At 45.3% G+C, this 71,883-nt stretch overlaps 1 protein-coding gene across 2 annotated transcripts; it reads left to right on the plus strand.

Annotated features, from left to right (window-relative positions):
• Positions 1-20,944: 20,944 nt before the first annotated feature.
• On the plus strand, positions 20,945-51,512 carry LOC117365104 (cofilin-2-like). 2 transcript variants are annotated; one of them, XM_033955067.1, is made up of 4 exons: positions 20,945-21,091; positions 47,767-48,074; positions 48,283-48,359; positions 48,467-51,512. In XM_033955067.1, the coding sequence occupies exons 1-4, from the start codon at positions 21,089-21,091 to the stop codon at positions 48,577-48,579; spliced, it is 501 nt and encodes a 166-aa protein (XP_033810958.1). In that variant the 5' UTR covers positions 20,945-21,088; the 3' UTR covers positions 48,580-51,512. The 2 variants fall into 2 exon arrangements, with proteins under 2 accessions (XP_033810958.1, XP_033810956.1); XM_033955065.1 differs by lacking the exon at positions 20,945-21,091 and adding an exon at positions 21,374-21,409.
• Positions 51,513-71,883: the final 20,371 nt, after the last annotated feature.

Genomic DNA, 71,883 nt, shown 5'->3' on the forward strand with positions numbered 1-71,883 from the left:
AGAAATAGGGTTACCAGATGTCCAGATTTACCCGGACATGTCCTCTTTTTAGAGGACTGTCTGGGTGTATGGACAGATTTTTAAAAAGTAGCAGTTCATCCAGGTTTTCAAGTTTGGGGCCGGAACTGGAGGGTCTCTGAGCAAATGCGGGTGTGACTTGATGTCATGTGCATGCATGTGATATCATCGCATCACATCTGGACATGCTTTGAGGCTCTCCAGATGTGGCTCTGAGCTCAAGGAAAGAAGAGAAGAGGTTTGGGGATGGGGCTGGGGCGGAATATGGTGGGACTTGGGTGTAACAGTGTGGGGCTGGGCCATGTGTCCAGATTTTAGCTTAACAAAATCTGGTAACCCTAATCAGAAGAAGCAGGGAATGGATGAAGGGAAACAGCCTGTCATCTCTATGACTGGAGAATGGTGCAGGGATACAGAACCTGAAATCTCTAGATCCGAAGAGCTGAGGTATGGATATAGGGATAAAAAGTCCTTCAGCCCCAGGACTGGGGAGCTAAGAGGATGGGTGCAGGAATACAGATCCCGTTACCTCTATGACTGGAACGCTCAGGGAACAAGTAAAGGGATATAGAGGCTGTCATCTCTAGGACTGAAAAGCTCAGGGGATGAGCACAAGGACATCGAAACTATGACTTCCAGGACTACAGAGCTTAGGGTTCAGGTATTACTAATCATTTCTACAGTGCTACTAGACTTATGTAGCATTGTACAGATTACATGCGGGTATTTTTCTCTGTAGTGGGCTCACAATTTAAGATGTTTTTGTATGTGGGGCAGGATCACAAGGAGCTGCAGTGGGAATCAAACCCAATTCCCAAGTATCTCAGTTCATTGCACTAACCATGAAGCCCAAACACTTACAGCTTATACATTGCACATACTGAGTCCAGCCTGCGGATAGCCCAGATCTCCTACTACACCCCACACTGGGGGGGCCAATTCTCCAAACCTACCACTGGCGTTAAGGCCAGTTAGCGCTGGAATAGTGTATATATTAATCTGCACATACTGCTCAGATGTTAGTGCAGGAAACAATGCGCGTGCCAGAAATAGCCACAAATTGGTATTTAAATTAGAGGTCTACATGGGAACAGGGATTGCGAAGATCCCCCCAGGTCTATGGGACTCCCTTGGGAATCCCCCCAAGCTCACGGGACTCCCACAGAAAGCTTGCTCCTGCCCGCTGCACCTCTGGACCACCAAGGATTGGCAGAGGACAGACAGGTCATGGCAGGGCAGGAGTCAATTTTGGGGGAGGCCCCCCCCCCATTCTGACGCCTATGGGCTATTGCATAACCTTTGAGATTGTGTATAGTGTCTGGTGTTTATAGGAGTACAGTACAGTACTTCCCAAACTATGGGTATGGACCCCCAAATGGGGGGTCCCATCATCTGTAGATTGAATTACTGAAACTGGGATGCTCCCCTTTCCATGGATCTCCATTGTGACCTATGGCCAGTAGTGGCAATCTCTTTTCTTTGGTTGAATCTGTGCATGTTAGTTAGAATGCTGACGCATTACGTATTCCCAGCAGTTTTACATTACCATAGAGGCTTTGCTGATTCACTTATTTTACAACATTACTAGTTGGTTTATCCCCTGAAGAATACAGTCTCCTTCTGAAACCAGGATACTTGATGGGACTGTATTCTCACTAATAAAAGCTTATTTATTGGCTGGAATTAGACGTCTTCCTTGCCTTCCTTCTTTGCTGTGGCTTCATTGTGGTCAAGTCAGCTCCCTTTTTTCTGTTCAGTAGTGGCAATCTGTAGGGATCTGTAATAGAGAATGACACGGGGAAAAAATCTGTCCCCGTCACCGCCCCGTCACCGGCCCACCATCCTCTGCACCGCCCCGTCACCGCCGATCCCTTCACCGCCCCGTCACCGCCATCCCTTTCACCGCCCCGTCACCGCCACTGCCATCCCATTCACCGCCCCGTCACCGTCCCCGCTGCATCCATATAAGCCTTAGTACTGTAATATTTAGCTTATTCCTTTCTTATAAATCAAAGTTCCTGCTGCTGAACTAGAGAAAGAGATGTTCAGCTGGCAGGGCTTTGTTTATAAATTTTTATCAACACAACTAATATACTATTTTATCCTAAAGCAAAAAATAAATAAATAAATATAATTTTTTTTTCTACCTTTGTTGTCTGGTTTCTGCTTTCCACATCTTCTCATTGAATTCCTTCCATCCACTGTGTGTCTTCTCTCTGCGTCTTCCATTTGCTGTTACTGTGCCTCTCCCTTAACCCCCCCCCCAATTGGTCTAGCACCCATCTTCTTCCCTCCGCTCCCGCATAGTCTGGCATCTGTCTTCTTCCCACTCTGTCTTCCACATTTCCCTTGGGGGTCTGTTCCTCTCCACCCTCCTTCAATGTCTGTTCTATTCCTTTCCACCACCACCCTTCCCTCCCTCCTTTACCATCTGTTCCTTTCTACTACCCTTCAGCTCCTCTCGCGTGGCCTATCTACCTTCCTTCCTCTTATTTTCATGGCACGTTACAATGTAATTTGTGCAAGCCACTGGAGCCTGCAAGCTCGGTCCCTGTCCCATCCCCACAAACCATCTCGCTTCTGTGCTCCTATTTTCTCCATTTCTAATATCTCCCCTATGTATCTGTCATTGCCCCCCCTGTGTCCATATACCATCCCCATGGCATGTCCCCTTTATGTCTCTGTCCCTATGCCCCATGCACATAATTTCCCCTCTTTCTGTTACCTTCCTGTGTCCAGATTTCCCCTATCTTCCTCTTCCATACCAGTGTGTCTCTTCTTTTCAACCCCATCTAGCTTTTTTCCCTCTTTCTTTCCCCCCCCCCCCCCTGCTTCTAGCATCTGGCTCACCTGCCAGTCCTTCCCTTTCTTTCCTGCTGTGGGTTTTTCTTTCCGACTTCATCCCCTTGGCCCAGAATCCTTTTTCCTTTCACTCCCTCCTTCCAATTTGAGCCGGGAACACTAGCGATCGCACGGTCCCCGCGGCCACTACCTGCCTGCCCGGTCGATCTTGGTGTTTGGCCGGCTCTCTCCCTTCTCCTCACCTTGGTTTGTGGGTTTTCTTTTTCGGCAACCTGCGCGCTTTCCCAGGGAGCCGCACACGTGCGGCTGCTCAGTGTTCGATCTTCTGCTCTGCTGCAACTTCCTGTTTCCGGTTGCGTCAGAGCAGAAGATCGAGGCTGAGCAGCGGCGGGTGTGCGCGGCTCTCTGGTAGCGTGCGGGTCGCCGAGGAGGAGGATCTGCGGACTGGGGTGAGAGCTGGCTGGACACTGGAATCGATTGGGCGGGCGGGTGTGAGCTGCGGGGACCGCGCGATCCTTCATGCCTCACTGCGGGGGACAAGACCATTCACCGCCCCGCGGGCGGTGAATGGCCTTGTCCCCGTCGCCGCAGCGACTGCTAGTTTTCTTCCCCGTTTTCGGCGGGTGACCCGCGGCTAAAATGCGGTGGCCGCGGGTAAACCGCCACCGTGTCATTCTCTAATCTGTAAGTGAACCACAGGCGCTTTCTTCCTCCTGTGAGGGCTTCCTGTTTGTCTGCAAATCCATGCAGAGTACGAGTTCTGTCTGTAAGCATACCTCACTACATAGGGTCCTGCACTGATTGCTGCTACTGTTGTAACTACAGCTGCTACCTTAATGTTATTTTGTTGTCATGACCACCTAGGTCACTTGAATGTTTTAAGTGTTAACATGTGGTCATACTGACTAAAAACTTGGTTCTCTACAGACAAGCAGGATGAGTCAGCCACATCCAATAGCACCATGGACAGATCGTTCTCCTAAAGCTCAGAAAAGCCTTTTTCCAGGCTCCTTTGAGCCTGAAGGTGCAGGTCACCCCCAACCACCTTCCATATCCATTTCCTCGCCAGTCTGTTCTATCTGTCCGGTCATGAGGACAGGTTTTCTTCCTCTCCTACTGTACATTAATTTTCTTTCCTTTCAAGTTTTCTTTTTCTCTTACTTACATAAGTCAATGAACAGGATGAACTACAGGAATCTGGAACATAATCCTCCTGGGACCCCCTCATCGACCAAGAAAGGCGGGCATATGACCCTGGTCTTGCATTAAGGCTGCACGAAACGCTGACCTTTTGCGTGGCCCACAGAGCAGTGATGTGGCCAGGTCTTAAGAAAAGGGCAGGCAACACTTTCAAGGTACAGAAAACCTCCCTGTCTGGAACAGTGAGCTTTCCTGGACCCATCTCCACCCAGCAGGCAATACTCTCAAGTAGGGCTGCCCAAGTCCGGTCCTTGAGATCTACTGACAGGCCAGGTTTTCAGGATATCCACAATGAACATGCATATGAGAGATTTGCATACCAAGAAGGCAGTGCATGCAAATCTCTCTCATGCATATTCATTGTGGATATCCTGAAAACCTGGCCTGGAAGTAGATCTCAAGGACCAGACTTGGGCAGCCCTGGTATAAAGAGTCCTTCCTGACTTGAACAGTGAGTTTTCTTGGCCACTCAGTGGAACTGGCAGTAAAATAAACAACCTCTGCCTTGACCCAGGGGATTGACACTGGCTTAGGGTTTTAAGGTTATCATATTTTGGTCTGCAAAACCCCGGACACTTGGCCCCACCCTGTTCCACCTCCAGTCCCACCCCATTCTGCTACAGCCTTGCCCCATTCTGCCTCCAGCTACACCCCCACAAAGCCTCTCCTAGTCCTCCCTGATGAGCTCTGGCCGAGTCTGGAGGGCCTGGAGCATGAGTGGATGTATGTGATATCATCTGTACATGTTCAGAGACCCTCCAGATGCGGCCAGAGCTTGTTGGGGCTTTCCAAAACCCAAACTGCTGGGTTGTGGAAAGTCTGTCTGGGCACCTGGACAGTCCTCTAAAAAGAGGATATGTCTGGTAATCCTACACTGGCTTGAGCTCCAAAGGGAAGTTACCACACACAGAACTGGGCTCTTCCCAGAGTGGTATCAACTAGGAAACCTGTGTCTTTGAGGGGATAAGTAGCTCCTGCTGACTCCCTGCAGTTTCTTTTTAATCCCTCTCGCCTCCCTCCTGAGGTGAAGATCTATTCTGCACCCAAATTAAACACTGCTTTAAATACTTTCTAGTTTATAATGGTATGGTGTGGGAGGTGTAGGTCTGTCTCCCAGTGGTGACCTTATTGCACTACAGTGTTGTGTTAGGTACACTACAGCAGTGTTTCTCAACATGTGGTACGCTTACCCTTATGGGCACGTGGGCCATTTGTTGGGGGTATGTGGCCTGGCCACCTCAGAAGATATTCCTGTCCATCCGTAGAAGCCACCAGTGCCAGGAATCTCGCCTTCCTGCCTGCCCCCCTGCCATTGATCTCACCTTCCCGCCCCCCCTCCTACCCATCCCTTCCCCATCCCCATCCCTCCTGCCACTGGACGCCTCCCTCCTAGCCCCCCTCCCCCATACCCTGAAGTTGGGAGCAGGAGGTACTGAAAAAATTTGATAGTGAATCAATCGCTGTTGGAAAATCGGCCAGAGAATCTAGCCTTATATGACTTGTCCAGGGACACAAGGAGCAGCACTGAGATTTGATATCAATCAGTGAGCCACAGATGGCCTCCAAGAAGGAGAGAGGGAGAGGAAAAGAATGCACAAAATATATCTAGAAGATTGTTAGATCCATAAGCTTTCCATCTTAAAGTTATAAAAAACCAAACAACATTTTAAGATTATTTTTTGTTTAAAAAAAAAATATTATTACTTTTTTTTTTAACTTCCAAATGCACAGATTTAATATTTATATTTATTATTCTTTTTCCCAAATCCAACCTTAAGGCAGGTTACACATATGCAAGTTATTTCCTTGCTCATCTGAGCTTAGTTAATATTGCCTAAAGGCATTCTGACAAATTGTAAATTCAGGGACACAGCCCTGACTCCAAAATTAAACCAGGACAGACACGTTGATTTTAGATTGAAATAATCATAATTTATTGATTCCTGTTACAGAGGTGATAAGTTAATCATGTGGCAGAGTTCTTAGCATTTTCTCTTTAAAAGCTTGTTTACAGTTACAGAGTTGGTGGGGGGGAGGAAATGCTGCCACAGATTAGGCATGGGGTGGGGCCTGTTTTTAGTGAGTTAATGACCCAGCTGGCAGGGCAAACTGGGTGTGGATGGAGTAGGAGCTCCTGTGTGCAAGGTATGTGTCAAGTCCAGGCATAGCTGCTGCTTACAGATGCAGGTAACAGCTTCCTAGATTCAGGTACATCAAAGCTGGATGTGGTACTAGAAAGCAGCTAGCAGGAAAGAAGTAACGAACAGGAACAATTTTTCCTGTTATGTGTTTGTGGAGGTGTATTGGTGTAAGCTATTCTTTGGTACATAATTTTGGCCATGAGTAGCCAATGGGGTTACTGCTACTTCCAGGGGTGGTTGAAGGCAGTCTGTTGTCTGAGGCAAGGGATGAGCTGCCCACAACCCCCCAGCTTCCTCAACCATTAGGCAAGTCAAGGTGGTTGCTTAGAGCAGCAGTTTCTGGGAGGTGGCAAAAACCAGCTGCAGTTGAAGCAAAATAATAGATCCTGTTAGCCACACAAACTCAAATACTTTTATTGGGTGGGCAATTTCCAAATAGTCCATTTATATAGGCAGATGCTTTTTGGAACTAACCGTGTGTGTGTGATTATACTGAAGAAGCATTATATCTTGGGGAGTGGGATAGATTAGGAGCCTGAAAGTTCATTGAGGAGGGTTATAAAGATGAAGATTCACCTAGGCATCCAATACCCTTTAGGAATGAGCTGTTCATGGAAAATAGCAACAGCATATCCCATGTCATTGACAAATGAGAATAAACAGGAAACACATTTTGTGATTTTTTTTTGGTTGTTGTTGTTCCTAAAGTGTGTGCATTATTTTCATGTGAATCTGGTATAAGAACACAACCAGACTTGGTGAGGTTCAGGTTTGGATCCTAGAGATGTATTGGAGGGTTTATTTCACAAGGGGGAGGGGTAACTTAGGGTTAGAGAGTGAGGAGGATATGTGAAAGAGGGGAGTTACAATTGTGACAGGGCTGAGGAATCTGGTTAGCGCTCCCGCATCCCAGTTCCCATCCCAGGTGCAAAGCTGAGTGCTCCTTTGAAGTCCACTTAGTACTGGCATCAGAGAAATAAAAGAAAATCAGGTAGTGGCCAAAATGTCTTTTATTAGCCAGTCTCAATTCTGTCCTCTGCTAAACACTTCTCAGAAGTCCAGCATAAACAAAAGAAGACCCCCCCCAAAAAAAAAAAAAGTCCAAATTGGCTTCCAGCCACTCAAAGTCCAGCTGCCACTTATATCTCAGTCCTTGCAGCTTCTAGGCTTTAAAGTTCACAAATCCAGGAATCCCTGGACTGCCTGTGTAGGCCCTAGTGGCCTCCCAGCACTGGCTCCACTCTCCTTCTCTCTCTGTATGGCTTTTAATACAGCCCGCACGTTTAAAGGCACTCCAGGAAGTAATAACACCTGACTCCCTGAATAAGATATTTCCCCAGGTTAACCAGCTGGGTTCTGGACAGGGGAATAAGGAACCTACACCACCCTCTATTAATAATGGTCTTCAATTCCTCCCCGGGGCAGGGTGCACTACAGAGCATGGGAGGGAGGGGGCTGGGTGCAATGTCTGACATGGGAGGAAGGGAGGGAAGGAAGGAAGGGGGCTGGGTGAAGAGCCTGACAGGGGTTGGGAGGGAAGGGGGCTGAGTGCAGAGTCTGACAGGGGAGGGAGGAAGGGAAGGAATGAAGGGGGCTGGGTGAGAGCCTGACAAGGGAGGGAGGGAAGAGGGTTGGGTGCAGTGCATGACAGGGGAGGGAGGGGGGCTGGGTGCAGAGCCTGGCAGGGGGAGGCTAGGTGCAAGGGGTAAGGAGTTGGGAAGGCAGGGAGGAAAGATGCTCAGGGGATTGGGAAAGACAGATACTACACGTCCTGGGAGAGGGTTGGGAAGGACAAATGCATGGGTTGGGAGGGTTTAGGAAAGGAGGAAAAGAAATGCTGCACAGGTAGAGTAATGGGAAGGGAGAGAAATAAATGCTGCCCATGGGGGAGGGAAAAGGAACGGAGAATTGTTGGACATAGGTGTGTGGCATGAGAGGGAAAGAGAGATGATGTATATGGGGAAAGAAAGAAAGAGGGAGAATTGTTGGACATGATAGTGGTAGAGGAGGGAGGGAGAAATGTTACACTGGGAAGGAGAAGAGATGATCCAAAGAAGGAAAAGATGTCATACCCCTGGAATGGGAAGGAGAGAGAGAGAGATGCCAGACCACAGAATGGAAGGGAAGGAGAGGAGAGAGAGATGCCAGACTGCAGAAAGGAGATGAGAGAGATGTTAGACCTTGGGAAGAGGGAGAGAAAAGGAGAGAGATTCCAGGGTATGGAAAGGAGAGAAGAAAGATGCCAGAGCATATATGGGGGGGAAGGGAAAAGACAGAGATGTCTGACCATGGGACAGGGATGAGATGGTGTATAGGGATGGAGAGGAAGGGGAGACAGAGGGAGGAGATGGTGCACAGCGATGGGTGCAACAGGGAAGAAATAAGAAGTAATACTTCTTATGGATAGATGGGATTAGGGGAGAAGAAAAAGGGAGGAGATGGTACACATGGATAGATGGGAAGGGAAGGCATGGAAAAGTAGATTTTGAGAAGAAAGCAGAAAAATGGGAAGAAAGTTGAATGTTAAAAGTTAATGCTAAAGACGGATGTATGGCAGAAAGTGACTAAGGCCAAGTGTTCTCGTAGGAATGAATGTTGAGAAACATACAGTGTGCTTTTTGTAGTTTAATTTTGTGGTTAACCATTATGTATTGTTAATAAGATTATATTGTGTGTAAAGATGAAAAATGAATGGAAAAAAATGGTATTACAATTAGTACTATTATGGGGGCAGGGTCTGGGGCGGAGCTTGTGAGCCCCACCAAACAAAAAAGAATGCAGATACTGTACATATGAGTTGGGAATTGAGAGACAGGAGATCTGGATAGGGATGCAAGGAAGATGGAAGATAGATGCTATATATGGGAGGAAGGGGAGGGAGATAGGAAAAGAGAAGGAGAAGCTGAACACATGACAAGGACAGGGAGAAAGAGGAAGAAGATGCTGGACACAGGGAGGTGAGGAAGAGGGGGGATATGGTGGACATAGGAACAGTGGCGTACCAAGGGGAGGGCGTGGGGGGCGGTCCGCCCCGGGTGCCAAGCCCTAAGGGGGTGCTCCTGGTCCAGTCCGATCCCCCCCCTGCGCCGGGTGTCGTGTCTGGAAACAGTCTGCAGCAAGATCGCGATGCCAGCGATCTTTGCCTGCTTCGGCTGTTTCCTCCGCCACAGACCGCGGCCGAGGAAACAGCCGAAGCAAGCAAAGATCGCTGGCATCGCGCGATCTTGCTGCAGGCTGTTTCCCCAGGGAAATGAAGCGGGGAGGCCGGGGGAATAAGCAGTGCTTCGTGGTGGTGGTGGGGCCGAGCGGTCCTTCGAGGTAGGGGGGGCAGCAGCCTTCAGGGTGGGGCGGGCAGGCAGACCTTGTGGAGGGGGGGACAGGCCTTCAAGGGGGACAGGCAGGCCTTCGGGGGGAGGGGGGTGACAGGCCATCGGGGGGGGTGAAGGCCTTAGGGGGGGGACAGGCCTTCCCGGGAGGGCACAGGCCTTCAAGGGGGGGACAGGCCTTCAAGGGGGGGGGGACAGGCAGGCAGGCCTTCGAGGGGGGGACAGGCCTTTGAGGGGGGTGTAGGCCTTCAGGGGGGTGCAGGCCTTTGGGGGGGTGCAGGCCTTCTGGGGGGTGCAGGCCTTCGTGGGGGGTGCAGGCCTTCAAGGGGGGGCAGGCCTTCAAGGGGAACAGGCAGGCAGGCCTTCAAGGGGGGTGCAGGCCTTCGGGGGGGATGCAGGCCTTCAAGGGGGGGCAGGCCTTCAAGGGGAACAGGCAGGCAGGCCTTCAAGGGGGGAACAGGCCTTCGAGGGGGGTGTAGGCCTTCGGGGGGGTGTAGGCCTTCGGGGGGTGCAGGCCTTCTGGGGGGGTGCAGGCCTTCGGGGGGGTGCAGGCCTTCAAGGGGGGCAGGCCTTCAAGGGGAACAGGCAGGCAGGCCTTCAAGGGGGGGGGACAGGCCTTCGGGGGTGCAGGCCTTCAGGGGGGGTGCAGGCCTTCAAGGGGGGGACAGGCCTTCAGGGGGGGCAGGCCTTCAAGGGGAGCAGGCAGGCAGGCCTTCAAGGGGGGGACAGGCCTTCAGGGGTGGGATGCAGACCTTTAAGGGGGGGACAGGCCTTCAGGGGAGGGGGTCCCTGGTGTAGAAGTACACGGAGGGAAGGGGGAGGGGTTCAAAGAGACGTGCATATGCCGGACTTTGGGTGGGAAGAAATAATGTGTCTGAAAATAGAGGAGAGAGAGAGAGATGATGGACATGGGTTTTAGGGAGGGAAGGAACAGAAAGGGAGAGAAGTTGGATACAAGGGATGTGTGGAGGGGGGGATAGAGATACTGGTTAGGAGGGTAGTTGGGAAAAGAAAGGGAGAGATGGTGGACCCTGGGGTGGTGGGGAAGGAGGGAGAGCTGCTGGATGAAAGGGTAGTTAAGAAAAGGTGGATCTGTGGAGGGAGACAAAAAAAGGAAAGATGCCAGACATCCGGGGGAGGGAAGGGAAATGGAAGGGGAGGACAGAGATGGCAGATGGATGGTTAGCACGGAGAAAGAAGAAAGAAGGAGACCTTGGCAAGCAAGTTATCAGAAGACAACCAGAGCCTTGGACCAACAAGATTTGAAAAATAACCAGACAACAAAAAGGTAGAAAAACTAATTTTATTTTCTGTTTTGTGATTACAATATGTCAGATTTGAAATGTGTATCCTGCCAGAGCTGGTGTTAGACCGCAAACGTGAGCTAGGATTTAACAGAGAGAGGAAAAGTCCTTTTTGTTTCTTTATTTTATTTACACTACAGCGCCAGTGTGGTTAAGAGAAGCCAAAGGGGGGTGAAAAAGCTATAAAATAAACCCACCAGGATGTTTGAAAAAAACACCCAATTGGGCAGGAAAATCGAATCGATAAACCAATTCAATAGGCTGAATCGAATCGAAATTTTTTTTTCCTGAATCTGGCAGCACTAGTTTGCGCTACTGTCTTAGACTTTAGGACCTGGGATTGGGGAGAGATGGCATCCTCAGTACTTTATAATGCAAGTGAAATGAGGATTTGGTCAGATTTTTGAAGGGTCTGCACTCTGCAGAAGAAAAATATTGTATAGGCCGGGGACATGAGACAGCAGGAAATGGGAACTTTTCTTCCTTCTATTTTTGTGAATGGAAAGGCTGAGGATGTCAGAGAGTTCAGTTAAAATATGTGCTTTATAAGAAAATATAGTAATGTGTTTTATAAAGTTTATAACATTGCTGGCCTACCCGGTGAGGTGTTCCTAGTGGTGGTGGCGGCAGCGTGTCAATGTGTTGAGAGGAAGAGGTGATCTGGGAAATTCTGCTGAGCAAACTCCGGGCCCATTTCCACCCCCCAGTTAGTCCACTCCACTCAACTGGTTCACACACTGAGTGGGTCTTTGGGTGTTGTTCCTGGGTAGTTGTTTTGGGATCTCTTCCAGTGGTTTGTCAGTATCTCCTTCTGGTCCAAGGAAGGAAACTTTGTTAACCTTAGCACTGACCTACAGAATATGTTTGTAACAGCTGCTTGTGTGGCATTAGTCTATGTAGTGATCGAAAGAAAAAACCAGACCTTTGCACATTTTTGCACTATATGGTGGGTGTATGAGGAGATTCACATTTCCTGCACAGCTAAGTCCGTGTGAAGTTACCTTGTGCTGTATTTGACATCTAGCAAAGTCTCTGTTTGGAAGGAAAGATTTCAGCTTAAAAATGAAGTGGCCAGAAGTTATGGTAAAAGCAGATAGCGTAGCTGGTTTTAAGAAAGGTTTGGACAAATTCCTGGAGGAAAAGTCCATAGTCTGTTATTAAGACATGGGGGAAACATCTGCTTGCCCTGGATCGGTAGCATGGAATGTTGCTACTCTTTCGGTTTTGACCAGGTACTAGTGACCTGGATTGGCTTCCATGAGAATGGGTTACTGGGCATGATGGACCATTGGTCTGACCCAGTTAGGCTATTCTTATGTTATGTTCTCATCTGTAGGGGCCTTTGTTTTCACTTCTTATTTTAATGTATTTTTTTCTGAGAATTTATCAGTGTTTTTTATAATGGGAACAAAAATGGAAGAGAATTAATGTGTGTGGAATGGGGGGGGGGTAACTAATTTCTTCAGCTAAATAATTCAATCTACCTCAACCAGACATAGGAGAACTCAAGCACCATTCACACACCCTCCAACCAAAAACGTCAAAAGAAAAAAACAGTTCGACAACCTCCTAGCCATTCGAGCTGCAACACTCGACCCCCAACTCTACAACCTATTGACTTCGACCACAAACTACAAAGCCTTCAAAAAAGAAATAAAAACCCTTCTATTCAAAAAACACATAAAACCGAACTAACACAATCAGAATTGTCCCAAGCATCACCTGCAACTACTCCATATGTACTTCTGATGTCATGACAATTCAGACATAATTTATGTTATGTTATGTTATGGTATGTTTGGAATAATGGTTACATATATGAGGTTCAATAAAAGAAAATTTTCACTGCCTGTTGCTATTATGACCATTTATTCAGTTTCATGGTTATTACAAAAAATATTTTTTTACATGGGGGGGATGTCAAAAAATTATGGGCCCCGGGTGCCACATACCCTAGGTACGCCACTGCATAGGAAAAGGATGGAGAGAGATGCTGGACATGGGGAGAGAGTGAGAGATGCTGAACAGAGAGAGAGAAGGGATGCTGGGTACAAGAAGGCATATAAAGAGGGGGAGAGAGAGAGTAAGATAGGGAAGATTGTAGATTAGGAGATCCGGAGAAAGGGGCAAAATGCTGGACATGAGGGTGGGGAGGAAATTACTGGAAGGCTGGGAAAAAAAGGAGAAAGATAGGGATCTGGGCTGGGGTGAGGGAAAGATGAAAAGCTGTAGGTAGTAGAGTTGCACAGGGACAGAAATTTCACTCATCCTCAATGGAATCAAACCATACCCACCTATACTCCCTAAGATCCTTTCCATCCACATTCATTCCCGCAATTAATCTCCTCCATCCCCATCCACTATTACTTACTCATGTGCAGCCCTTCATTTTCTCCCAATCTCAACAGCCTCCTGAGGTTTTTTAGATTGTATTCACTATTCAACCAGTGATAATTTAAAACCAATCTGGTATTTTCATTGCCTCATTCCTCAGTGTATTCCAAGCCTCATTCTGGTGTCACCAGAGATTTTGAATACGCTCTCACAGTAGATTGCCTTGAGCCGCCATTAAGTCCCAATATTGGTTAAAGGATGGGGCAAAGGGGGGGCCCCAAAGCAAAAGTTGGCTCAGGAAGCCACAACCCTTTGAATTGGCCATGCGTGAAAATGAATGAGATGAACGAGCTCAACTGGGTGATAATCAAGTGGAGAGAGAGGTTGCTGCCAGTGATATTCAGGAATGCATTAAGGGCCTGATCTACTAAGCTTGCTTTTTCCTTTGGAGAAAAAAAAGACAAAACAACCTTAGTAAGTCAGGCCCCAAATCCTCTCCCCATTCCTCTTTTCAATGATAACAATGGTGCCAAAGGAGGAGTTGGCTGGCTCCTAAATTCCAAGAAAATTTATCAAAGCCTAGTTTAGACTATTGTAATTTTATATATCTTAGCCCAGGGCTCAACAAATCCCAGGTGCCAGTTTGCCATGGTGTCTAAAAATTATACTCTTGTGCAGTGGCGAAGCAAGGGTGAGAGGCGCCTGGGATGGTGGAACACCCCCCCCCACCTCCCCGCTCCTTCCCTACCACCAACACACATGAATACCCCTTCCCTTCCTCCATACCTTTTAAACTTCCCTGGCATGAGCAGCATCTACAGCTTGCTGCCTGCACCAGCATCAGATCTCCCTCTGACATCACTTCCGGTCATGCAATCAGGAAGTGATGTCAGAGGGAGAGATGAGGCCGGCGCAAACAGCAGGTTGGATGCCCACTCCCTCCTGCCACCGAAGGCCAACTCCTGTGCCTTGCACCCCCAACATCCCTCCCCTCCCCCTTATCTCCCCCCAGAGGAAGGATGTCCACTTCCTCCTGCCACAGTCCCCCAAACCCCCGTACCTTTTTAGATATGTTGGAGCAAGATGGAAACTCAGTCCATCCCGCTTGTAGGCCTACTGTTCCAAAATAACAGGCCTTTTCCTCTCCAGTGCATCAAGTGATGCACGGGCAGGGGCCTAAGGCCCTGATTGGCTCAGACGAATAAAGCAGCACCCTTTGGGAGGTGCCTTAGGCTTCTGAGCCAATCAGGACCTTAGACTCCTCCCCCTTGCATCAGGGGATAGAGAGTAGCCTAAGGCCCTGATTGGCTTAGATACCTAAGGCCCCTTCCCGTGGAAGGAAAGGCTCATCATTTCGGAGTGACATGCCTACAAGTGAGACAGACTGAGCTTCTGTCCTGTTCCAACGTATCTAAAAAGGTTCAGGATGGCAGGGGATGGTGGAGGACCTCCGGTAGCAGGAGGGAGTGGGCATACCTCCTGTCTTTTTTTCAGGGTGGGGGGTAGGGTGGATGGGAAGGGGGTAGAGGATGTTTTGGGGGGCACATGGCGTGGGAGTGGGCCTTCAATGGCAGGAGGGAGTAGGCACCTCTCCTGACAATTACCCCTAGATTTAAGGCAGGCTTCCACTGTGATACAATTTAGGAAGGGGCTTAAAACAGTATTGTTTACTTGCACTTTTGCAATTTGAATTATTGTATGTTGGTAGTCTGATTAGTTAGTGCAGAGCAGCTGGTGTATAGTTTAGTTTTTTTAAAAGTGTGAATTAGTAAGTTGTATTGTGACTGGTATGTGTTTTAACAATTGTTATTGTAATTAGAGACAAGTTTGTGGTAAGTTTTGTGTTAAGTGTTTATGTATGTGTTTGTCATGTTTTATTATGTATTGCTGTGGTCTGCATAGAATTGTTGGATATGCAGACTATATATATATATATATATATATAATATTTTATTGAAATTTGATGTAATTAAAAACATCCAATTTATATATTCATATATAAAACAATACATTAATTCATTATATTTGATAACATTTCTTGATAAATATTAGAAGTATCAAAATACCTATATAGCTACTATATCCCAACCCTCCCATCCCTGGGAGGATGTGTGAAGGAGATTTATAGAATATAAAGGAAAAGTTTTTTAAGCGAGAGAGAGAAAAAAAAAAGAATAAAAAAAATTATATTCCTTTTTAGAATTAATCCAGATTTCATACGCACCCCAAATAATGTTATAATTATGTATCCTATTTCTCCTGAGAGCAGTCAATTTTGACATTTGTTGTATATATTGAACCTTATTCAAAAATACTCGGTGCCCCGGTAAATCTGGTTGTTTCCAAGCAGATGCCAGACAAGTCGACCTGCTGTCATTATCAAATGTATCCATTTCTGATATTTCAAAGGCAGGGCAACTGATCCTTTATTCAAAAAGCAGCACTCCATAGTCTTAGGGATCTCAATACCTAGTAATTCTTCAATAAAGGAAATTATTTTATCCCAATAAATCTGTGCTTTATTACAGTACCACCAAATATGTTCAATGGTACCTCCTTCTGCACATCCTCTCCAACATTTATCTGATCCTTCCCCATACATAGCACACAATCGTACTGGTGTGTAATATCCACAAAAAAAGCATCTTATATCCATTCTCAATCATATTACTAGCTATTGTGCCATATAGGAGAGAGTTTAGTATTTTAAGCCATTCTTTATCGGTATAAGATTTACCTATAATCTTTTCCCAACGGCATCTATATTTCAAAGGGGGATGAAGATGCTCCAATTGTGCATTATATACATTATATAATGTAGTGATACTTCCCCTCCCACTCTTTTTTTTAATTTTTTTTTTTTTGATGCTTTTGAATACATTTACAATATCCAATAATTCAAGGAAAAAAAGAAACATTTCTCAAAACAATTCATAATCATTCATTCTTAGAAAATTCTTTTTAAGCCCACATTATGGGGAAACATATTACTATTTCTAAACAAACAAGTTTAAAGGAAAAGATTAAGGACACAGATTCTCAGTTCGTCCCATCAAACCTTGAATCATTCCTTACTAATAGGGATTCTAATTTCTCCTCTTATTCTCTATAGATGAAAAAAAATCATTTCTGTTCTCTTGCTACTAAAAATTGCTGTAATTGTATGGGGCCCCATCTCTTTTATCATATCCTTCTCTAAATCTGACTGTTGAGCAAGAGTTATTTCTCTAAGAACTACTTTTCTAATAAAACTTTAAATTTGTCTATAATAAAATAAGTCACTTAATGAGAGGCCATGTTCTTCTCTCAATACTTCAAAGGGAACAATTTTCCCATCTTCCAACAATTGGCCTAATGTTTTAAGACCTTTCTTTCCCCAATTATGAAAGATCACATCAACTTCTCCTGGAACAAAATTAGGCATATGTATAATAGCTGACCCCATAAAGTAATTTTTGTCCCCATAACATCGCCTGCGTACCTGAATCCACAGCTCAAGAGTATGTCATAATACCGGATTTAACTTCTTAACTATTACAGAGTTTTGTAAGTTGGAGCCAGGGTGTCACCCATAATAAAGGTGCACCCAATATCTCCTGTTCCATACATACCCATGATTTTCCTTTGTCCCATTTCCAACTAACTAAATATCATAATTGGGCTGCTTGATAATATCAAAATTGCAGTACTGCCATTCCTCCCAATTTCCTAGGTTGGTACATCATCGCTCGGGATACTCTTGGAGTCTTATGTTGCCAAATAAAAGCGAATATCTTCCGTTCTAATTTTTTAGGTGGAATAGACTTAATTATTGTTTTTGGTGGAATTCTGTATGCCATATATATAAAATGGAAAGGACACTAGCTGTCCAAAAAGGAAATTATAACAAATTTCAAGATGTGTGGAGGCCATTAATAGATTATTGTAAAGATTAAAAATATTCTTCCCTGTATAAAAATTTTAAGACATTAAGGGGGGAGGGGGGGTATTTTTTGAAACAAATCATTTTCATAAATAAATAAGGGAGGGGGTAATATTTTATATGATGATCAATTATAGGATTTCAAGTGTATTTGAATGCTTAATTGATAAATGTCAATATTGTACTTGATTTAAGATTTGAAATGGATAAAGATTTGAAAAAAAAAAAAGAAGCAAAATAGATTTCCTTATAGTGAGCATGGTGAAAAAATATTTCATGGGCTGGTAGTAAATGAAGTTTCTTGTAGAAAACCAATTGCCATCTTAACTCTACTAGCCTCCTGAAAGTAAAGTTGTCGTTTAGTCTGAGAATTCAGTCCCTGAACATTTAGGGACATAAAATCTTGTTCAATCATTTGATAAACATAAAAGTGTCATAAATACACTCCTTAACATATATTTTCCCAATTGCTCATCAAACCCATGCATATCTTTCCACCATTCATAACACATACATGCCTCTCTCTGCACACATCCTCCCACCCATTAAATCCCAAAACCTCTCATCCCAACCCAACCAAATCCTACCCGTCCCCAACCACTAGAGACAGATCCAGTGGTCATGTCTACTTCCAGATGTCAGGATCGGAGAGGATTAACCCTATCCTGGATTCTCTACAACTTTATTATCTACCCCATTTCAACTCTCCTTTAAATCTAGCAAATTTTTATCATAACTGTTAACAATTTCACTCTTAATTTATACTAGTATTCTTATTCTACTTGTCTCTGTAATCACTTTTTTTGATCAATTCTATGCCATCTCTGGTTTGACAATCCTGTTGATAAAGGTTGTGCTTGTTCCGATTGTTGTTTTTCTCCCTCGTTGGCCCAGAGATTGGCCTGTATAAGTAGCTGTTGGGCCTCTAAAGCTGAAATTACTTTATGATATTTGTTTCTCAACGTAAAAGAAAACCCAAATGAATAATGCCATTTATAGCGAATATTGTTTTGTTGCAAACATCTGGCAACTTCCCGGCAATCTTGTCGGCGTTTCAGTGTTGCTGAAGAGATATCTGCGAATAATTCCACTTTTGCATTATTCCACAGTAAATGACCAGTTTTCCATGCTGCCTGTAACACTCTTTCTTTCTGTGGATATCTGAATCAAATCAATTTTTTTTTCCTGAATCAGGAGCACTAATCTATATCCTTTCACCAGCACCAAAAAAGCTATATACTGTAATTTCCTTTTGTTTCTTCCATGTATTAGTTCTTTTTCCAACAAGTAAAATGTTGATACATTTATAGCAGACACATTGCTTGCAAGTCAACACTCTTTGGAGCAGACTATTCTTGTGTGACATCAATGTTTGAACATGCGCAGAGACCCTCCAAAAGCGGTCCTGAGCTCAGGGCTTTCCAAAACATAGTAACATAGTAGATGATGGCAGATAAAGACCCGAATGGTCCATCTAGTCTGCCCAACCTGATTCAATTTAAATTTTTTCTTCTTAGCTACTTCTGGGCAAGAATCCAAAGCTCTACCCGGTACTGTGCTTGGGTTCCAACTGCCGAAATCTCCGTTAAAACCTACTCCAGCCCATCTAAACCCTCCCAGCCATTGAAGCCTTCTTCAGCCCATCCTCCCCCAAACGACCATATACAGACACAGGGGCCCTGATTCTCCAAAAGTGCGTCCCGATTTTAGGCAGCTGTAGATGTCCTACAGCTGTCTAATCAGCCAATCGGGATGCACGTTTTTTTAAAAAAATGCTCCCCAGGCAGGCCTGAAGGCGCCTCCGGGAGCCTAGGGACACCCGCAAGACGCCTAAGCTCACCTAAGGGCCTTAGGCGAACCTAGATGGCCCTATGCGTCTCCCTAGTAGAGGAAGAAACCTTAAAATGTAGGCCAGCAAAATGCTGGTCTACATTGTAAGTAGACGCAGCCGCTATACTTATCGCGGCAAGGGATCTCTCTGCCGCTATAAGTATAGCGGGCCGCGGCCTGTCCGATCGGATGCCCCCCCTCCGACACTACCGACCGCCCCCCCCCGACACTACCAACCGCCCCCTCCCCCGACATTACCGATCTCCCTCCTACCCGACACTACCGATCGCTGGCAGGAGGGTGCCCAAACCCTCCTGCCAGAAGATGCCCCCCCCGACAATATGGATCGCTTACAACCCCCAAACCTCCAAACTAACCTGTTCTTCAGACCAGACAGTTCTTGCCCATCCAGCTGGTAGGCCCGTCTCGTCGAAATGAGGCGGGCCCGCCCCTTCCCGGTCCATCCCGCCGAAGCCTAAGGCCTGATTGGCCCAGGCTCTAGAAGCCTGGACCAATCAGGCCTTAGGCATAGCGGGTCCGCCCATCCCCACTAAGTCTAAGGTCTGATTGGCCAATCAGGCCTTAGATTAAGTGGGGATGGGCGGACCCGCTATGCCTAAGGCCTGATTGGTCCAGGCTTCTAGAGCCTGGGCCAATCAGGCCTTAGGCTTCGGCGGGATGGGCCGGGAAGGGGCGAGCCCGCCTCATTTCGACGAGGCGGGCCTACCGGCTGGACGGGCAAGAACCGTCTGGCCTGAAGAACAGGTTAGTTTGGAGGTTTGGGGGTTGTTAGCGCCGGGGGGGGGGATGCGTCTTCGGGCAGGAGGGATTGGACACCCTCCTGCCAGCGATCGGTAGTGTCGGGGTGGGAGGGAGATCGGTAATGTCGGGGGGGGGGGGCGGTTGGTAGTGTCGGGGGGGGGGCGGTTGGTAGTGTCGGGGGAGGGCATCCGATTGAACAGGCCGCGGCCCGCTATACTTATAGCGGCAGAGAGATCCCTTGCCGCGATAAGTGTAGCGGGCTGTGTCTAATCTAACCCGATTCTCTAACCAGCGTCTGTAACATGGACGCCGGTTACAGAATCGGGGTTTTAGTGTAGGCCGATTCTGAATAGGACGCCTCTCCCGGGCGTCCTATACAGAATCAGGGCCTAGGTGTCTTGCGGGCCTCGCCTTCAATATAGGCAGCCTGCCTGGGGAGCATTTTTTTTTAAAAAACGTGCATCCCGATTGGCTGATTAGACAGCTGTAGGACGCCTACAGCTGCCTAAAATCGGGACGCACTTTTGGAGAATCAGGGCCAGACTGTGCAAGTCTGCCCAGTACTGGCCTTAGTTCAATATTTAATATTATTTTCTGATTCTAGATCCTCTGTGTTCATCCCACGCTTCTTTGAACTCAGTCACAGTTTTACTTTGCACCACCTTTCTCAGAAGCGCATTAAAGTAGAATTTCCTAACATTGCTCTTGAATCTACCACCCCTCAACCTCAAATTATGTCCTCTGATTTTACCATTTTCCTTTCTCTGGAAAAGATTTTGTGCTACCTTAATACCTTTCAATAATTTGAACGTCTGAATCATATCTCCCCTGTCCCTCCTTTTCTCTGTCTAGGGTATACATATTCAGGGCTTCCAGTCTTTCCTCAAACCCGGACAAACTGCTGGGTTTTGGAAATCCCTCCTGATACCCAGACAGTCCTCTAAAAAGAGGACATGTCTGTGTTTTTTCGGACATTTAGTAACTCTATTAGTGCCTAAGTTAAGACGCCATTTATAGAATATGGGCCTGAGTCCTTATTTTATCAGTCACCTACTCGGAAAATAATGAATTTATTGTATCTTTGTTGTTATTACTTTTCCTTAGAAAGGGTGGTTATCCTTTCTATAGCTCCTTTCATTTTTGTCAATCGTCTTTCAGTTAAAAAAAAAAACCCAAACCAACTCCAAACAACTTATTTATTACAGTAAAACGTGTCCTAAGATCTGAGAGCGTTTTTTCTTTCCTTTTTTTGTAAAGCAAACCTATGCCCTCGTCTAAGGCCCAGCTCTTGTGCAAGTGCTGAAGTGAAATGCCTGCGTAAGCTGTAAACTGATCCTCAGGCTGCACCTGGACACCGCCCACATTCCTGCTCTGGGCGGGGACGGAAAACACTTTCTTTCCAGATTCGAGCAGCGGCAGTCCACCTTCAGCTTTCCGCCACGACCAATCATGGTAAGTTGGCCCCTCGCCCCCCCACCCCGACCCTATCCCGGTCCTTCCAGCCGGCTTTGGCAACCCTCGTTTGAGTCTTCCCCGCGCCGGCGGATTTTGCAGAAATCCGATACGGCAAATTTTGCCATATCGTTCTTCTTTCTTTCTCGTTATTGCATTTTTAATACTTGTGCATTGATCGTTAATCCTGGTTTGCTCGTGACCCCGCAGTTTCTTGTACTGTGCGGCAGCGCTGGGTCGCTAGATGCGGGCCAGCAGCCTGGCGCAGTTTGGAGCACGGCAGGAAGCGGAGTCGCCATGTCTGCCTTTGTGTCGCAGGTGTGACTTACGCCCCGGTTCTCGGATCTCTTTCGAGGGTCGGTCCCAGTTCCTTCTCTGGAGATTGGGGGGAGGGGGGGTGACCCGGCCCGGCCCGGCCCGCTCCGCTCCGCTTCCTCTATCAATGGACTTTGAGCCCGGGAAACTGCATTTCCGGCTTTAGCGGCGAGGAGCCTCTCAGCTTGAGAGTCCGGGCAGAGGCCTGCTCTCCCTCCACGCTGTTTGGGAGTTTAGGCAGCGACCTGTTCTCCCCCCCCCCCCCCCCCTCCCCCTCCCCATCACCATCACCTCGCTGTTCTTTTCCTCTTCTCCGCCCGCCGCAGGTGAGGACTGATTGGGTGCGGTCGGCATCGGTGCCTGGGAGCCGATGTGGCGGGGCGGAAAGAAAGAAGCGCCTGCGGTCTTCGGCCGCTTACTTTCCCATTCTTTCGATATTGGCTCTAGTTTCTTTTTCTGCCTTATTCCTGAGGTGGTGGTGGTGATGTCTTTACAAGGTTCCTCTTAAGGGTTTAGTTTAGAGAATGACATGGTGACAAAATTCATCACCGTTCCTGTCCCCGTGGATAACCGCGGGAAATAATCCCATTTCATTTTTTAGTATCTAGTTCAGCCTCAGCCCTTCTACACCAGCATTCTTCAAAGCAAAGCTTGAGGGTCAGTGGTTGTGGCCATTCATACTCTGATTCTTCCCTCTCTCCTTAAAGAATGACATGAAGATGGTTTACCGTGGTTATCCGCGGGAACGGTGATGAATTTTGTCACCATGTCATTCTCTAGTTTAGTTACATAAATTCGTTTTAGACAGTGTTATAGATTATTATTTTTTTATTTTTATAGACATGCATTTATAGTCCAGTGTTCTCCCCAGAAATTTTTTCCAGCCGGGTGGCATGAAAAAAATAGCTGGGTGGGGCGGGATGGGGAAATTTGGTGGTGGGGAAAATTAACCCCCTCTTTTACTAAGGTGCGCTAACATTTTTAGCACGAGCAAACTCCCGCGCTATGTGGGAAAACTCTAGCGCGCGTGGTAATTCTGCGCGCGCTAAGCACACTAAAACCATTTTCGCAACTTAGTAAAAGGAACCCTAAATGTGTACTATTTTTATTAGTTAATTATTTTCCAATGTTAAATGACTTCCTTTTCTTAAGGTTTGACACTTGTGCCAGAATATTTTTACTAAATTTAAGAAGCATCCAATGCTAGAAGAGAATAATTAGGTATTTGCCCTCTTTCAAATGGCATAGAGATTTTAAAAAGGGAAAGGTTTTAATGAAGTTATTAGGTTCAATCTAGCCATTTATTTCTGCATGAATTTAAACAACTAAAAAATAAATAAATAAATATAGCTCATCCAGTCATACAAGAATGGCTCTACAGCAGGAGTGTCAATACTTTTTGGGCTTGCGAGCTGCTTTTAAAATGACCAAGTCAAAATGATTTACCAACAATAAAATTTAAAAAAACACAAAGCACACTGTACGCAGAGAAAATGTTAATTATCATTTATATTCTGCGGGTTTTCAAAGAGGTCAAGGCAGATGACTTTATGCAATGTCACCTCAGGAACAACTACACAAAAATAGACAAATATGCCCCCTCCCTTTTTACTAAATCACAATAGCGTTTTTTAGAGCAGGGAGATGCGCTGAATGCCCTGCGCTGCTCTCGATGCTCATAGGCTCCCTGCGCTAAAAACCGATATTGCGGTTTAGTAAAAGGGGGCCATAGTGCAAAATATAGACAGCAGATATAAATTCTTAAAACAGACACATTTTAATCACTAAATTGAAAATAAAATCATTTTTCTTACCTGGTGATTTCATGAGTCTCTGGTTGCACTTCCTTCTTCTGACTATAAATCCAATATTTCTTTCTTTCTGCCACTTCCCTTTTATTTCTCTCTCCCCCTGCCTGTCTTTCTTTCTCCCCATGTGCAGCCTTGCCCAGCTTCTATCCTTCCCATCCCTTGTGCAGCAGAACCCTTGAGCACCCCTACCATGCAGTCAAACCCCTGCTGTCCCTCCATCCTTCCTTCCCTGCCGACCACGAGCGAGCCCTACCTTCAGCCAGAGCAGCGTCAGGCCAGCAGCACTCTAAACAGGCTGCTTGGTCTTGTCTGTCGGGGATTTCACTCTGCCGCGCTACTGATGATGTCATCAGTAATGCAGCAGAATGAAATCCCCGACGGACAAGGCCAAGCAGCCTGTTTAAAGTGCTGCCGGCCCGACGCTGCTTTGGTTGAAGGTAGGGCTTGCTCGCGGTTGACGGGGGGAGGGAAGGATGGAGGGTCAGCAAGGGGTTTGGCTGCGCAGTGGGGGACTGGGTTGAAGAGTTGCTGGCGAATCCTGGGACTAGGGCTTATTTTTGGAGAAACATGGTATTAGAAGTCCTAGCAGTACCACAAGACAACTATGGTTAAGGTTTGGCTGACAGGCAGTGATGGTATTTGCAGCCTGCCAGCCACTCCCTACTTGCTTGAAGTTCTGTAATGATTAAAGATATGTATGACAGTACAGGCTCCCATAACTGAGCCTGTCTGATGGGAGGCCGGGAAGGGTGAATCGCACAGCCATACTGGCATTATTTGCTGTTTGAAACGTGGAGCTTTGGGTTACATATGGTAGATCTTATATCTCCATTTTGAGCTCCACCTTCCTTCTCTCTGCAGCCCCCCCTTCCCTCCACGCATGTGCGGACATCAACATGATGATATCACATGTGCATGACATGTCAACATCTGTGCATGTCTGGAGGCCTTCCAGCCACAGCCCCAAATTTAGTGTGCCACAACTTGGAAAGGTCTGACATACTGGTAAAGCATGTTGAAGCTTCAGCCTAAAAGTGTATTTTTCTTGGAATTGTGCCTTGCTTCTTTTTTCATATTTGTGGGCTTGAGAGAAATGTATATTTCCTAATAAGATATCTTTTTTTGTTTCATTGATATGGTTAGACATAGAATACTTTTTGTTAATCAAGAGTTATCTTGAAAAATTTGTTAAAATGCCTTTAAAATAAAAATGGGTTACAAAAATTAAAAAAGGGAAAAATCATGAATCTTCTAAATAGATATGTCTTTAAATTTTTCTGGGATGAGACAGAGCGTACTTTCATAAAAACATGATGGCAGATAAGGTCAAATGGCCCATCTGATCTGCCCTGCTATAATCTCTTCTTCCTAAGAGATCCTACACTTTCTTGAATTGACAGTCTGTCAGGAGACTGTTTCGCACATCTATCATGCATCTACCACCCTTTTTGTAAAAAAAAACAAAATGTTCAGGAGTAATCTAAAGGAAATTCTATTACTTCTTAACTTCGTCCTATGACCTCATGCCAGTTTTTTTTTCTTCATTTGAAAGACTTGCCTCCTTTACATTAATACCAATGAGATATTTAAACGTGCCTTTCCCTGTCAGCATCAGCAGTAGAGATGAGAGCACTGAACTGCATGATATATAGGATGGCACACTCCCTGGCTTTCAGTATTCTCTATCTCCAGCAGGCGTGTGGATGATCTCCTGGCTTCGGCTCTAGGTGTCTCCGTTCTGCCACCAGAGGAGGCATTTATTTTGTGGTGTTAGTTCCTGTCTTCTGGTTTCCCTCCTTTTTAATAAATAAATAAATATATGCCTAGCATCTGAGTGTGAAATCCAGCTGGACTGTTTTTTTTCCCTCTGGCTGGCCCCTGCTTCTTTGCTTGCTCCTCCTGACTTAGAAAAAAGAGAGAAGCAGCGGCAGGTGTTCTGCATTTAACTGTCATCTCCGTGGGCTGGCACACTACAAGTACGTTCCCACCTCTGTGGGCAGCAGCAGGTAACTGCTGGCCAATGCAGGCTTTGCAGGCGCTATCAGGGAGTATGTCCTGGCTGATTTGGGTGGCTCTTGGGACCGGGAAATGGGGATCTTTGGCAGGTATGAGGGCTGTTGCAGTTGGTGCTTTTGAGCTGCACTCTCCTCAACAGGCCTTCACGTGGTTGCATTTTCATACGCTTTTCTCAGCGGGTGGACTGCAACTTAGGAGGGAGCAGCGGCTCCTGTGGCACACAGAGGCATGGCCACCGAGACTTAAGAGCTGCTCCCACTGTGGGAAGCAGCGAGCAGTGTTCAGTATTTGAAAATCATGTGTTTCAACGCAGGAACAGTTCAATGTAGGCCAGAGTGCAACCAGTCAACAGGGAAGTTGATGAGTCAGCAGTTCCACACATTGTAGTTTGCCTCTGGGACTTCCACGATTTCAGAAGATATACTGGGGCAGGAGCCTTTCTCCCTGTAATTTGTGCTCTTACTGCACCAGCCCTATCATTAAGCAAGCTGATGCAGGGTTGCCGAACATGTCTGCCCCATTAACACTTCTTGGGGAGTCTATAGTGAAACAGCATTGGGTCCAGGACCCCATTCAGGGGGCTTCTGGGGTTGTGGTGGCCCATTCCTAATAGAAGGCAAAGGTTTCTATGGAGTCTGCCTTGGATTAGCTAGCTGAGATCCTGGAGGGAGGGCGAGCTCCCGGCAGTGGAGCCCGATGACCTTTTGGAGTTCTGTAACTTTCATAGGGATGAGCGTCCGACCTCTATCGTTCCTGGCCAAACATTGCGGATCCAGAGGTTTCAGTTCCAGCTACATTGAACACTAAGATGATGGGCACCAAGCGACTACCTAGGGCTTTTTCCCATCCATGAAGCCATTCAGGAACTGGTCTCTGCACAATGGTACTTCCCAGATGCCTACCTTAAGGGTTATGGATCACCTGTAGCCTCTCCCAGGAGAGGAACTACAAAAACTGAAGTGGTCTAAGATGGATTCTCTGGTGGTTGGGGGTCACCAAGATGACCAGCCTCCTGGTGGAGGGTAGGATTGTCCTTAAGGACGTGCAGGATCGTAAATTGATGGCAACGTTGAAATATGCCTTTGAGGTGGTGGCTATCTTTGCAGGCGGCCACCTTCAATTCTTTTGCAGCTAGGGCTTGTCTGTCTTGGGTGCAACAAGTGGTGGATTCAGTGGTGGAGGACTCTACCTCTATCAAAGATTTGCCACAGATTGAGTGGAGTGGCATACTTGGCAGATGCCTTGAATGATCTGGTGCAAACTTCGGCAAAATGGTGCTGACGGCGTCAGCTCATCGGCTGCTTTGGTTACGGCATTGGGCAGCAGATGCATCCTTCAAGCAATGTTTTACGAGGCTTCCCTTTAGGGGCAACTGCTCTTTAGCGAGGATCTGGAAAAGCTGGTCAAAGATCTAGGAGAGCCCAAGGCCCAGTGCTTGACAGGATCTTCTGAGAAGTACCAGTCTGTGCTAGTTTTTGAGATGGTATAACAAAAAACTAATAAACTTGGGAACTTATAGCCCAGGGCAAAATCAGGGGTTCCATAGAGACCGCTTTAAACAATGGCAGTCCTTTTGGCCCTCAGCATGTTTTCCCAGCCCAAGCCTCCCACTCTGCCCAATGATAGTTTGCTGGTTCACCCCTTGGATGGCCGAATAGGGGAATGGTTGTCTTGCTTTTTTGAGGAGTGGACCAAGATTACCACAGATCTTTGGGTGATAGACATTATTGAAGAAGGCTATAACATAGAGCTAGCTTTGCTGATCACCAATTTCTTTTTTGTAATCTCCTTGCTGCACTCCACTCAAGAAGGAGGCGATGTTGCTCACTATGGAAGTGGTGGTTTTTGGTGCCACCAGAGGAGGCATTTACTTTGTGGTGTTAAAGGACGGAGCCTTTCATCTGGTGCTGGATCTCAAACAGGTCAATCGGTTCTTGAAGGTGAAATATTTCAAGATGGAGACACCTCGCTTGGGAATTACGGTTGTGCTGCCGGGGGAGTTCTTGACTTCTCTGGATTTGAAGGAGGCGTACCTGCATATTCCCATTTAGCTGCCCCATCAGAAATTTCTTCTCTTTGCAGTACTGGGTCATCACTTTCAGTTCCAAGCCCTTCCTTATGGGCCGATGATGGCTCCCAGAACCTTCTCCAAAGTGATGGTGGACTTAGCACTGCTCTTCGGAAGGAAAACGTCAGAGTTCGTATCTCGATGACTGGTTGATCAGGGCAAGTTTGTCGGCAGAGGGTTGTTTGCAAGTCAAGTCCAGGATTGTTGCAGTGCTATGGTCCTTGGGCTGGGTAGTCAACATGGCCAAGAGTCATTTGGAACCTTCACAGACTCTGGAGTACCTGGGGGTTCTTTTCGATACAACGCAGGACTGGAACTTCAAAGAATCAAGTTATGCTCTCAGATCTGCAGTTTGCTTCGGGGCACAAGACCCAGGACCTGGGATTATGCGCAACTGTTGGGCTCAATGGCGGCAACTTTGGAAATAATAGCATGGGCTCAAGTTCACGAGACCATTGCAGGCCTTGGTTCTCAATTGTTGAAGTCTGGTCTCCCAGGATTATTATTTGTACATAAGAACAAAAGAAAAGCCTCTAGTGTGTCAGACCAATGGTCCATCAAGCCCAGTAGCCCGTTCTCACGGTGGCCAATCCAGGTCACTAGTACCTGGCCAAAACCCAAGCAGTAGCAATATTCCATGCTACCAGGGCAAGCAGTAGCGATATTCCATGCGATATAGGGCAAGCAGTGGCTTCCTCTGTCTTTTTCAATAAAAAGACAGTATGGACTTTTTCTCCAGGAAATTATCCTTTTTTAAAACCTGCTACGCTATCCACTCTTATCACAACCTCTGACAATGCGTTCCAGAGCTTAACTATTCTCTTGAGTGAAAAAAAAAAAAAATTTCTTCCTACTGGTTTTAAAAGTATTTCCCTGTAACTTTGAGTGTCCCCTAATTTTTGACAGAGTGAAAAATTGCTCCACTTGTACCCATTCTACTCCACTCAGGATTTTGTAGACTTCAATCATATCTCCCCTCAGCTGTCTCTTTTCCAAGCTGAAGAACCTTAACCTTTTTAGGCTTTCCTCATACGAGGGGAGTTCCAGCCCCTTTATCATCTTGGTTGCTCTTCTCTGTGTACACTTCTCCCTCCGTATTCGTGGTTTTAGCATTCGCAGTTTTGATTATTCACGGTTTTAAGTTTGCTGGCTCCTCCCCCAAATTACATCAGCTTGCATAGAGAAATCGCTGATTCCAGGCATTTACAGAGAAAATCGCCAATTTCTAGCACTTTCTTCACCGTATTTTGCTTCCCCTTCAAGAACAGGCCAAGTCTCCCACCATGTTATTCGCGGTTTCACCATATTTACAATGATTTTTAATAGAAAACAGAGAATAACATATGAAAAAGTTAATCCCCTATCACAGCGAATACGGAGGGAGAAGTGTATCAGTTGGACTTCTGCAGCCTGACCTGGTGGCTTGCCTGAAATAGTCCAGTCCAGGGAATACCTCTGGCATCCCCACAATGGGTGGTGGTAGTTGCATACGCCAGACAGTTTGGGCTGGGGTGTACAATGTCTGCATCATGGTGCCCAGGGGACCTGGACCATGCGGGAGTCTCGGTGGCCCATAAATTGCCTAGAGCTCAGTGGTGCGTAGAGCTTTCTTGGCTTTTTGGTTCCTCGTTGTGGACTGACAGGTCCAGATTTTTTCAGATAGTGTGAAGACAGTGGTCACATCAACAGAGAAGAGGGCACCCACAATGCCCAGATGGTGGAGGAGATGCATCTGGGCAGAGAGCCATCTGACATGCTTGTTGGTTGCCCATATTGTGGGTTCAGATAACATTTGGATGGATTTTCTCAGGCAGCTCTGTACTCGGTGGCGTGGGAACTGGCAGAGCAGGCGTTTCAATGTATTGTACAGAAATGGGACCTTCAGGTTCTAGATCTGATGGTCTCCAAACAGAACCACAAAGTTCCATAATTCAGGAGGCTTGGTCTGGATGCCCTTCTTCAGCCAATGGCTTGCTGTATATCTTTCTGCTTTGGCCGATGATAGGTTAAGCTCTGCACAGGATTGCTCTTCATCCCGCGTAAGCCATTGTATGCAGTGACTTCAGGTGCAGCAGCCCTTGCTCCTCCCTCTGGTTCTGGATCTTCTCCATCAGGATCCGATTCTGATGGAAAATCCATCCATCTTTGGTCATATGGCCTGGCTCTTGAGTGGTGAGGAGGAAAGGCTTTTCAATGTAGTCATTTCCACTCTTGGCAGGATGCAAAAGTGTTCAAGCATCTGCTAGAGTCTAAAATCTTTGAGGTTTGGTGCGGACAGTGGGCAATTTCTCTCATTTTCATTGCTGCACACTCTGGATTTTATCTAGGTGGATACGATAAGGGTCTAGTGCTCGGTTCACTTAAAGTGCAGTTGGCTGCCTTGGCTTGTTTCAGAGGGCATCTCCAAAATTGCTCATTAGCAGCACATCCGGATGTTCAGTTTCTCAAGGGAGTAGGGCACCTGTGTCCTTGGAGGGCCACTGTAAAGGACTTGACACTCAAGATGGTATTTCTTGTAGAGATTTCCTCCTCAAAGCGCATGGAGGCCTTTGAGCAGGAGGTGGTTTGAGAGGAGGTTTGACATTGAAAAGTCCTTTCTTGAATCTGGAAACCACCGGATGAGCAGAGAGGGGTTTCCCTTCAATAGGCTGATGGAAAGCTGCAATTGCACTGAGATGGATTCAGATTGATGTAGACTTGAGGCCAGAAGTCGATAAGTGCAAAAGATAATCTAAAACAAGATAAGGAGGAATGTTGGGGCTCCGTATCATGAGAAAAAACACCACGTAGAAAATCTAGTCCATTTTTGGTGATAGCATTGTCTAGTGGTAGGTTTCCTAGAAGCCTCTAAAATGTCTGACAGGTTAAGAAAACTGAAGAGGAGTCATGTTGAGAGGTACCAAGCTGTCAGGTGTAGAGACTGCAGATTGGGATGAAGCAGAGATCCCTGGCTCTGTGTAAGTAGAGAAGGAAAAACTGGTATAAGGTGTGGCTCTCTGCTGCTGAGTTGAAGTAGAAGGGAGTAAGGTTGCCTCGGCCACCGAGGAGCAATCAGAATCATGGTGACATGGTCGCTCTGCAACTTGACAAGAGTCTTGAGAATGAGAGGGAATGGAGGAAATGCATAGAGGAAGAGATTCATCCAGTCCATAAGAAAAGCATCTGCTTTGAGGCAATGAGGAGAGTATATCCTGGAGCAGAACTGAGGCAGTTTGTAGTTGCGGGGAGCTGCAAAGAGGTCTATCTGAGGCGTTCCCCACTGTGAAAAAATGTGATGAAGAGGCGAGGAATGGAGAGTCCATTCGTGAGGTTGCAGAAGATGACTCAAGTTGTCCGCCAAGCAATTTTTCGCCCTTTGGATGTAGACAGCTTTGAGGAAGGTGTTGTGGCGGATTGCCCAGTCCCAAACCTTCAGAGCTTCTTGATAAAGGGAGGCAGATCACGTCCCTCCCAGTTTGTTGACATAATACATGGCAACTTGGTTGTCCGTCCGAATGAGGACTACTTGGTCATGAAGAAGATGTTGAAAAGCGTTGAGCCTTGTAAATCGCTCTGAGTTTCAACAGATTGATGTGACATTGACGATCTGTACTGGTCCAGTGGCCTTGTGTACGGAGACCATCGACATGAGCGCCCCAAGCATAGGTCAAAGAATCTGTTGTGAGGACCTTCTGATGAGGGGGCATTTTGGAAGAGTAAGCCTCTGGAGAGATTGGAAGAGAGCATCCACCAACGGAGAGACTGCTTCAAAGAAGGAGTGACTGATGTGTTGAGAAAGTGGATCGCAAATCTGCATCCATTGAGAAGCCAGGGTCCAATGAGGAATTCTGAGGTGAAGTCTGGCAAAAGGAGTCACATGTACTGTAGAGGCCATGTGACCTAGTAGTACCATCATGTGTCTCGCTGAGATGGAAGAGCGGGAAGACACTATATGATAGAGTTGAAGGAGAGCTTCCAGATGTTGTGGAAGGAATGCTCTGAGTTGGATAGTATCCAGAACAGCTCCGATGAATTGTAGATTAGAATCTCAGAACTGAGAGGGTTGAAGCTGGGATTTGGGAAAGTCGATTTCGAATCCCAAACTTTGTAGGAACCACGTAGGCTGTTGGGTCACTACAATAACCCCCTGAGATGTGGAATCTTTGAGCCAGTCAAGGTAGGGGAATACCTGAAGACCATGGTTCCGTAGAGCTGCTTCCACCACCACCAGGCACTTGGTGAACACTCTGGGAGATGAAGCCAGGCCAAAAGGCAGCACTCTGTATTGATAATGCAGATTCCCCACCCAAAATCTGAGATATTAACGGGAAGCCGGATGGATGGGAATATGAGTGTAGGCCTGCTTGAGATCCAGAGAGCATAACCAGTCGTTCTGATCGAGAAGGGGATAAAGAGATGCCAGGGACAACATGCAAAATTTTTCTTTGACCAAAAATTTGTTGAGAGCCTTGAGATCCAGAATGGGCTGCAGATCACCCGTCTTCTTCGGAACAAGGAAGTAACAGGAGTAAAAACCCCTTTTCGGCTGTTCCAAGGGAACTGGTTCGTTGGTATGGAGATGAAGCAGAGCTTGAGCTTCCTGAAGAAGGGCGGTCTGGGATGGATTGGAAGGATACTCTCTTGGAGGAAGCTCTGGTGGAACCTGAGTGAAATGAAGAGAGTATCCTTCTCTGATGATGGTCAGTACCCAGAGGTCGGATGTAATTGTCATCCATTGGTGTTAAAAATGATGGAGATGACCTCCTATAGAGGGAAGAGAAGTCAAAGACAGAACGCTGAAGGTTATGCTCTGTTGTAAACAGTCAAAAAGGCTGTGAAGCCTTAGGTGCAGCAGAAGGTTGAGATTTTTGTTGCTTCCGAGGCTGCTGTTTCTTAGGAGGAGGGCGAGTATAAGGAGCTGTCCTTGGAGCAAAACGCCTCTGGTAAATGGGAGGAGGGCATGTAGGCTTGGTAGGTGTTGGCTTTGGTTTAGGTCTGACAATAGAAGCAAAAGATTTTTCATGTTCAGACAATTTCTTGGTGGCAGCCTCAGTCGATTCATCGAAGAGGTCATTGCCTGCACAAGGAATATTAGCCAAGCAGTCCTGAAGATTAGGATCCATGTCAATGGTACGAATCCAGGCAAGGCGACGCTTGGTTACAGAGCAAGCAGCCACCCGGGCAGACAACTCAAAGGCATCATAAGATGACTGAAGTAGATGGAGTCTGAGTTGATAGAGAAGTGATGACTTCTTGAAATTTGAAGTGTTTTTGAGTGTCTAAATAGGTAAGAAATTTAAGCAAAAGAGCAATAAGGAACTCAAAATAGGTGATAAAATGGAAGTTATAATTGAGGTCTATAGAGGACATCATGGCGTTTTGATAGATGCAACGCCCAAATTTGTCCATAGTTTTCCCTTCTCTTCCAGGAGGAACTGTGGCATAAACCTTGGAAGGATGGGACCTCTTCAAAGAGGACTCCACAAGTAGGGACTGATGAGATAACTTTGAATTATCAAATCCCTTATAATGGAGTGTTTTGTATCTGGAGTCCAATTTGCTTGGAACCGCTGGAATTACATAAGAAGTCTCTAGGCATCTGGTAAAAGTTTGAGACAAAAGCTTGTGAATAGGAAGCTTAAGTGACTGCTGGAGGTTGAGGAAGATGCATGACTTCAAGATACTCCTTTAGAGTATTTGGAACCAGCATCTAGTTGAAGATCCAAGTCCACAGCCATCTGACGAAGAAAAGATGAGAACGATAGCTGATCTGGCAATGCTTTGCCTCAAGAAAGACTTGATGTCGTCGAGACAGCCTGGGTTGAAGATGAAGCTTCGGCCAGAAAAAAAGGCCTCAAAAGAATAGGGAGGCTTGGACGAGGTTATGGAAGCCGCTGAATCCTCGAGGTGTGGAAGTGGAGACCTTTAACAAAGAGTCGGCGGTCTAGTAAAAGTAGGTGTAAATCAAGGCTTAGTGGAAGAAGGATGTTCCTTAGAGGAAGAACTATGCCTGGAAGGATGCCTCAATGAAGGTCTCGATCGTCGATGAGAACGGTGCTTGGAAGCAGATCTCGAAGATCAAGGAGACTTTGCCTCTGAGACAGTAGCAGCCGATGCCACCAAAGAATGGATGGGACTGGAGACCATGGATTGAAGCTCCAGAGGCTTGATGGAGGAACTTCGATGCACTCCCAGACTCTACTCCTTGTATAGAATGTGAGGATGCCTGCCGAGGCACTTGCAAAGAATCTGCTACTTGCTTCATGTGCTTAGATGCCAGATCAGACACTCGCAGAGATGCTCCCTGCATAGAGTGTGAAGGTTCAGCCGATGGCAGAGGAAGAGGCTCGACCTCGCAGGAGTCTGCAGAATGCCCAGGCTGGATTAGAGTAACTAGCTTCGGTCCCATTTTGGTAAGAAACTGAAGAAATTGCTGCTCTAACATGTTCTGGAAGGAAGCCGGCAAAGATGGATCCACGTCTGAAACCAGACCACCTGCCTTGACTGGAGGTTCCACCGAGGCAGTGGAAATGTGCTTAGACTTAGAAGTCTTAGGCACCTTAAGCACTACTGGTGGAACTGTCTGCTGAGCTATCTGACATGAGGAAACGGGAATATGTAGCAGACGTCGTCTAAGAAAGAGCCGCTGCAAACGAAGAAGATCTGATGAGGCTCGAAGTCGAAGCGGTGGAGGTAGGACCCTCGGTTGAAGGTGAGACAGAAGTGGGCTTCGAAGTTGAAGATGTGGACGAATCCATCTGGAAGAACTTTTCCACTGAAAGTTAACTACGTTTAAGGGCTCGAGGTTGAAGGGTAGCACAGCGTTCGCACGACTTCGGATGATGTTGTGGCCCAAGGCACTTGAGGCACCTAGTGTGAGGGTCTGTGAGAGAAATAGAATGTTGACACTGGATACACTTCTTGAATCCTGTCGCTGGCTGGGACATAGAAGGAAAAACAGCCGCTGCAAAGTCGAAGCCCTTGGGCTGCGGTCGAGTGGCCTGCCCCTGCAGCTGAACGGAAGAACTAAAAATTTATTTTTTTATTTTTTTTTACTGAAAATAAAAGCAAGAATGTACGAACAGCGATCGTGAATAAAAAAAACATAAACCGCGGTGTAGAGAAGGCACGAAGTGAAAAGTTAAATGCAGCGGCGGTCACGTGATGAGTCTGGAGTGAGCGGACGTGTTTTTCGAGCTCTCTGACCTCGGGTCTTCTAACACCGGCTTAACTACCTTTAAACTGCTGGCTGGATATCTCAGCTCCCCCCGGATTTTGTGCTACGGTTGGGCGTGTGCGAGGGGCAACTCGCCGGGCCGCTGGGACCTGGTATGCCGGTACGGGTAGCAAAGACACCTAAGCAGAAGTCGGCCCTATCTGGGTCTAAGATGGCGGCGTCCCCGGCTCCCGTTTCGGCGCCGGCACAGTGGGGAGAATGGGCCCAGGAAATTTCCCGCATGGTTACCGCTGCCCTAGAAGATCGTTTGCACAAACTGCAGTCTGCAGTGGAGGGCATAAATGAGCGCTTTGAGACCCACGCCACCCGTATCGCAGCGGTGGAGCAGCGCATTTCCGATGGGGAGGACGCGGCTTCACAAGATCGGGAAAGTGTGATCGCCTTGAGGGCTCAGGTGGTCAACCTCACCAGCCGGCTTGATGACCAAGAGAACCGCCAGCGGAGGAATAATTTACGGGTGGTGGGTCTGCCGGAGTTTCGGGCGGATCAGGATCTGTATAACTTTTTCCAAGTATGGCTCCCGACGCAGCTGGGCCTGGCGCCGCCAGTGGCGGGCTTTCTGTGCGAAAGGGCTCATCGCCTGGGGCAGCGCTCGGGAGACTCTAACCGTCCACGAGCAGCGATAGCGCGTTACCTGAATTGGAGAGAGAAAGACATCATCCTTCATGCTTACAGGAAAGCCGGTCTGCTGGAATATGAGGGGCGGAAGCTGCTGTTATTCAACGACTACTCCCTCCACGTGGCGTCCCTCCGCAGAGAAATGGCGCCCCTGTGCACAGCATTCCATCGGAGAGGAGTGCGCTTCGCGCTAGTCTACCCAGCGTCTCTGCGTACCTTCCCTGATCGTGCGGAGGCCCAACGCTATTTGGATTCCCTGCCTGTGGCCGACAACGGAGGAGTCCCTGCAGCTGATCGGGTGGTTTGAGCCGCATGGTCGGGGCGTTCTGCATCCAGTTTTTTGCCTCTTGATTTCCTGCCTGCTGGCCGGTGGTGTAGACTGTGGCCTTGCGATTCCTGATGCCCTGTTGGCTGGTCTTGGCTGGCGTGAGCGGGGGAGGTTGGAGGGACTGGGGACTGGCAAGGTTTGGTGTTTTTGCCGTGCTCCCTTGCTGTTGGGATGAGGGCTGGACTGGTTTCACGGTTCCCAGCCTTCTTCCTCTTCTCTCTCTGGTTGTTGTTTGCTTTTTCAGCTGGGAATACCTGGGCAGTGTTGTTTTTTGCTGTGGGGGGTGAGCTTTATTATTGTACATCTGTCAGTACTCTCTCTTTGTTTTAGGAGACCCGGGGTTCTTGAGTGCTCTGTAGGGGATTTTGGGTTGCTTGTGTTTTGGGGTGTGCTGTATATTGTTTTTTCCCTTTCCTTATTCTGTTTTGTCAGGGGTGGGATTTTTGGGGATGACTACGGGGATTGTTTCTCATGGGGGAGGGTGTGGGGCTGTTCCCCATTTTTTCATTCTGTGCTGGGGGGCTCTGGGGATGGCTCTGGGATAGTGTTTTTTCGGGGGGTGGGTTGTGGTTGGAGGGTAGGGGGGGTTGGGGGTGGGGGGTTAGGGGGGGGATGTTGTGTTTGTGTGTGGGGTTGGATGGCTGTGGTTTGGATGGGTTGTGGAGTAGACTGTGTGTGTGGGGGTGCAGTGATCCCGGGGGTGGATGTACTGGATTCTTTGTTCTGAGCTCCTGCTTGGGGGGTTTCTGGTTCTCTGGGTTCCAGATGGGAGGCCTAGCTGGGGGGCAGCCCGTCTCTACTATTTTCAGGTATACTGTTCTTGCCTTTGGGACATTTTTTTCATTATGACTAAGTTGACCATATCTACTTTAAATGTAGACGGGATCCATTCCCCTATTAAGAGGAAAAAATTGTTGTCGTGGTTCCGAAGGAGGGGGACGGATATCGCTTTTGTGCAAGAAACCCATCTTTCGGCTGCGGAGCATCTCAAGCTGCGGCGAGAATGGGTAGGCGAGGTCTGTTCGTCCTCCTTTGGTGCCCGGAAGCGAGGGGTTGCCATTCTTATTCATAAACAGTTGCCCTTCCATGTTCATAAAGTTCTCCAAGATCGTGATGGCCGCTATGTTATTGCTTTGGGGGAACTATGGGGTCATAAGTGGCTATTGTGCAATGTGTATGCTCCTAATGTGTATAATCATAAATTTTTCTCGGATTTGCTTGCCAAGATAGCCATGTATCCTGAGTATCAACCGGTGGTAGGAGGGGACTTCAATATTACCGCTGATCCCGCACTGGATTGTAGCCCGGCTAAGGGTGGGACCAGGGACCACGGAGCCAAGGGGGTGAACTTTTTGCTTAGCCAGTTGCAGCTGTTGGACACTTGGAGGATTTTGCACCCTGCGGAGCGTACTTACACTTTCTATTCGCATCCCCACAATGTATATGCCAGATTGGATTACTTGTTGGTGTCGCCCTCTCTGCTCTCCAGAGTGTCTGGGATTGATATCGAGGAGGTTCCCCTGTCGGATCATTCACCAGTCGTCATGGAGCTTCAGTTCACGTCGGATCCTGGGGAACGCCATTGGAAATTTCCATGCTCTCTCTATCGAGATCTCGACTTTCATAAATTTCTTCGGGAACAGTGGATGGAGTATAGTTCGCACAATCATACCGAAGATGTTGGTCCAGTGACTTATTGGGAGGCCTCCAAGGCGGTCCTGCGAGGGTTTATTATTGCTTATCTGTCTCGTAAACGGCGGTCACTGGATGCGGAATTGTTGACTCTGTCGGGGGAGCTTCGACAGCTGCGGGCGCGCCATTGTACTTCTCTCTCACTGGATGACAAACTTCGCCTCTTGGACGTTCGGCGGCAGATCGATGCCATCCTGACGCAGAGGGCTTCCCGCGATATTTATTTTCAACGGTATAAACTGTATGCCTGGGGAGGTAAGACAGGGAGGTTGTTGGCTAATTTGGTCCGGCCTCCGCGTACCAGGCAGGTTATCCTCTCCATCAGAGACCACAAGGGTACCTGTTACACGCAGGAGCGCCAGATTCAGCAGCAATTTGTTCACTTTTATGAATCTCTGTATGCGAATAGACCGTTCTCGGACGCTGACCGGGATGCTTTCTTTCAGGGGCTTCGGCTCCCTCGGTTGACAGACGCCCAGTTGGGACAATTGAATGCCCCTATTAGTCCCGAAGAAGTGCAGATTGGTATCAAGCAGCTTAAGTTAACTAAGGCACCGGGCCCGGATGGGTTTGGATCTGAGTATTATAAGATTCTGTCGGATCAGATCTCTCCGGCTTTGGCGGGAGCGTTTAATGAACTCTCTGAGTCTCGCGGTTTGGGGTCTCCTAATATGGCCCATGTGGTGCTGCTGCCTAAGCCTGGCAAGGATGCGGCACAGGTGGGTTCCTATCGACCTATCTCCCTCCTTAATCAGGATGCCAAACTCTTTGCCGCTCTTTTGGCACGTCGTTTGAATGTCTTTTTGCCGCTCTTGATCCACGAGGACCAGGCTGGATTTGTGCCAGGACGTTACGCGTCAATGAACTTAGTTAGAGCCTTGATGGCCCTCCATTCCCGGCGTGGCCTGACTGGAGAATCGGCTATTGTAGGCCTGGATATGGAAAAGGCCTTTGATAGTATCTCTTGGCAATATCTCTTTTGGATTCTGCGGCAGTTTGGCATAGACGGTGCTATTCATCATTGGATCAGCAGCTTATATATCCAGCCACAGGCCAGGCTGTTGGTTAATGGTCAGTTTACTGCACCGTTTGCTTTAGGTAGGGGGACGCGACAGGGCTGTCCGTTGTCCCCGTTGCTTTTTGTGTTAGCTATTGAGCCATTGGCGGCTAGGATTCGAGCTGATCCGGATCTTCGGGGCATTCATATTGGAGACCAGGAGAGTCGCATTAATCTTTTTGCCGATGATATTCTTCTTTATCTGGATGATCCCCGGAGGGATTTGGGGCGGGTTCTCGCCTTGGTCCGCTCCTTTGGCGATATTTCTGGGCTGCGAGTTAATTGTGATAAATCTGAACTTCTTCCTTTGCGGTCTACCCGAGTGGAGGCTTGGCACGCGAGCCTTGAGATTCCCCCGGTGAAGGGGCCGATGCGATATCTGGGAGTATATTTAAGTCCTGATCTCAAGCTTCTGTATCGCTATAATGTGCTCCGTCATTTGGAGGAGATTCGGCATTTGTGTGAGAAATGGAGAGAACTTCCCCTGGGGGTTTGGGGTCGTGTGGCTTTGACTAAGATGGTCCTCCTTCCCAAGATTTTGTATCCGTTGCAGGCTATCCCGCTCTGGGTTAATGCTAAGGAGGTGCGTCTGTTTCGTTCGCTTATCTCCTCTTTTGTTTGGCGTCATAAGCGGGCTCGGATTAGCTCTGCTACCTTGGCCTTGGATAAATATAGGGGTGGTTTAAACCTTCCTGATCTTCGCTATTATAATGTGGCCGCTTTGTTCCGCTTTATTCATGAAGGATGGTCGGGGTGTTATAAGTTCTCTTCCCAGAGTTGGGTGGAGTCGTGGTGTGCCCCTCATTCGGTCTTGTCTCTTTTGCATATCCCATTGTCGGTTATACCGGGAGGGGGGGCTAAGTTTGCATATCTCTTGCCTATGAGGCGGGCGTGGCGGTGGTGGAGACGGCGGCAGGGGAAATCTCCGGCTGCATCTCTTTTGTTGCAGTTATATGGGAACTCCGACTTCCCGCCTGGAGTGGGACACGCCTGGTTCCGGCAGTGGGAGCAGAGAGGGGGAAGAACACTTCATGATATTGTCTCCGTGGGGGGGGGGGCGGTTTCCTTCTTTTGAACAGCTGCAGACCCACTGGCACTTGCCTAGGACTCACTTCTGGGCTTATCTCCAGGCCCGGCATTATTACTTCTCTCTTGACCGCCGCTGGGGGGATGCTTGGCTCAGTGGTCCCTTGGATGTTCAGTTTTTTCAGGTCTCTCCAGCTTCCAACAAATTGGCTACTTGGTATCGGATTCTGAAGGCCGCTTCGGATTTGGGATCTATTGACCGTTTGGCCTCCCGGTGGCAATCGGAGCTCGGTATTGCCTTGGACCGTAAGGCCTTTCTTGATCTCTTTGCCACCGTGCACGCCATGGGGGGTTCTACGGACTTTAGGGAAATGCAATTTAAAATTTTGCATCGGGCTTATTTATCTCGGGCTCAGGGAGCTCGTATGGGCCTTTGGGAGGACGCAGTTTGTGGTAAATGTAAGCGTTTCGTGGGTACCCTAACTCACCACTTTTTGGAGTGCCCTTCTTCTGCTATCTGGCTGCAGGTTCTCCCCTTTTTGGAGCGCCTTCTACACCGAGCTATACCATGGTCTTATGGGTTTCTGCTCTTGGGGGATCAGCGTGAATTGATTGAGGGGGGGCTCACGCTCCCTCAACGCAGGGTTCTTTACATGGCTGTCTTGGTAGTAAAAAAGCTCCTGTTGCAGCATTGGGTGGACGAGTCTGTTGCAGCCTTTCCGCATTGGCTGGCTCGGTTGGCTATGGTGGGGCGCTATGAGCTTCAGCGTCTTCCCAAGGCTGGGAGTTTGATTCACCGATGCTATCGGGAGCTGTGGCAGAAGGTGTTACAGCTCTGCTCCGGCTTGGAGTCGGAGGGCATGTCTTCCTCTTCTTGATTTGGTTCCTAGTGGGGGGGGGGTAGCGCTTTCTCCCTCTGTCTTCCTGTTTCTGCTTTTGCTTTTGTTTTTGTTTTTGATCTTTCTCGGGTGGCTGCACCGGTGTGGATGTAGGGGGGGAGGATTGGGTTGCTTGGATGTTTGGCTATCTAGTGGTATGTGTGGGGAATGCTTGTTGTGGTCTGGGTTGCGTGAATGGGATTGGCGTGTGTTTGTGTGGTGGGGTTTGGTATTTTAAAATGTCAATTGTGAGGGGAACCCACACATGGGATTTTTGTACTGCGGTTCTTTGTTGTTATGATATCCTGTACTGTTTTTGGATGCTCTGCTATCTGATGTTTCACTCGTGGTTGTGTGTTCCTTTGCTGTTGACAATAAAGATAATTTACAAAAAAAAAAAAAAAAAGAAAAGTTAAATGCAGAGAGTCAAAGACGGACTTCTCGGCTCCGCGGAAAACTGAGAACTGAGGAGACGCTGGGCAGGAAGGCACTCGCGCATGCGCGGTGTGGTCGACTCGAAACTTCTAGTTTCTTCAAGCAAGTCTGCTTACGAGGCTTCCACATCTGGGCTCCGTCGGTGACATCACCCATATGTGAGAATAGCTGCCTGCTTGTCCTAGGATAAATAATAGCATCCAAATACATCCAGAAAAGGCCTTATGAGCTGCTCTACCACCTGAATGCCTTGGAAACTTAGCTCCACAGCTCCTAGGGCCACATTTGCATGTCGGGTGTGTTGCTTTCAGACTGAAAATCCCAAAGATTATATGCTTAGAAGGAAATCGGTGAACCTAGAAGTGTGCATTCATATCAACCACTGTGTGCCACCCCACTTGCTAAAGCTGTAGCAGTTACAGAGTAAGTGCTTCCTCAGTGGTTAGTTTAAGTTAGCACTGACTAGTGCCTTCTGCAAAAATGGAAGTGCAAGTTGACATCTCATTGGTGGTAACAACATTGGCACAATGCTCCCTCCTTTATTAGTGGTGACTCCAGCATAATATCCCTCTTACTCTGTCCTTTTACCAAACATCCCTTCTGTTTTATATATATACACACACACACAAGTCTGTAATTAAACTGTTGATTCCCACTAATGAATCTGCAGAAGGGCGTTGCTTTAAGATCTTGAACTCCTCCCCATCTGCAGAGAACAGCTCCCTCTTCACTTTTTCCTTTTGCAAGTGAACTCAAAAGGTGTATTCTGATCTGCTCTGCTTCTTTTTTTATTTTTGAATATTTTTCCATCATGGCTTCAGTGCTCAGAGATCTCCTTCTTGGGCTTACTTCCCTGGGGGAAGGATACAGTCCACATTGGGTGGACTGCTTCTCCCAGGCCAATCTCATCAAGTAGCTGTGGAGCCAGCCTGCTTTGTGTCCCTTCAGGAGCTTGGGGGTCCATCCCCTAGGAACTGCTGATTTATTCAGAGGCTTGAGCACAGGCTATGAGGCCCCTGTGTGACAACTGTCTGGATATCGAGCCAGTGGCATAGTTTCTTTCCCTCTTGCTGTGTGAAGAATTTTGAGGGTAGGAGTACATGGCCAGGGTCTGTCTGACTGGCAGCTAGAAGATTTCCATCGATGGTCGAAGTCTGACCATTTTTGAGTCAGAAATCCTTTCTCTGCAGGTAGGCTGCTACAAACTGACAGGCACCAAACGTCAGTGAGTATTCCCATTATTCCCTATTGGGGGGGGGGGGGAATCTGAAATTGTCATTTTTAGGGGTTTCTGTAGTTAGGATTCAGTTACCTCTCCTCCAAAACCCCCTAAAATTGCTAGTTTTAATTTTTTTTATTTAGCATGAATTTCCTGATGGTAGCTATCTTTTTTTTAAACTTTTAAACTTCATTTATTATGTAACAAAACCACCTCTAATGGATGCCCCAGGCCTTCCTAGCCCTGGATCCTGCATGTTTTGTGCAGATTTACCAGTTGAGGAAGAGTGGCCATGTTCTGCGGGGCACAACAGAAAGGGGCAGGAGCTTTGGGATCAACCCCCATTCAGTCCTCCAAGGACTTGGAATCCCCAAAATCCTGGCACATCCGGTGTAAGGGGAGAGATCCTGCTCAGAAGATCTGAGCAGTGATGGGGTGAAATGCAAGTGCGTGGTAGTGGAAGAATTTTGTGCAAGGATCCCTCAGATCCTCCAGTGTAAGGCTCTTTGATTTTTGTCAGCCTTTTATGGAAAGCCAACTTAAGACCAGGAAATGCTGCACTGCCTGCGGGTGTACCAGCTCCGTCTCAGGGGATTTCTCCTAAGCAGGCTTCTCTGCCTCCTACCATGCTGACTCCTGGTGTTAATGACACTTCAAAGCAGGACTGTGATGATTGGAAGCTTTCCATGCCTTTATCGCATGACTCTTCTGCCTCTGTGAATAGAAAAATGATGGCAGATAAAAGGCCAAATGGCCCATCCAGTCTGCCCATCCGCAGTAACCATTATCTCTTTTACTCTCTGAGAGATCCCACATGCCTATCTCAGACCCTATTGAATTCAGACACAGTCTGTCTTCACCACCTCTTTTGGGAAACTGTTCCATGCATCTACCACCTTTCTATGAAAAACTATTTCCTTAGATTACTCAGGAGCTTATCACCTCTTAACTTCATCCTATGCCTTCTCATTGCAGAGTTTCCTCTCAAATTAAGAGACTCGACTCATGCGCATTTACTTTGCATAGGTATTAAAATGTCGCTATCATATCTCCCCTCTCCCGCCTTTCCTACAAAGTATACAGATTGAAATCTTTAAGTCTGTCCCCATACGCCTTATGATGAAGACCACATACCATTTTAGGAGCTTTCCTGTGGACCGACTCCATCCTTTTTATATCCTTTTGAAGGTGCGGCCTCCAGAATTGTACACAATATTTTAAATGAGGACTCGCCAAAGCCTTATACAGGGGCATCAATACCTCCTTTTTCCTGCTAGCCATACCTCTCCTTATGCAACCTAGCATCCTTCTAGCTTTCGCTGTCACTTTTTCAACCTGTTTGGCCACCTTAAAATCATTACATACAATCACACCCAAGTCCTGTCATAAGCTTTTCACAACCTAATCTGCATCGTTCCCTCGGGTTTTTGCAACCCAAAATGCATGACCTTGTGTTTCTTAGCATTAAATTTTAGCTGCCAAATTTCAGACCATTCTTCAAGCTTCACCAGATCTTTCTTCATGTTATTCACACCATCTGGCATGTCTACTCTATTGCAGATTTTCGTATTGTCCGCAAAGAGGCAAATCTTACCCGACAACCCTTAAGCAATATCGTTTATAAAAATGTTAACAAGAACAGGCCCAAGAGCAGAACCTTGAAGAACACCACTGGTAACTTCCCTTTCCTCAAAGCAGTCTCCATTGATCACTACCCTCTGTCACCTTTCACTCAACCATTTCTTGACGCAGCCCGAGGGCACTCAGTTTATTTATTAGATGTCTGTGTGGATTGAAGGATTTGCTAAAATCTAAATTCATGACATCTAGGGCACATCCTCTATCCAATTCTCTGGTCACCCAGTCAAAGAAATTGATCAGATTTGTCTTGACAAGACCTACCTCTAGTGAATCCATGTTGCCTCCAGTCCTGTAATCCACAAGATTCCAGAAACTTCACCATTCTGTTTTTAAAAGTGTTTCCATTAATTACCACAGAAGTCAGACTTACCGGCCTGTAATTCCCTACTTCTTCCTTACATCCACTTTTGTGGAGAAGGACCACATCTGCCCTTCGCCAGTCCTCCAGTACCACTCCTGACTCTAGAGACTCGTTGAAAAGATCAGTCAGTGGAGCTACCAGAAGTTCCCTAAGTTCTTCAGCACCCTCGGATGTATACCATCTTGCCCCATTGCTTTATCTACCTTTAATTTAGCTTGCTCCTCACGAACACAGCCCTCTGAAAATCGATCAGAGTCTATTACAACTCCATCCCTATTCACGTTTGTCTTCTGCGGTCCCGCTCCTGGCGCTTCAGCCGTGAACACAGAACAGAAATATCTGTTAAGTAATTCGGCCTTTCTACATATTTGTCCTCACCTTTGAGTCTCACAGTGCCACTTTTTCACTTCTTCCTATCACTAATACAGTGGTCTCAAACTCAAGGGCCACATTTTGGATTTGTAGGTACTTGGAGGGCCGCAGAAAGAATAGTTAATTTTTCTTATTAAAGAAATGACAATTTTGCATGAGATAAAACACTTTATAGTTAATAAATCTTTCCTTTTGGCTAAGTTTTTAATAATAATATTGTAATTTATAGGTAAAGAGACATATGATCAAAACAATTTTATTTTACTTTTGTGATTATGATAAACATACCGAGGGCCTCAAAATAGGACCTGGCGGGCCGCGAGTTTGAGACCACTGCACTAATATATCTACAAAAAAAAAAGTCTTGTCTTCCTGATGGGATCCCTGTTGGGTCTGGTAGCCAGGGGGCAGGAGTGGTGGTTGATCACTGTGATAATCCCTTGGTGAGTCGCCTTTTCAAATCAGCTCCTATTTCCCATGTCATTTCTACATTGAAGCTCGATGCCCAGCAGCTCTCCACCTCAAAGTGCTTCGTCATATGTGGCACTAATACACAAACTTTTTTCCTGCTAATCCAGGCCTCTAGTTGCTGACAATTGGGAGCTGCCCGATGGCTCTCTGAAGGTGGCCAAAGCTATATCTAGGCTCTGTCCTATGGCTCTGGCCTTCAGCAGCTGTTAGTACATCCAAAGGTGGACTCTGCAGTAGCACAAGTGACCAAGCTACTTTCTTAGTGAAGACTACTTTCTTAGTGAAGATGGAGTGTTGCTGAAGGATGCACAGGACTGTAAGGTGGATGTGGTCTTTATAGCCAGTGTGGCAGATCGCCATCTCAAATCCCTCCTGGACAGTAGCTGCCGGGGGTGGCAGAGGCAATTTTTGTACTTCTTATCGGAGGGCAGCTGTCATTCTTCTGGGAGGAATGGGAACAGATTTCGTCCAACTGCTGGGCTGTATTTGGGAGGGTCACAAGATCAAGTTTTCACAGCCCCCTCCAGATCTGCCTACTTTTAGAAAACTTACATGATGCAATGAGAAAATTAGAGTCTATAGCCCAGGCTAGCTTTTCTCCTCTATAGTTCCTTCTTTGAAACCATTTAAATCTGAATGTGTGAATTTAAGAGGAATCTTTTCTGGATGTAGATGTAGGGAGTCTGTGGCCCTTTGTCAGGGTCAGAGTAGTCCCGCTTGTTTGAAACCAAAAAGTGCTATGCTTTTTGTATTTCTCTAAAATTGTGTAACAGAAGCTGTTAAGATGAAGCTGCCAATATAGAGTAAAGCTAAGAGATGCCTACCATGCACGCTGTGTCCTGTCAGTCAGACAGGGTGGGGAACAGGTAATGGGAAGATATTTAAGTAGAAACATAGAAAGTAACGGCAGATAAGGGCCAAGGCCCATCAAGTCTGCCCACACCAATGACCCTCCCCTACCTCCCTTTGTGAAGAGATCCCACCTTTCGATCCCATTTAGCTTTAAAATCAGGCACACTGCTGGCCTCAATTACCTGTATCGGAAGACTATTCCATCGATCTACCACCCTCTTGGTGAAGAAGTATTTCCTGGTGTCGCCATGCAATGTCCCTCCCCTGATTTTCCATGGATGCCCTCGTGTTGACGTGGGTTCCTTGAAGAAGAAGATATCCTCCCCTACCTCGATGTATATCCTGCAATTTAAAAGTTGGGATAAATGGAAGGGCCTCGCACTATTTTTAGCTAGCCCTGATTTTGGTGCAGCTGGAGGGTTGGGGTATGATATATAAATTTTGTGCCAACAGATTCATTATCAGAGTAATGACACTGCTGCTTCTTTAAGAGGGAAGGGACACATGCTGGGATCAGCTCTTTTTTATATTGGTACAGGGAGAGCAGATCTCGGAGGAGTATTCTGATATTGCTGCTGCCGCAAAATAGCAACTCCCAGCCAGGTTTTGATGTCGGGGTGGGGGTGGGGGGGAGATAGCAGACCTTTTTTAAAATAGTTGCCAGTGTGAGGCTGAATTGGCAGAGGTGCCATTTTCATTCAAAATCCATTTGAGAAGTGATTCCCCTTGTGCACCACCTAGCTATAACTGCTCCCAGCATGCCCTTCAAGGCAACATCGGCCTTGATACGCTTAGGTCAATATCTCATTTGTCTTTTCAAGCTGCTTCCTCTTTTTGTTTTGCAGGTCACCCATAAGAATAAACACTGAAATCTTAGCAAATAAATTACAAATCTAGTAACTGAAAGAGTTCAGACGATAAATCTCTTATTAATGAATGTTTATTCTCTATAAAAGTAGAAATATGCCATCTTTAAAAAAACATGTTATATGAACTCTACATGGGCTTTGGCCTGCTTTGGATTTTGAGTGTTGCTATTGGAGCCCCATTGTCATGGCAACTGACCTGTCACCTAAGTACTTATTTATCACTTCTATAGTGCTGAAAGGTGTACATAACACTGTACATTTTGACATTTAATAGTTTGTCCCTTCTCAAAAGAGCTTACAGTCTGACTTAGACAGACATGACATATAGGGTTGGGGATGCAGAACCCAATATGAGAGGAGTTAGGAGTTGAAAGCAGTCTCAAATAGGTGGACTTTTAACTTGGACTTGAACACTGCCAGAGACTGCACCTGTTGTAGGGATTCAGGCAGTTTGTTCCAGGGGCATATGGCACAGCAGGACAGAAGGGACGGAGTCTGGAATTGACAGTGGAGAAGAACACAGATAGGAGGATCTTACCAGCTTAGCAGAGCTCATGGGGATAAAGTGAAGAGTGATAATGAGGGGCTGCTGAGTAAATGCATTTGTAGTTCAGTAAGAGGAGTTTCAATTGTATTTGGAAACGAATAGGAAGCCAATTAAGTGACTTTAGGAGAAGGGTAACATGAGTACAGCAGCTCTCGTAGAATATGAGTTGTGCAGCTGAATTTTGAACAAATTGAAGGGAAGAAAGAAGACAGAGTAGCGAGTTGCAGTAATCTAACCACAAGGTGATGAGGGAGTGGATAGGTGTTTAGATAGGAGGGGTTTAGATAGGTGCTCAGAGAGGAGGGGTTTAGATAGGTGCTCAGAGAGGAGGGGTTGGATTTTGGTGGTAATATAGAGGAAGAAGCAGCAGGTTTTAGCAGTATGTTGTATCTGGGCAGAGAAGGAGAGAGAGGAGTCGAAGATGACTCCAAGATTGCGAGAAGACAAGACAGGGAGGATGAGTGTTGTTCACAGATGCAGAGAATGGGGAGCAGCTCCATTTTAGCCATATTCAGTTTTAGATAATAGTGAGACACCTGTTTGATGGATAAGGATAGGCTTTAATCTTAGCCCAATCTGGCTTAACCCTGTATAAAAGAGGGTAAAACCAGTCCCAGCTCATCCCTACCCCAGTAATCCAGAATTGGTTGGTAACCCTAGAAGAGACATAAGGGTGCTGACTTGGTTAGGCTGCAATTGAAAAAAGGAGTGTGCGCCCCAAAACATTTTTGTTTAGTTTCCCCAAATTGTTCACAGGAATTTTCATTTTGTTTTGAGGTTTTTGTTTCAGGAGCAATATCATTGGTAGTGATACAAAGACCAGAGAAATGTTGACATGTAACCAAAAGTGATTTTGGGGTGATTTTCTGTTCTTTCTTTGCAGGCCTCTGGAGTTACTGTCTCGGACAATGTGCTCTCTGTCTTCAATGAAATGAAGGTGCGGAAGACCTGCACTCCAGAGGAGGCGAAGAAACGGAAGAAATATGCCATTTTCTGCCTGAGTGACGACCAGAAGAGCATCATTGTGGATGAGAAATGTGAATTGCTGGTGGGCGACATTGGGGAGATAGTGACTGATCCTTACAAGCACTTTGTCAATATGTTGCCCAAGAATGCCTGTCGCTACGCTCTCTACGATGCCTCCTATGAGACAAAAGAGAGCAAGAAGGAGGACCTGGTCTTCATATTGTGGTATGGCTGGCCCCCTCCGCATTATCTTCAATCAGAGCTGATCCTGAGGTTGAGCACATGACCCTCGGCCCTCAGTGGGGGACTGTGCAAAGGAGCAGTGTCCTGCATGAGACAATAGGGACTGTGCAGAAGGGTCAAGGGATTGGTAAAGTTCAGCACTGAAGATTTGAGTAATTTTACAGTTTATGCTTTGCTGTCTTCATTTTAGGGTACCAGAAGAAGCGCCTATTAAATACAAGATGATTTATGCTAGCTCCAAAGATTGTCTCAGGAAACGTTTTTCAGGTAATGTTTCCTAAATTATATATTAGTGTCAAATTTCAGCAAAAAAAAGAAAAGCATAATTTGGGTGATTGCAGATAAAATAACAAGTGTTTGACTGTCACCCACAGGTATCAAGTGTGAGATGCAGATAAACAACCTAGATGATCTGGTGGATCGCAAGGCAATGGCTGATAAACTTTGCCCCAATGTGGTCAAACTGGAAGGCATAACAGTAGTGTGAAGATGCTGGGACAGTTGTATGTGGAAGGGATTCTTAATTGCATTGTACAGATTTCAATTATATCCTCCATTCCTTCTGAACATTCACTTTTTTGTTCTTTCTATCTGCCCGAGTGTTCCAGGATTAATGCACTATAAGAACAGAAGATGTGCCATTCTAGGTCAAATCAGTTCATATTACTTTTCTCTGGAGGTACCAGGCTGATCCTTCCCTAGCTCTCATTCCCACAAATTGCGATCTTCAAGCCTGTCTTCCTACAGAAACTTGTTCACATATTTACTATATTACTGTAGATGTCTTGACCACAATCCTTACCAACCAGTTCCAGTTCAGTTATGTGTTGACTGAAACTATATCTTAAATTTGCAGCAGGGTTCTCCTTTAACTTCTATTTTATTTAATGTAGTACTCTCATTACTAGGGAAAAATGAAGAGACTACAGACTATTGCCTATTTTTTTTGTATGCTGATATTACTGTCCTGTATCAATTGGATGACATATTACAAGATATTAATCAGAAAATTTCAATATTTTCCACTTGATTACAGATTGGATGAGTGCTTCTTACATGAAATTGAACAAAGATAAAACTAAATTTTTACTACTTGGTTCTAAAGACATACAAGGGGAAGGTTTAATTCTTAAAGTAGATGGAATTCCTTACAAGTTAGAATCATCTTTAAAACTTAGTCAATTTGCCATCGAGAATAATTCCTATGGAAACTAAGATTAATTATCTTGTTAGAAGTGCTTTTTGAACTTTAAGAAATCTTAAAGTATTTTTTTATAAAAATCTTTATTCATTTTGAAATCTTATAAGTGACATCAAATAATAACATTTTAACTTAAATACAACACTTAATATTCTCCAATAATTCATCTTAAAACTTATCTCCCCCCATTCCATAACAATTTTTAAATCACATAAAAGCATATAATAAATTCCTTCTAAACATTCCTTATAATTATACAAAGACCAAAAGATCCCCAGACATATACAATTAAAGGGAAAAAAGTATTTACTCATTACAATAATTTGTTAAAGGCTCCCAAACATTTTGAGTTAAATCTTAAATATTAAGAAATATTTGCAGCAAGATCAATGTAGATTGGTTTTACAAACACTAATATTAAGTAAACTAGAGTACTGTAACATAGTTTATCTAGGAATTCCTAAGTATTTGCTTAAACGTTTGCAGACAGTACAGAACTGGTTAATGAACTAAGAAAATCAGATAGAATTATACCATCGTATATACCGTGTTTCCATTAAAATAAGACAGTGTCTTGTATTCGTTTGGGGCCCAAAAAAGGCACTAGGTCTCATTTTTGGGTAGGGCTTCCTCTCCTTCACCCCAATTATTCCTCTTTCCTTTTCCTCACATGTGCAATATCTTTCCTCCCCTCTCACCCATCCCCTTGTGCCTTCCCTCTGCAGCATCTTTCTATCCCTCCATCCCCCTGTGCAGCAGAACCCTTGCCCAGCTTCCATCCTTACCTCCCATCCCTTGTGTAGCAGAACCCCTTGCCCAGTTTCCATCCTCCCTTCCCTCGTGCAGCAGAATTCTTGAGCAACTGCCGCCGCGCAGCCGAACCTCCGCTGAGCCCTCCATCCTTCCTTCCCAACCGATCCCCGCCGACCACAACCATAAATACCTTCCAGCAGAGGAGTGTTGGGCCAGCAGCACTCACAGACTGGTTCGCGGACTTCTCGCTGGGGGCCTTCTGTGTGCCGCGTTACTGATGATATCAGTACACAGAAGGCCACGAAGCAGCCGGTGAGTGCTGCTGGCCCAACGCCCAGTTTAAAGGGAATTGTATCTAGAATATTGTATGCTATTTCCTTTCCTTATCAGACTATCTTGCGTATTCAAATATGACCTATAGTAATGCTTATTACGATCGTTAAAAAGAGCACTCAAAAAACTTTCTAGTTTCAGAAATTCAATCTTAGTAGTTAATGATTGAGATAATATCTTGTTCTATATGTTTATTAATCTGTTCTTTGTATGTAATCCACTATGAGCTATTTGTTGGCAATAGTGGAATATGATTTAACTGTAACTGTTTTTCATAGCATGGCCCTCAGCCTTGATATAATTGAAAGGGTAAATAACATTTGCCTATTAATTTGTTCAATAACACTCATGGTTTTGTAAATCTGTCATATACCATATCTTATGATTTGTTGAGCAAGGATGGAGAAGGGCGGAATGATTCTGTCCTAGGAATACCTGTGTGTGTGCCTGTCGCTTCAGATCTTCCAAGAGTAACTAGCTATAAATCATTTTGCTTCTCTACTACTGCAGAGGCAATGGATGAAAAAACTCAGGATGTGTTTTGCTGGTAGAGATTCCCAGTAGGGACATTAAAGATTCAGCAACTGCTTTTCATACTTCAGCTAATACCAGTTCCCCTGTTCATTATGTGCTAGCACAGATGAAGAAAGTCATCCTGAGTTTTGTTGTGCAAGCCACTTTTCAGTAAGCAAGTATGTGGGGAGGAGGGAATGAGAGGGAGGATCTGTTTTTTTCATAAGACCAGAAGGAAAACTCAGGTGAATCAGGCTCCCTGTTCTCATTGACCCAATTGCCCCTAAAAGATTTGAGGTGCAGGGATACGGAGGAAGAATTGCAGTGAGAAAGTGAGAGGGAAACTACTAAAGAATGTAGGCAAGGCTGTCTATGTGGATATAGACAGCAGTTCAGACAATACTCTGTATGAAAGAGATGCTAAGGAGTCGAGCAGTCTTGCTAGTTGTGGGCTTTAGCTCAGTTAAGTCATGTTCCCGCTCATTAAGCGGAGACAGTTATCCTTGTCTTTTCCTTGAGGAAAGAATAGTTTCTTCAATCCCTCACTCTTCCTTCTGCTGCTTATACTCGAGAATCTATCACAAGAGATTATTAAATAAAATAAAATTAGTCCTGTTCTATGTTGCTTTGTCATTTTTACATCTATTTTAAAAAAATGTTTTATTCTTTCAGATAATATGTGGTTTAATGTGGCAGAAGCTTGCATGCATGGTGTAGAGAGGTGGACTCTCGAGTCTGTATGCCTTTTTCCAGTAATTAAGAAGAAAACCAAGCATGGCTTTAATAATAGGTATTGGTTCCAAATGATTATTCTGTGAATCTGATGAAGGAGAAGATCCACAAATAGCAGGAAATGTAGTCAGATCAAGAAAATAATGGCAGTCGCAAGCCTGATTTAAAAGCAATTTCCAAGTACTCTTTGATAAGTTGCCTAAACAGGTTATTGCTTTGTGTTCCCCTCAGACTAGCCCGTGAGGGGAGGATGGCTGTCCATTGACCAGCAGGTGACAATGGAGAGTATGGAATTGTGCTGTACCCTAAATGGACTGTGCAACTCCAGCAAGTAGAAGACGGTCTATACAACTCCTGGCCTGGTTGGTAAGGCCTGCTTTTATCCTAGTTGGTAACAGGTGCCCAGTTGAGCAGGGGGAGTTAATTCAGAGATGTCCTAGAATGGGGTATGCCCTGTGGTGTTGCGTCCTTATTCTCTTGTCCCCCCTTCCACCCCCACTCAAAGAAATGTTACATGATCCTACCTACTTGGCTGGCTGTTGCTAAAGTAAGTTAAACCAGAGGTGAATTATACAATGATGAATAAAAAATTAAAGACAATTGTTAAATTACGTGACAACCAGAACAGAGCTGGTACAATGCAACATGTGTAATTGTACATTGCCTGTTGGATAGTTCGTCCATGCACAGTGCAGTGCTCAGCCTTTAGTTATGTGGCAACTACAAAGTCAGTAACATAGATGCTTCATTGTAAGATTGCACCATCGAAGAACAACATGCAATAGTGCACTTTCTTTGGGCAGAGGGAATGAAACCTTTATAGATTCACCATCGGATATTGACTCATTATGGACATAGATCCTTGAAAGGTTTATGAGTGGGTAAAAAGTTTAAAGAGGGAAGAGCAGATGTAACTGACAAAGGTCGTTCTGCACATTGACAGAATGGATGACTTGATTAGAGAAGACCGACTGATAGCAGTGTCTTAGTTTCATTAAAAATTTCTTATACTGCTCAATCAGGCTTCTGAGCGGTGTACAATTAAAAGTTTTACAGTATCCAAAAAAATACAACTAGTTAAAACTAACAAGTATTGACGACAGGGAGTATTAATAGAACAAAACAAACATACAAAGACTTAGAGACAAGAGGGAAAAAAAGGCAAGAACTACAATATTGAACAAAAAAGGGACAAACTATAGGAAGGGGGGGTCTGAGGAGGGATTAGCTGTAAGGGTTTTAGCCCTGATAAGGGCCGTATAAATGTCAAAAGCATCTTGAAACAGAAAAGTTTTTTAACTTTGATTTTAAATTTAGGTAGAGATGCTTCTTGGCAAAGATGATTAGGGATAGAATTCCAGGTGGAAGGAACGGTCACCACAAAATTATTACATCTAAGTGTTTTAGGGAGGAGATTGTTAGGAGGTTTTGGGATACTGAACAGAGGGCTTTTGATGGACAGTAAGGTATTAAGATGTTATTAATAAATTCAGGTTGATTATATTCAACAGGTAGCCAATGTACTTTACGAAGAAGGGGTGGACACACGTGATTGTATTTTTTTGCATTGAAAATATGTCATTGCAGTGTTTTGAACAATTTGTAGGCATTTTACATAAGAACATAAGAAATGCCTCTGCTGGGTCAGACCCAAGGTCCATCGTGCCCAGCAGTCCGCTCACGCGGTGGCCCAACAGGTCCAGGGCCTGCGCAGTAATCTTCTATCTATACCCCTCTATCCCCTTTTCCAGTAGGAATTTATCTAATCCTTTCTTGAACCCCAGTACTGTACTCTGCCCAATTACGTCCTCTGGAAGCGCATTCCAGGTGTCCACCACAAGTTGGGTAAAAAAGAACTTCCTAGTATTTGTTTTGAATCTGTCTCCTATCAACTTGTCTGAGTGCCCTCTTGTTCTTTTATTTTTCGAAAGTTTGAAGAATCTGTCCCTCTCTACTCTCTCTATGCCCTTCATGATCTTATAAGTCTCTATCATATCCCCTCTAAGTCTTCTCTTCTCCAGGGAAGATAGACCCAGCTTCTCCAATCTCTCAGCATATGACAGGTTTTCCATACCTTTTATCAGACGTGTTGCTCTCCTCTGAACCCTCTCGACTATCGCCATATCCTTCTTAAGGTACGGCGACCAATATTGGACGCAGGTACGGCGACCAATATTGGACGCAGTACTCCAAATGCGGGCGCACCATCACCCGATACAACGGCAGGATAACCTCTTTCGTTCTGGCTGTAATACCCTTTTTGATTATACCAAGCATTCTATTCGCTCTCTTAGCGGCCGCTGCACACTGTGCCGTCGGCTTCATTGTCATGTCCACCAATACCCCCAAGTCCCTTTCCTGGGTACTCTTATTCAATAATATCCCTCCCATTGTATAGTTGTACCTCGAGTTTCTGCTCCCCACATGTAATACCTTACATTTCTCAACGTTAAACTTCATCTGCCATCTCGTCGCCCATTCTTCTAGTTTGTTCAAGTCCCTTTGCAATTTTTCGCATTCCTCTGTAGTCCGAGCTCCATTAAATAGTTTAGTGTCGTCCGCAAATTTTATTATCTCGCACTTCGTCCCAGTTTCTAGATAATTTATATTAAATATTAAATAGCAGCGGCCAGATTTGATGCTGTTTAACCTAGAAAAAAGCAGTGGATCTCCCCCAAGTCCATCTTAATAATGGCTTATAGACTTTTCTTTTAGGAAGTTATCCAAACCTTTTTTAAACCCTGCTAAGCTAACTGCTTTCATCACATTCTATGGCAAAGAATTCCAGAGTGTAATTGCACATTGCTCAAATAAATATTTTCTCCAGTTTGTTTTAAATTTACTACTTAGTAGCTTCATCACAATCCCTCCTAGACTAGTATTTTTGGAAACAGTAAACAAGTGACTCACTTCTACCCATTCCAGTCCACTCAGTATGTTATAGACCTCTATCATATCTCCCCTGAGCTGTCTTTTCTCTAGACTAAAAAGCCCTAGCCGCTTTAGTCTTTCCTCATAGGGAAGTCATCCTATCCCCTTTGTCATTTTTGTTGCACTTCTCTTGTACCTTTTCTAATTCTGCTATTTCTTCAGATGTGGTGACCAGAATTGCACACAGTATTTGAGGTGCGGCTGCATGTTGGAGTGATACAAAGACATTATGACATTCTTACCCTTAATTTCCATTCCTTTCCTGATAATTCCTAACATTCTATTTGCTTTCTTAGCTGCTGCCGCATACTGGGCTGACTGTTTCAACATACTCTCAACGATAACACCTAGATCCTTTTTCTAGGCAGTGACTCTCAATCTGGAATCCTGCATCACAGCTATAATTCAGGTTCATTTTTCACCACTTGCATCACTTTGCATATGTCATTAGCCATTTTAATGCCCAGTCTTGCAAGGTCCTCTTGCAATTTTTCACAGTTCTCTTGTGGTTTAACAACTTTAAACAATATTGTGCCATCGGCAAATTTAGGCCTCCTTTTATCAAGCTGCATTAGGGTTTGTTTGTTTTTTTAAATTGCAGGCCGCTGCGGTAAAAGCTTCAAAGCTCATACGAATTATATGAGTGTCAGAACTTTTACCGCAGCGACCCATGATAAAAATCCCTACCACAGCTTAATAAAATGGGGCCTTAATTATCTCAGTAGTTATTCTCATCTCTACATCATTGATAAATATGTTTTTAAAAAAATAGTGTTCCTAGTACAGACCCAGGGGAACCCCACTATTGCTCTTTTCCATTAAGAATATTCACTATTTAAACCTATTCTGTTTTCTATCTTTTAACCAGTTCATAATCTATAATAGGACATTACCTCCAATCCCATGACTTTCTAATTTCCTCAGAAGTCTTTTATGAGTCCCTTGTCAAATGCCTTTTGAAAATCAGGGTACACAATATCAACCTTTATCTATAAGTTTTTGTAATAGTCTTTACCATTTTGCCTGGCACTGACATCAGACTCACCAGTCTATAATTTCCCACATCACCTCTGGTATCCTTTTTAAAAATTGACTTTACATTGGACACCCTCCAGTCTTCTGGTACCCAGCTGGATTTTAAAGATAAATTACAGATTACTGGTACTAACAATAGTTCTGCAAGTTCATTTTTTCAATTCTAGCAATACTCTGGGATGTATATCATCAGGTCCAGACAATCTGAGCCACAATTTGTCAAGTTGCCCCATTCCATCTTGCAGTGATACAGAGATTTGTTTCAGTTTCTCTCATCAGTATTGAATACCATTTCTGGCACTGATATCTCCCCTACATCTTCTTCAGTGAAGGCAAAAAAAAAAAAAAAGAATTCATTTAAACTTTCCACTATGGCCTTGTCTTCACCGAGTGCCCCTTTTACCCCTTGGTTATCTAGTGGTCAACCAATTCTTTTCCCAGCTTCTTGCTTCTAATATACCTATAACATTTTTTACTGCATCCAATGCAATCTTCTTTTCAAGGTCTCTCTTTGCCTTCCTTATCAGTGCCTTGCATTGGGCTTTCCATTCCTTGTGCTGTTTTCAATTATTTTCAGTTGGATCTTTCGTCCACTCTTTGAAAGATTTTCTTTTAACTCTAATAGCTTCCTTCATCTCACTTGTTAACCATACCAGCTGCCATTTGGTCCTCCTTCCTCCTTTTTTACTACATGGAATATATTTGGTCTGAGCTTCCAGGATGGTATTTTTGAATGACATCTATGCCTGATGTAAAATTTTGATCTTTGCAGCTGCTCCTCTAAGTTTCTTTGTTAACTTCTCCTTATGTTGTCATAGTCCTCTTTTTAAAGTTAAATGCCATGGTATTGGATTTTCCATGTGTAATTACTCCAGAGATTATATCAGATCTGATCATGTAGCGATTACTGTTATCAAATAGCCCCTGCACCAAATCTTGTGCTCCTCTAAGGAATAGGTCTAGAATTTCCTCACCTCTTGTCAGTTCCTGAACCAGTTACTCCATAAAGCAGTCCTTGATTTCATTAAGGGATTTTACCTCCCTAGCATGCCCTGTTACATTTACCCAGGGTAACTGATATCACTCATTACTATTCTAATACCCACTTTGTTAGCCTCCATAATTTCTGAAAACATATCAACTGGCAGACAGTAGTAAACTCCTATCACTTTACTTTTCCCTTTTACATATGGCATGTCTACCCATAGGGATTCCAAGGTGTGTTTTGGTTCCTGTAGAATTTCTAGTCTATTCAATTAAAATTTCTTCAGCATTTGACATGGATTTGCAATCTGCCTCCACTGTATTTAAGGACACCTGGTCTAGTACAATCTCTACTGTAACCTTGCTATTGATGCTCTATCTTCCCTGTTTTGGTAATATCTTTTAAAGATACTTTGTTCAGAGCCATGCTTTTTTGAGCGACTGTCTTCCCTCAGCGGATTTGGTAGATGTGCTAAACCAAGGGTGTCCTACTTCATCCTTCACTAGGTTGGGTTTTCAGGATTTCTACAATGAATATGCATGAGATCTATAATGGCAAACATTTCAACACACATCACAGTAGTAACCTGCTAAATAATTACAGCAATGGCACATATCATTCAAACTTTAGGTTATGAAAAAACAAAATGCCTGATTAAGCTACATTCATAAAACAGGTAAACACCTTTGATGTCCTTTCTCTTCCTCTGGCTCTACTGCTTTCTCTTCCTTCTGAGACTAACATCCTCACTGGAAAAGCTTGGGTTACCATATGGCTCCAGAAAAAGGAGGATGGATTGAGCCATTTTGGTTTTGGATGACAGATTGAGACATCTGGGTATGTAAGCAATGAAATTAAAACCTGGATGTCTCAATCCATCCTCCTTTTTCTGGAGCCATATGGTAAACCCAGGGAAAGCCAAAGAAGTCAGACTCATATAGACCCCCAAAATACATGCCAACAGAATCTCTCATCTCAGTCTCATACAGAACACGGACCAATCCTTACCAATTACAGAATAAAGGACCAAAAATTAGAAATCATAGAGATGCTAAGTTTTCCAGTTCCTTGCTAGAAACTTTTGGCCATTTCTAGATTTGAACTTATATCCCAAAACAAAGTGAGATTCGTAGTGCCTGATCTAGCTATATACCCTATAATGCACAGGATGGAGTGTTCAGAAATCCAGTACTGAGCCAAAATCTCCAGCCTGGAACTGGGTAATTTGGCATTTCTGAAATCATCCTGTAGTCCAGCATCAGCTCCCTCTTCAGTTAGTACCAAAGCAATCGAACGCCACTGAAACAGAAGAAAAGAGGAAGGTTACAGGGAACTTCCCTGGAGACAAACTACATTTCTGTTCTCCTTAGACATGTAGGCAGCATATTCTCACATGTGGGTGACATCATCCATGGAGCCTAGTACGAATAATGGTAAAAGTGTATTGCCACTTTAAGATTTTTAGAAAGTTTGTGACTGTCCGCCTGATGCCAGATCACGAGGCAATCAGTTTTTTGTTTTACGCGGAGTGAAACAGTCATATCTCAATTGCATTTCCTTGAGTTTGCCTTTCCACCTCTTTTTTCAATTATTTTTATACTTGTTCATAGTTTATTATTCTACTTTATTTTAAAATTAAATTAAGTTACTTAAATTAATATGTTTCAGTGTCAAGAAGCCCTCAGACAACTTTCAGTTCTTTGCCCCTGCCATCAGTGTCAATGGTTTTTCAGCCTTCTTTCTACTCCACCATGGTCTCGTCCTTTCTGACTGGCCCTGACTCTAGGGCTAGATGCACAAATAAATTAAAAGAACTGTAAGGAGAAAAACAATAACACAAACTACCTCTCTTTTAGAAGTAATAGACCTAGAGCCAGATTTCCAGCCACTTGGACTTTTCTGTAGCGCCTGTCGGAATAGCATCAGTGGCATATTTAGCATAGAGTCTATTTGATATATGCCTTTCATTGATTCCATCGCAATGGAGATACCATCACAGTGGGCATTGACTTCGAACAGCATCATTGGCATATCTAGCATCGAGTCTATTTGATGCATGCCTCTCATCGACGCCATCGTTGTTCAATGCAGGCTGTCATTTCTGAAGCACATCGGCTATTGAGGCAACCACGCTTCGACACCTGCTGCACCTTCTATACTCTCTCTCTTTTTTTGTTATACCCTTAAAAAGAGCATTGCAACAATCAACGCAGGAGATTTCTAAGGAGTGAATTAAGTGAAGAGGGTTCCAGTAATTTCACGAGAGATCTAATCATTCTTTTTTTAAAATAGTTTTATTAATATGATATAAATTAACAAACTTACTATTTAACTGTACAAATCATGATAGTATATACATATGATTATGTATTAACATAAATGAAGTAATACATAGTGGAGTCAGTACACATATCAGTAGGAGAAATATTGTGAATATGAAGGAGTACACTCAACGAGCATCATGTTAACCCAACAAAAATAATATGTATTAAACAATATGTTCTCAATTACTGTGTCCATGGTCCAAAACACAGCAGGGCTCCAGATTTTAAGAAATACGCCGGTAGATTAATGTTTTCCTGCGATTGCACCTTTAAATTTGGTAGTGATGCATACAGTGTTCCACCAGACCATGAATTCTACTTTGGATAAATTCTTCCAGGAATGCAGTATGTTCTTAATAGCTAAAAATAATATATTGAGGTGAGCATTTGGTTCTGGAAGAGGTTGCACAAGGCCCTGTTGGCCAAAGGCAATAATTTTAAGACGTAACGGTTCATGGATCTTCAAAATGGATGTGATGGTATGCCAAACCTTATCCCAGTAAACTGAGATGAGTGCACTGAAATATGTGGGGGTAGCGTTCCCACTGATATCCCACAAGACCAACATAAATTAGAAACACTGAGAATTTGCTAAGCTTATATGGGGGTCCAGTGAGCTCAATGTAGGAAGAAGTATATTGACTGAAGAACTGAAGCTGATCTAATTGACTTAAAGCTCTGGACCACACATTTTGCCATAGATATTACTGCAAGTGATGAGCTAAGTCAGTAGTCCAAGCACTCGTCAATTGTGGCATTAATCAATCTTAACCGATGGAAACAATGCTGAACTACCGTGCTGATGTGTTGATAAAATGTAAATTTGCTGTCAAAAGTGACACGTAAGTTTTAGAGAACTCACGATTTTAATAGGCAGAGACTTCAGTTTTAGTGGAGCATGTGTAGGTAGGCCATCTTTGCTGGGAAAAATCACAACTTTGGATTTTTCAATATTTAAAGCTAACATTTGCATCTAGCCAAGAGTTTACTTTCTCTAACTTCTGGTTAATGATAGTTATCTCTGCTGGATTATTGAAATCAATTGGGGTGTATTAATTGGACATCATCTGCATAAGCGAACATCGTGAAACAAATGGATTGCACCAGCGTTAAAAGGGGTGCCATGACAATATTGAAAAGTAAAGGGGACAGTATGGATCCTTGAGGGATACCATGTTGGTTTTGGAATGGTTCTGATGAGTTAGCATTGAAAACAACCTTGGAGGATATATCAGTGAAAAATGAAGAAAACCAGACCAAGTCCTGATCTTAAATTTCGATTTCTTCAAGGTGTGATATTAGAAGGCTATGGTAGATTGTGCTGAATACAGAAGAGAGGTCCAGAGAGATAAGCAGGACCGATTGAAAATGGTCGAGGTGGTAGAGGATCTTTGTAGTCAGGCTTATAACAGTAAGTTCGGTAGAGTGATTTTGGTAAAATCCGGGTTGGTTAGGGTGTAATGCCTTAGTCTTTTCAATGAAATTTGCTATGTGCAAGAAGACAATTTTTTTAGTTAATTTCGCTAGGCAGGAGACACTAGTTATGGGCCGGTAGTTTGATAATTCTAGAGGACTAGTTTTATGATTCTTGATGTTTGAATATATTATTGATTGTTTCTACTGTTTAGGCAAAGATCCTGAGGTAAGACTGGTCTTGACTAGGTCTAGGATTTGTGGACCAAAGACTGAAAAGAAATGTTTTAAAAGAAATGGTGGAATTATTTCATTGCTGCTACCTTTGATGTTGAGAGTATTCAGGCATCTCTGGAGTTCTTGAATAGTCGGAAGATTGAATTGCGAGCATTTGGAGAAGGATAGACTGGATGGTATTGTAGAAATTTTGAATTACAGGTCTTAACTTTTGTTTTGTTAGGATTGTTATCACTTAGTGTTATGGATTCTCTGATCTTTTTAATCTTGTAAGTGAAATATGTTGCTATAGCCTGAGCTGTAGGGAGGCAATCGTGTATTAGTGTCTTACTTTTTTGTTGTAAGGGATTTAGTTATAGTGTACAGGGCGGCTGTATTTTTGGCCTTTTTAATTTGTTTAGAATAGTAAGCCTTTTTTTGTATTTATTTCAGTTTTATGCTATGGGCGTGTTCCCTAAATTTATTGAGATTGTTCAATATTTTGTTGTGCCTCCATTTCCTCTCTAGGGACTGCAATTGTTTTTTGATCAGGGAAGGGGGGATACCACAGGTCTTTTAGTTTGTGCGGGGAAAGCGTGAAGGTGGGAGCAGGAGCTAAAGAATTCAAGAGTTTGGAGATTGAAGTGTTCCATGTGACCAGTTTGTCGTCAATGGAAAGATTTGTCATCTCTTCTAAGTTGGCTGCAAATATGGATATTGGCTTTAGATCACCATTTGCCATAATGCATGATGACTTGTTATACAGGAAAGTCTGTGCATAATGGTTCCCAAACAGCTTACTGATCTGCACAAGCAACAGCATATGAAGGTTGTGATTCTGTTCGTGAGACGGTATGAAGAAGGTCTGAGTATTCTGGAGAGAATTATCACTGGTGACGAGACATTGGTGCATTACTGCTACCCGGAGAGCAAAAGACAAAGCATGGTGAAGTAAAGGAAGCAATGCTCACCTGGCTTCAGGAGCAGCTGAAAAACTACTTCTCTGCAGGAATGCAGAAACTAGTTGAACAATACAACAAATGCATTGTCTTACGTGGAGAATATGTGAAAAAATGATAGTTCAGTTGCTCAGTTATTACTTCTATTAAAGCTGTTAAAAGTATTTTGCTTTTACTTTTTGATTTACCCTTGTATCTGATGGAGTGTTGAAGACTAACTCAAAAACAGAAAACAGCATAAACAATTCTGCTACTTTTGCCACCTCTTAGCTCTGGTGTAAACACAATTAAGGATGCCTTGGAACCAGAGGTGTGGAGTTGGTACACAAAACATTCGGTGCTGATATCCTAATCTATGGTATCTCTATGTGTAATTGTGTCTAATTAAATATTTCCTATACTGAGTGAGAGCACACAACATACAAGGCATTTTATCATTGCCAGTGTGGCTCTTCGGACTACTTTGTACTACCCTGACCCGTAAATGGGTTTAAAGGCTATAGCTATAATATGACAAAAACAGGAGAGACGACCTTACATTAGAGAACCAAAGAAAACAGCGAAGGTGACCACAAAATGCTAAGATTCTTTATTCTTCAAATAAGACTAACTGTACATGTTTCAGCCCAATGGCCTGCATCAGGAGTCTGTAGTTTAAAAACATGAATACATGAACATTATGACAATAAAAACAAATGAATAAATCAATAAAATGCAATGTGTGAGAATACATGTAAAAATTAACAATTTTTTTTTTTTAAAGAAAGGCATAATTCTATGTATTGTAAGTATGTATGGGGGTAATAATAATAAAAAAAAACATCTAAAAAGTGTCCTAAGTGGCTACTTGGACGATCAAAAAGCCTGATCGTCCAAGTACCCATAACCAAAGCTGGTTTTTAGACGTATCTAAAACCAACTTAGGCCTTTCCCCTGACTCTAGACGCACAGAGAGAAAAGAGTGTGTTTAGAGGAGGGGAAAGGGTGGGCAGTGGGCTGACCTACACCTAGGCGTACAACACCTATAACCAAAACAGTTTAGTCGGCACTTAGACCTGTTTGACTTAGACGAAAGAAAACCAGGTCTAAGTGCCGAAAAAGGGGCCGCTGAGCTGATGGCGCCATCAGTTCAGCGGCCCGGCAACCTAACCATCGTGGCAGGAGAGATGCCTCATGTTCCCCTACCGCGATGCCATCACTCTTCTACCCAAACTGCCATGATCCACAGCAGTTCGGGTAGAGGAATGATGGCATCGTGGTAGAGGAGATGAGGCATCTCTCCTGCCGCAATGCATCACTCCCCCCCCCCAATACAACATCGGGCCAGGAGGAAGCCCAAGCTCTCCTGGCCCAGGTGACTCTCTACCCCCACTCCCCACTAAATTACGGGCAGGAAGGATCCCAGGCCCTCCTGCCCTTGACAAACCCCCCCTCCCCCCAACATCTGCCCCCCCAGCCGACCTGTGACCCATATGTGACCCAACCTGGGCCATATGTCTAAGGCCCCGCCCACAGAACTTCTGGTTGCATCAGAAAAGCTTTTGCCCACACACGCATGCTACTGCTTGCAGGCTCCGACGGCTTTGAAGAAGTTACTCAAAACACATTGTGACGGTAAAGGGGAGGGAGGTAGATAGATTCAGGTCGGTAGGAAGGAGGGAGGAAGGGGCCGCATGAGGGGTGCCGAAGGACAGTGAGATGGCGAGAGGGAAGGGTGGTGGAGGAAAGGAACGGACGCTGAAGGGAAATGGGGGAGAAGACCAAGATGCCAGACCTATTTTGTTTTGGGGGATGAAGGGAGAGGCACAGTAACAGAGCAAATGGAAGATGCAGAGAGAAGACAAGACAGTAGATGGAAGGAATTGAATGAGATGAGGGAAGCAGAAACCAGACAAAGGTAGAAAAAAAAAATTCTATTTATTTTCTTTTTGCTTAAGACTAAAGTAGTATATTAGTTGTGTTTATAAAAATTTATAAACAAAGCCCTGCCAGCTGAACATCTTTCTCTAGTTCAGCAGTCAGAACATTGATTTATAAGGAAGGAATAAGCTAAATATTGCAGTACTGAGGCTTGTAAGGATGCTGCGGGGACAGGTGATGGGGACAAAATTTTTTCCCCATGTCATTCTCTATTTCTGGTGGTCTGAGCACATTCATCACTTTATTTTATGTAATTTAAATTGTTTTGAGGAGTTTTTTGAGTTGTACACACACAGCACTTTTTTTGAATAATAATTTGTGAGTGCTTTTTTTAAGTATTTATAATCCCCATTATATAATAGTAAGAGTTATGCTGCACCACATTTCAAATGTAAAAGTACACACACTGCAATTGAAGCAATTATGCCACAGAAGTCTCCAAACTGCTGAACTGGCAGGACTACTCATGCCAAACTCTGGCATCAGGGCTGCCGCTGATGATCAGACTGAAAATACCCCTGCTGCAATCAACTGAGCTGCGTAGGCCACACCACCTCTTCCCTAACAGTCATTCCTGAGATTGGTAGGATGGATGGCCACTCCCACCTGCCTGATATCATCAACCCCCCTCACCTCTTACATTCCCAGATCAGCAGGAGGAATGATACTGCTGCTTCATCTCACAACACCCATCTGATATCTCAACACCCCACCCTGAACCTGCTAACACCATACCCCAATACCCTTAAGTCTCTGGGTGCAGTGTTTGGTGGTGTGAGGGGGGGCCTGACCCAATAGTTTGTCATAAGCATTTTTCACAATGTGTTGAATTTCTATTGACACATCTAAGTTTGGGTTCAACCATACCCCTAGGTTTCTCACATTCTCTGTGGATGACTTTATGGTTTTCCATTCAGGGTTAGTTGATATCTTGGGCAGTTCCCTCCCCATCTGTTAATCAGACATACACAGTTCAGTTTTATCCTTGTTCACTATTAGCTGCTGCTACCACTACCAGGCATTTGGTGAACACTGGGAGATGAAGCAAGGCCAAAAGGTAGCATTCTGTATTGGTAATGCTGATTCCCCATCCGAAATCTGAGATAGTGGCGGGAGGCTGGATGAATGGGAATGAGTATAAGCCTCCTTGAGATCCAGAGAGCATAACCAGTCGTTCTGATCTAGAAGGGGATAAAGGGACGCCAGGAACATGCACAATTTTTCTTTGACTAAAATTTGTTGAGAGCCCTGCGATCCAGAATGGGTCACAGATCGCCCGTCTTCTTCGGAACAAGGAAATAACAGGAGTAAAACCCCATTTTCCTGTGCTAAAGGAACTGGTTTGATGGCATGGAGACGAAGCAGAGCTTGAGCTGTCTGGGATGGACTGGAAGGATACTCTCTTGGAGGAAGCTCTGGTGGAACCTAAATGAAATGAAGAGAGTATCCTTCTATGATGGACCGCACCCAGAGGTCGGATGTAATTATCTCCCATCGGTGATAATAATGATGGAGATGACCTCCAATGGGGGGAAGAAAGGACAGAACAGTGGAGGTTATACTCTGTTTTAAACAGTCAAAAAGGCTGTGCAGCCTTAGGTGCAGAAGGTTGAGATTTCTGTTGCTTCTGATTCTGCTGTTTCTTGGGAGGCGGACGAGTGTAAGGAGAGCGTGCAGGCTTGGCCGGAGCTGGCTTAGGCTTGGGTCTGACAATAGAAGCAAAGGATTTTTCATGTTCAGACAATTTCTTGGTGGCTGCCTTGATAGATTCATTGAACAGGTCATTGCCTACACAAGGAATATTAGCCAAGCGATCCTGAAGATTAGGGTCCATGTCAATGGTGCGAAGCCAAGCTAGGCGACGCATTGCTACAGAACAAGCAGTCGCCCTGGCGGACAACTCAAAGGCATCATAAGACTGGAGAAGATGTAATCTGAGTTGAGACAGAGTAGCTATGACTTCTTGAAAGTCAAAGTGATTTTGTGTCTAAATAGTTGATAAATTTTGGAAGAAAATCAATGAGTAACTTGAAATAAGTGACAAAATGAAAATTATAATTGAGGACTTTGGAGGACATCATGGCATTTTGGTAAAGGCGACGTCCAACCTTATCCATAGTTTTCCCTTCCCTTCCAGGAGGAACGGTAGCATAAACTCTGGCAGGATGGGATCTTTTCAAGGAGAACTCCACAAGCAGAGACTGATGAGACAACTGCGATTTCTCAAATCCTTTGCAATGTAGAATTTTATACCTGGAGTCCAACTTGTCTGGAACAGCAGGAATTGCATAAGGTATCTCCAGGCATCATGTAAAAGTCTGAGACAAAAGCTTATGAAGAAGCTTAAGTGACTCTGCAGGAGGTTGAGGAAGATGCATGACTTCAAGGTACTCCTTAGAGTATTTAGAACCAGCATCTAACTGAAGATCCAAGTCAGCAGACATCTGACGAAGAAAAGAGAAAGATAGCTGATCCGCCAATGCCTTGCCTCGAGAGGACCTCGAGGCAGCCTGAGTCGAAGATGAAGCTTCGGCAGGAAAATAGGCATCAAAAGAATAAGGAGACTTGGACAAAGCAATAGAAGCCGCTGAGTCCTCGAAGTCTGGAAGCGGAGACCTCGATCGAGGAGTCGGAGGTCTAGTAGAGCTGGAAGGTGTCAATCGAGGCTTAGTTGAAGGACGCTCCTTAGAAGAGCTATGCCTCGAGGAGACTTGGCTTCAGAGATGGAAGCAGATGTTGCCACCAAGGAATGGATGGGGCTAGAAGCTGTAGATCAAAGCTCAGGAAGCTTGGTGGAGGAATCTCAATGCACTCCCAAAGTCTGCTCCTTGTATGGAGTGTGAAGATTCCTGTCTAGGCACTTGCAAAGAATCTACTCCTTGCTTCAAGTGCATAGATGCCAGACCAGACACTCGCAGATACTTTGCTCCCTGCATAGTGTAGCTTCAGCCAGAGGCATAGGAAGAGGCTCAACCTCGCAGGAGTCTGCAGAATGCCCAGGCTGGATTAGAATAGCTAGCTTCGGTCCCATATTAGTGAGGAACTGAATAAATTGCTTCTCTAACATGGTCTGGAAATAAGCCGGCAAGGATGGATTCGAAACCGGACCACCTGCTTTGGCTAGAGGTTCCAAAGTGGCAGTGGAAATGTGCTTCGACTTGGAAGTCTTAGGAACCTTGATAACCACCGCTGGAACTTTCTGCTGAGCTATCTGACCTGAGGAACCAGGGGAAGATACAGCAGATGTACTGGAAGCAAGAGCTGCCGCAAACAAGGAAGGCTTGATGATGCTCGAGGTCGGAATCGTGGAGGCAGGAGGACCCTCAGTAGAAGGTGGACTCGAGGCCACTTTCGAAGACGGTGTGACTGAAGAGCCAATCCTGAAAAGCTTCTCCACTAAAATTTGATGACATTTATGGGCACGAGGTTGAAGAGTAGCATGGCACTCAAACGACTTCGGTTGATGGCCCGGCCCAAGGCAGTGGAGGCACCGACGATGTGGGTCCTTGAGGGAAATTGCACGTTGGCACTTGAAGCCTGTTGCTGGCCGGGACATAGGAGGAAAAACAACCGCCGTGAAGTCAAAGCCCCTGGGCCTGCCCCTCCAGTTGACCGGAAGAAAATACATTTTTTTAAAACTAGAAATAAAGAAAAACAGCGATTCGTGAAGAAAATTAACACAAACCGCGGTGAGAAAAGGCATGAAGTAAAGTTAAATGCAGAGTCAAAGACACTTCTCAGCTCCGCAGAAAACTGAGGAGTCTTGCCCTGTGCTGGGCGGGAAGGCACTCGCGCATGCGCGGTTGACTCGAAACTTCTAGGTTCTACAAGCAAGTCTGCTTGTGAGGCTTTTGCATCCGGGCTCCATCAATGACATCACCCATGTGTGAGAATAGGCTGCCTGCTTGTCCTGGGATAAACTTTAATACAAAATACTATACGTATTTGTATTGCAAGACCTCGCTCATTTAGAACAGTCGCTACACTCCCGCAGCGTCAGAGAAAGAACCATCGGCTCAGTTGTGATGATGCAACGTGTGTATACTGTATGTACTCGTATTGCAACTTTGCTTGTATATCAAGTTAAAATTTCATAAAATGTTTTGCTTGCCTTGCAAAACACTTGCAAACCAAGTTACTTTCAATCCAAGATTTTATTGTATATACTTACCATATATTCAGACTATTTATTAAACATTTTATGTTTTCATAAATTTATAGGTCAAAATAAAATTATTAGTTTGGGTGAAATTCCAAGTACTCTTAATGCTTGATGGAGACAAGAACCCTTGACCATTCACAGCTGGTCAATAGTTATGTTAATCTTTACCTATTCAATTCAAGGTTGGATTACAAGAGTTATAATGGACAGTTTGACATGGACATTCAAGACAGTTGCTAGTACATGTAGATCAGTACAGTTATTAATAGTTAGGTCATAGTTACAAATACATAAGTGCAAGTTCAAGAAGACCATCATTGGTAAATACATAAGTGAAAGTTCAAGACCACCATTCTAACAAGATGGCAGACAGTTAAGTCATCTACTGTTCCATCTCCTGATTACCTTTTTGTTTTTTTCTTATATAATTTTTATTGTTGATTTCTAATTTTTGCTTTTGATATTAGTTTCTTTTTCTGAGTTTCTTTCCCTTTGTTCTATATTTATTTTTTCAAATTACTTACTGTTTTATGATTTGACCGTTGGATCCAGCTCGGCAGTTGAAGGGCCCTGCACTTGTAGTTCGATTGACTTTATGGTGGCAGCTGGGAGAGACCGGACTGAGACCTTGTCCTGGTTGAGGTAGTGGAAGACCTGGTCCAAATCCTTAGCTCCGGTGTGCAGATGGCTGCGTGCTGCAATTTGCCCCTATTTGGGAGCGAAAAAGGAGGAGGCGGATCCCGGGCGGGCGGCCGGAAGCTACGATCGAGCAGGGCTCCTGAAGCGAGGGCAGCGCAGATGCCGCATTACTGTCGACAGCCTGCAGTTGGAGGAGCTGAAGGGAGCTTTCCGCAAGATCCACTATCCAGATGTGTTTGTTGGACTGTACTGGAGCGGGGGGAGGAACTGGCGGTGAGCCTGGATATGACAGGGTCTGGAGTGCAGGTTTGGCTTCAGGACCGGGGAGCCAGGTGGAGGAAACGGGAGAGGACTGGGGTGCAGAGTGGTGCTCCGGGTGTGTCATTGCCTCCTCCACTGGGACTGTGTTTGGTTGTTCCTCTGAACCCACCTCCTTTTCTGATCACTGTATGGAGGTCGGTGCCTGTGTCGGAAGTGACCAAGCCTCTTGTCATCCCGGCTTTTGGCCCTGCTATCTTAGGCCTACTTGGCCTCACTGGCCTCATCCGGACATCCCTCTTCGGAGGTCCCATTCTGGGTCCCTATTTTTGGCAAATGTCTCAATGCTCTGGAACCTTTCATGTCGATAGCCGCCTTTGCCTATCTGCAAACCACAACCAAAATCTTTCTGAAACACACAGAGAGTCACCTGCCAAGCTTCCAGCGGCGTCAGCACACACCGACAATCATATCCGGGCGGCTTTCCCGCAGAGGAGAAAATCCTGCAATCACCGTGAGCCTCACCTGGGGCAGCCTCCTTGGAGCGGCTGGGACACGGGCAGTGTGTCTGGGAAGGAATACATGGATAGGAGACCATCGCAGGGGAGAAGACATAGGCATCTTGGGACTGTCAGCCCTTTTTCTGGAAACGTTATCCCTCCTCCTAAACTTACTTGCTCCACTTCATCAATGACGCTGAAACCGTGGATTGAAGACAAAGTTTTATTTTTATTTCCAGCTTATGATCTATCTTTAATCTTATCTATTGTTTTGCCTTTTGTCTTCGTTTAGTTCTATTTCTATCATTTAAATTTCTCCAGAATTCTACTGTTCAACGGTTCTCCCTTCTACATCTATTCCTTTCTCTCCTCTCTTCTACATTCCAAAGTATCTAGATCAATGCTGTCTTGTTAAAATGTTTATTTTATTTTTCCTCTATCTCTACTTTTCACTTCTTTATTACCCTCCAGGTACTTTAGTTAGATTGTGAACCTTCGGGACAGTAAGGGAATTTTTCAAGTACCTTTCTTATTTTTAATCTTAATGTATATTTTCTGTAAACCGCTTAGAACCTAACGGATGTAGCGGTATATAAGAAATAAATTACATTACATTACATTGGCTCATCATTATAACTCAGGAGTTGCATTAGACAGTTTAGAAATGGGCTTTTACAATTACCATTTCAGTTACTTCAGGGTTGGCTCAGTGTCTTGGTACAGAAATGCTTTTAAACATTTTCTGAACCTGAGAGAGTGGTCAAAAGATTGTAGTGTAAGTGGTAGGTAGTTCCAGCATTTTGTAAATTAATATTGGATAAGCTAATTTGCCTGATAGCACAGTTACTTACCGTAACAGGTGTTATCCAGGGACAGCAGGCAGATATTCTTAACGCATGGGTGACGTCACCGAAGGAGCCCCGGTACGGACCTTTTTAACTAGAAAGTTCTAGTTGGCCGCACCGCGCATGCGCGAGTGCCTTCCCGCCCGACAGAGGAGAGTGTGGTCCCCAGTTAAGATAAGCCAGCTAAGAAGCCAACCCGGAGAGGAGGGTGGGACGTAAGAATATCTGCCTGCTGTCCCTGGATAACACCTGTTACGGTAAGTAACTGTGCTTTATCCCAGGACAAGCAGGCAGCATATTCTTAACGCATGGGTGACCTCCAAGCTAACAGAGAGGGAGGAGGGATGGTTGGCCATTAGGAAAATAAATTTTGTAACACAGATTGGCCGAAGTGTCCATCCTGTCTGGAGAAGGCATCCAGACAGTAGTGAGTAGTGAACGTGTGAACTGAGGACCAAGTGGCAGCCTTGCAGATTTCCTCGATGGGCGTGGAACGGAGGAAAGCCACAGAAGCAGCCATAGCTCTGACCTTGTGGGTCGTGACAGCACCTTCCAGTGAGAGACCGACCCGAGCATAACAGAACGCAATACAGGCAGCAAGCCAGTTGGAAAGCGTCCGTTTAGAGACAGGACGACCTAGATGGTTAGGATCGAAGGTCAGAAAGAGCTGAGGGGACGAGCGGTGAGCCCTGGTACGGTCAAGGTAGTATGCAAGGGTACGCTTACAATCTAGCGTGTGCAACGTGTTCCCCAGGATGAGAATGGGGTTTAGGGAAAAAGACAGGCAACACAATGGACTGGTTGAGGTGAAAAGCTGAGACCACCTTGGGAAGGAATTTAGGATGGGTACGCAGAACCACCTTGTCATGGTGAAAAACAGTGAACGGTGGATTGGCGACCAGTGCATGCATCTCACTAACCCTCCTGGCAGAGGTGATGGCAATGAGGAAAAGCACCTTCCATGTTAGAAGTTTGAGCGAAGTTGTGGCAAGAGGCTCAAAAGGGGGTTTCATGAGGGCTGATAAAACCACATTCAGGTCCCAGACGACAGGAGGAGGCTTCAGAGGTGGTTTGACATTGAAGAGGCCTCTCATGAACCGGGAAACCAGTGGATGAGCCGTGAGAGGTTTTCCGAGGATAGGCTCATGAAACACAGTGATGGCACTGAGGTGGACTCTGATTGAGGTAGACTTGAGGCCAGCGTCTGACAGAGAGAGCAAATAGTCCAGTACAGTTTCCACCGCTAATGAGGTGGGATCGTGATGATGCAGTAGACACCAAGAGGAGAACCTGGTCCACTTCTGATGGTAACATTGGAGGGTGGCCGGTTTCCTGGAGGCATCCAAAATGCGACGGACAGGCTGAGACAGATTTTCTGGAGAGGTCAGCCCGAGAGAAACCAAGCTGTTAGGTGGAGTGAAGACAGATTGGGATGCAGTAGAGACTGATGTTGCTGCGTAAGTAGAGTAGGAAACACAGGGAAGAGGAATGGGCTCCCTGGAGCTAAGCTGAAGCAGGAGGGAGAACCAGTGTTGGCAAGGCCACCGAGGAGCGATGAGAATCATGGTGGCCCTGTCCCTGCGGAGTTTGGATAACATCCGCAACATCAGAGTAGTGGAGGAAAGGCATAGAGGAACCGATCCGTCCAGTCGAGCAGGAATGCATCTGGGGTCAGACGATGAGGAGAGAAGAGTCTGGAACAGAACTGGGGCAGCTGATGGTTGTGAGGCGCTGCAAAGAGGTCCACCTGCGGAGTGCCCCAGCGAGCAAAGATGGAGTGGAGTGTTGAAGGGTCCAGAGTCCACTCGTGAGGTTGAAGGATGCGGCTGAGATTGTCGGCCAGGGAGTTCTGTTCGCCCTGGATATAGACAGCCTTGAGGAAGAGATTGCGGGCCGTGGCCCAGGTCCAGATGCTGAGAGCCTCCTGACAAAGGAGGCGAGATCCGATGCCGCCTTGCTTGTTTATGTAGTACATGGCGACTTGATTGTCTGTGCACAGGAGAAGAACCTGAGGGCAGAGAAGGTGCTGGAAGGCCTTGAGAGCATAGAACATGGCTCTGAGTTCCAGGAAA

The sequence above is a fragment of the Geotrypetes seraphini genome, chromosome 8, assembly GCF_902459505.1.
Source record: "Geotrypetes seraphini chromosome 8, aGeoSer1.1, whole genome shotgun sequence".
In the NCBI taxonomy this organism is placed as follows: Eukaryota; Metazoa; Chordata; class Amphibia; order Gymnophiona; family Dermophiidae; genus Geotrypetes; species Geotrypetes seraphini.

Excerpts from the sequence above, each read along its gene's own strand:
- LOC117365104 (XM_033955065.1), top strand. The coding sequence starts at position 21,389 with ATGTCTGCCTTTGTGTCGCAG. Across the intron at positions 21,410-47,766 it reads TGTCTGCCTTTGTGTCGCAG|GCCTCTGGAGTTACTGTCTC; the intron begins GTGTGACTTACG and ends CTTTCTTTGCAG. Across the intron at positions 48,075-48,282 it reads GACCTGGTCTTCATATTGTG|GGTACCAGAAGAAGCGCCTA; the intron begins GTATGGCTGGCC and ends TCTTCATTTTAG.